The following is a 71,708-nucleotide window of genomic DNA, read 5'->3' as shown; positions in this document are numbered from 1 at the left end:
CATTAATAGCTACAATGGGAAAAGGCCGAGTAACATACAAAGGCACACCTACAAGAATTACATCTGCCTTTTCAACAGAGACTCTAAAAATGGCTAGGTGTTTTCCAGACCCTAACAGACCACAGACGCCAGCCTAGACTACTATTGCCAACACAGCTTTCAATCACCCTAGATGGAGAAAACAAGAAATTCCATGATAGAATCAAATTTAAACAATAATTTCCCACTAATCCAGCCCTACAGGATACTACAAGAAAAACTTCAACAAAAGAAGAATAACTATACCCACAAAGACACAAGAGATAGATAATTCCACACCAATAAACCAAAAGAGAAGAATCACACACACACACACACACACACCACCACCACCACCACCACCACCACCACCACCACCACCACCACCACCAACATTAAAATAACAGGAATTAATAATCTTTGGTCATTAATATCTCTCAACATCAAAGTACTCAATTCCCCAGTACAAAGACAAAGGCTAACAGAGTGAATGGGTAAACAGGATCCATCATTCCGTTGCGTACAAGAAAGACACCGCAGCAACAAAGATAGACATTACCTCAGAATAAAGGCTGACAAAAGGTTTTCCAAGCAAATGGACCCAAGAAACAAACTGGTGTAGCCATTCTAATATCTAATAAAATAGATTTTCAACCAAAAATAATGGGAAAACCAAAAGAGACGGGGAGAAAAAATCCACCAAGATGACATCGCAATTCTGAACACCTATGCCCCAAATGCAAGGGAACCCACATTTGGAAAAAAAATTACTAAAGCTTAAGGCACACGTCAAACCCCGCACATTAATAGTGGAAGACTTTGACACCCTGCTCTCATCAGTGGACAGGTCATCAAAACAGAAACTAAACAAAGAAATTATGAAACTGACAGACATTATGAATCAAATAGACTTAACAGATATCTACAGAACATTTCACTCAAACACAAAAGAATACATCTTCTCAGCACCTCACAGAATCTTCTCCAAAACTGGCCGTGTACCTGGTCACAAATACAAGTCTCAACAGATACAAGAAGATTGAAATAACCCCCTGCAGCTTATCAGATACCCATGGATTAAAGCTGGACTTCAACAACAGTAAAGACATCAGAAAGCCCACGACTCATGGAAACTGAACAACTCTACTCAATGATCACTGGGTCAGAGAAGAAATAAACTACAGACATTTTAGAATTCAATGAAGATGAAGGAAGGTACCACATACTCAAACTTATGGGACACAAGGAAAGCAGGGCTAAGAGGAAGTCCATAGCATTAAGCGCCTTCGTAAAGAAATGGAGGCGATCTCATACTAGCAACTTAACTGAATATCTGAAAACTCTAGAAGAAAAAAAAAGCAAACACCCCCAAGAGGGGTCTGAAATCACTAAATTAGAAACAAAGAGAATTCAAAGAATCAACAAACCAAGAGCTGTGTCTTGAGAAAATCAAGAAGATAGGCAAACCCTTACAAACTAAAAGGCAGAAAGACAGTATCTAAATCAACAAAATCAGAAATGAAAGGGGGATATAACAATAGACACTGAGGAATCCAAAGAATCATTCGGTCATACTTCAAAAGCCTTTACTCCACAAAATTGGAAAAAATCTAAATGACTAACTCTACCTCAGGACTCTACTATACCACTATTAGGCATATACACAAAAGATGCTCCATCATACCACAAGACACGCGTTCCACTATGTTCATAGCATCTTTATTCACAATAAACCATAAACTGGAAACAAACCAGATATCCTTCAACCAAAGAATGGATAAAGAGAGTGTGGTTCACTTACACAGTGGAGTGCTACTCAGCTTTTTTTTTCTTTTTTTCGGAGCTGGGGACCGAACCCAGGGCCTTGTCTACCGCTGAGCTAAATCCCCAACCCCGCTACTCAGCTTTTAAACACGAGGACATCATGAAATTTGCATGCAAGTGGATGGAACCAGAAAATGTCATCTTGAATGAGGTAACTCAGTCCCCAAAGAACATGAGTATGTGATCACTGACAAGTGAATATTAGCCATAAAGTACAGGATACCCACACTACAATCCACAGACCCCCAAATCCAAATAACAAGGACAGCCCAGGGGAGGATGGTTGAACCTCACTCAGAAGGAGGACATAAAATAGTATCTGAGTCAGAGGGAGGGATGGAACTGGGTGGGGGATGGGAGGGGGACAGGAACAGGAATGGGGGTGGGGCTAGGGTCAGGTGTAGGGAGAGCCAGGTAGAGAAGGCCAGGAGATCGAATGGAAATTGGAAGGGGGGGCATCTCTAGGATGTGCCAGAGATCTTGGATGGGGGAGGCCCCAGGGAGTCCTTGAGGGTGACTCTAGCTGAGACTTCTAGCAGATCCATCCCATGGGCAAGCACCAATCCCTGATGCTATTAATGATACTCTGCTATGCTTACAGACAGGAGCCTAGCATAACTGTCCTCTGAGAAGCTCCACCCAGCTTCTGATACAAAAAAATAAAGATAAAAACAGGCAAACATTCAACTGAGCTCAGTAAGTCTTATGGAAGGATTTGGGGAAGGCTTGAGGAACCTGGAGGGGATAGGGACTCTATAAGACTAACAGAATCAACTAACCTGGACCACTGGCAGCTCCCAGAGACTGAAGTATGAACGAAAGAGCATACATGGGCTGGACCTAGGCCTCCTGCACATATGTAGTAGATGTGCAGCTTGATCTTCATGCGGGTCCTCCCAACTGGAGTGGAGGCTTACCCTGACTCTATTGCAGCCTGAGGATTCTCCCCCCATAACTAGCCTGCCTCGTCTGGCCTCAGGAGGAGAGGATGTGCCTAGTTCTTTGGTGACTTGATGTGCTAGGATGGGTTGGCATGTGGGGGGGGGCTCCCCCTTATCAGAGGAAAAAGGGGGGGATGTAGGGGAGGGGTTATGTGAGGGGAGACTGAGAGAAACGTATTGTAAGTCTGAATGTGTGTGCAGCACATGTGTTTGTGCATGCGTGCATGTGTGCCTCTGTGTGTGGTGGGGAGAGGGAGGGCATGCATCACTCTCTCCTGCTAGCACAGCTTCTTCCACTACCCTCTCTGCAGTGACTATTACCTTCTTTCCAGTTTCCCAGTCAAGTGAGTGGGCCAACTTTCAGCTCCAGGTCATCCTCCATGAGAGAAATTTTCTGAGGTGCAGGTTTTGCTACAGGCTAACAACAAGAAGCTAGCTAATAAGAACTGAGCACTTACAAAAGGCCCTTGGTTTGTGATCAAATTTTCTCCTAAAACACAGCGGAAGAGCAGGTTTCAACAGAAGGGATTCCTGTCTCCAAAACTGGAAAGACAATTTGGAAATACAGACATAAACTTTTGTCTTTGCGTTTCCCTAAACATGAAATCAAATGTTCTTCCGTAAACTTAAAATCGATTTTAATACCTGTTTTTTGTTTCTGTTTCTCTTCATGTTTATAGCTATTTTTTAATCCTCAATTTTTTTTATTTTGTTCAACTACATTTTACATTTTAGAATCATTTTAGACTTAACAGAAAGCTCGATGCCCAAAGCGTCTTTTGTTCCTACGTGGTGTGTGTGTTATTACTATAAATCAGTGTGATACTTTGAATAAAGTCTATAGTTCATCCAGATTTCACTATTTTTTTTTTACTTGACTTACTTTCTGTCTTACGAAGCTAAACCAGGAAACAACAAACCATTTCAGCTGTGTGTCCCCCTGGGTCCTTGGACTGCACTTTCTCAGACTCACCTGCTCTTGGGGACCTGCATGGTCCTCAAAAGCTGTGCTCCGCTGTTGGCAACCGCAGATGCTCTTCCCGCTGTAAGAGTGAGCTTATGGGTGTGAGGCAGGACAGTCGTATAGACTAGGTCACTATGTCACCTCAAGTGAGCATTCTGCCAACAAATGACTCCGGAACACTGACCCTGTCCTTGAACACATTGCCACACTACGAAATCACGATTCTTGCCGTTTTCCATACCTTACTGTTGCAAAGGACAGGACTGTGCAAACCCGCGTTTATGAGATGGGAACTATGCTCTGTGTCCTTGGAGAAGAAGTAATTACATAAACCATTAGAAATTCTTCTACACAGATACATCTCTCCCCCTCCCCCAGTCATCATATTCGATCATTTCTTTATATCTGTATAGAATCATGGATCTTCTTATACTTCCGGCAATAAACCGAACATACTTAGATTTGCTCAAACCCTTGCAGCACCCGGCATCAGGAGCTCCTTTAAGCTGGCTCCTGTGTTCGTTGACACCCCCATCAAAGGCTGTGAGTGTGGACCTAGTACTGGCTTACTTCCTGGCACTACAAGTGGGCTATGTGTATCTTGCATATGCTCTCCCCAGGTTGTAGAATTAGCCATTTCTAATCAACTGAAAAAGAGAGAAGCATGATAAGAACAAAAATACGAGGCTGCCCTGGATGATCTACATCCTGCTGTTTTACCGTGGACATTTTATAAGAAGAGGCATAGACTCTCAGGTAGAGATTGGAAACATAGTAAGGAGACACACCAGTAACCCAGTCACTGGTCATCAGCTGTCAGGTGCTGTCTGTTATTGCACGAGCTGGTTCCTCACACACTCGGCAGAACAGCTGGCTTGTTTTCACCAAGGTAACTGTAAGCGTTTGCCCTGGGCAAATACTTTACTAGAGACACATTATTCCTAGGCTGTAGGAGCTGTTCAGCCCCAAATACAAGTTACTAAGACCATCGTCATACACCTGGTTCATAGTTGACCAAAATGTCCTTCTGTTTTATCTTATCTTGTGGCTTTCAGGAGTTTTTACAGTTTACCTAAGTTATTTAATTTGCAAATTTAGAATTCTTTTATAATGGTCTTAATTATTTGAGATCAATCTATGCTATGTCCCCTCTTAGATTTCTGATACTGGAGTTAGGGTCTCCTCTGCATAGTCTCTAGTCTTGGCTGAAACTCATCATTCTTGGTGGCCTTTGCAGAACAGGTTTTGAAAGTGGATTTTATTTATTGCTTTTATGCTTACAATTTATCTATTCTGTAAATCCTAAACTTATCATTTCTTGGTTTGCGCCCTCAGGTTTTAATTTTTCAATTGTTATTATTATTTTTATTTTAACAAAAGCTTGAGATTTTGTTTGTTTTAAACTTAACATTTCTTTTTCAAAATAGTTTATTACATTATTTATTCATATATGCTTATGTCTGCGTGTGTGTATGTGAATATGTGTGAATGTGTGTGTGAATGTGTTTATGTGTGAATGTGTGTGTGAATGTGTGTGTGAATGTATGTGTGTGAATGTGTGTGTGAATGTGTGTTTGAGTGTGTGTGTGAATGTGTGTGTGAATGTATTGTGTGAATGTGTGTGTGAATGTGTGTGTGCATTTGTGTGTAAATGTGTGTGTGTGAATGTGTGTGTGAATGTGTGTGGGTGAGGGTACCGACATAGCCCACAGGAAGATACTGAAGTCCCTGGAACTGGATTTAGAGGTGGTAGTGAGTTCCTGATGAGGGTACTGGGACCTGAACTCTGTCCACTGAAAGAGCAAACATGCTTGAAAATGCTGAACTGTCTGTTTGGCCTCCCTTGATCCTTCCTTTCTCATGTAAGTATTTATAAGTATAAATTGTCACTCAGTACTGCTTTAGCTGCTTCTCATAGATCTTGAAATCGTATATGTTTATAGTTAGATCACTGTTTTATTGGCCTTGAGCATTATTCCTTGACTGGTGGATTATTTAGAAGCGTATTATAAATTTCAGATGCTTGAACATTTTCCTGATATTTTTCCCTTTACTGGTCTTTAGCTTAGCTCTCATAAGATCAGAGAATGTATTTTGCATGATTTCAGTTCTTGTACCTTGTTAAAGTTGTTGTATGACTGAGTAAATGCTTGTGCACTTCAAAAGTGTTCTGATAATGCTAAGTGGAAGGCTTTGTAAATTTTAAGCAGTTCCATTGGCGTGTAATAGTGTAATATTCAGATTTTTTTTTCTGTCCGGGTTGAATTTCTAACCATGATGCCTGTTTTCGTAAGACCTGAGTGCTATGGATTTCTCTAGTGACAGCATCCCCCCCTACCCCCCCACCCCATCCCCCCCACCCGGTCCTCACTGGCTAGTTTGCCTCCCTGCCAGAGAACGTGTGCTCTAGCCTCCTTGCAGCTGTACTTGATTTTGTGATTAGGTTTGGCAGTGAGACGTGAACTGAAGGGATTATGTTCTGTGTCGGTAACACCAGTGAAGGATGAGATGGCGTGACTCTGACCCTCTCCTTGTTGTGCTGGAGAATAAACAGAAGACATAGAAGAGACATTTTTGTTCCTCAGATAAAAACCACATGGGATGTGGGAAGACAAGCCCGGCATTATCTACCTCTGGGCTACTATCTAAGAAAGGACACTCGTAATTGGTTTTTAAGCTATTCTGTTTTGAAGGCCTTTGTTACCGCTTTTTATTGTATCCATTTCTAGATCTTAAAATTAGGAGAAATGCATTAGGTTTGTAAATTCTATACAGATAAAGCTTAAAAACTGTAACGCTTAGAGAATAAAAATAAGTTGATGAATGATTCGTATGGAAATATATATATATATATATATATATAGATACATACAGATGTATGTCTGGAATGTGGGGAAAGTATATTTCATTTACATGTAAATAGCTGAATTAGAATAATTCAGGTTATGATCTGGAAAGACATTAACATCAAGAAAACTATATTTAAGGTAGTTAGTATCAACTAATCTTATTTAGTTTAAAAATACTGAAAAATATCACAAATTTAATGAAAATATATTTAAACTTTTCCCCTCATATACATATCACAAAGTTTTAAAAAGTAGTAGGAAACATGGTCACATTAAATCTTTCTTGAAGCCCATGAGCATTTCCAATATTTATAAAGATGGGGCCACTTTAGAGCACTTGCTGCTTGTCCAGAGCACTGGAGTTCGACTCCTAGCATACACGCTGGGTGGCTGATTAACGCCTGTAACTCTAGATCCAGGAGCATGCAGTGCCCACCTTTGGACACACACACACACACACACACACACACACACACACACACACACACACACACAATTAAAGATGAAAGCCTCTGAGGAGAGGTAGAATGCGTTTTGAAGGATGCATAGGACTTATGCCGTCATGTTTTATGAAACTGTATTAGTAACCTGTTGCTGCTTTTACGAATTATCGCAAGCTTAGTGGCTTGAACAATGTATCAACATTGCTGTAACATTTAACTATCCTCCAGAGCTTGTTTGTGATTTGCAGGATAGAATTCAGAGTCTCAGGCAAAGAGGCTCCACCACTGGGCTCTATTCCCGGCCCTGACTCACAGCTCTGCAGGTCAGAAATCCAACATCTGTACGCTGTGTTCATATCAAGGTGTCCATGGAGCTACATTCCATCCTGGAAACTGTAGAGGTGACTGTTTCTTGGAGCCCCATCCCCCAGCAGTCATGTTCCCTGGCTCAGGGCCCACCTTCCTATCATCAAAGCCAGCTGTGCATGGCCGTGGTTTTAAACCTGGTATCATAACACTGATTTTTGACTAACTGTTCTCTTTCTCGTTTGAGTGTCATGTGACTACACTGAGCCCACCTGGGTAGTAATCCAGGTTAGGATCTTGAAGGCAAACAACTGTTTTCTTCTGTGACTTTAGTTCTCTTTGGACACACAGCATAACATATTTACAGATATGGGATGAAAGGGTGTGTATGTTTGGGAGAACAGTTATTTTGCCTAACATGGGGTCTGTAGGTTGATGTCAAGGCGATACATGATTGGGCAGTAGAGAGTGGGGTGGGGACAAAGTTTTTGTAAGGCCAGAGAGAGGAGGAAGGAGGGAGATCAGAGGAGAAGGAGGATGGTTCAGATTTAGGTGAACTAGATCGATTTCATCTTGTCCAGGTGGGCGGCTTATGTCTATCAAATGGCAGTGAATGTATTGCGTGGATGAATTGTGGATTGAGAATTTAACATGGAAATCTGATTGCTAAATTACAAGTTTCTGGAACTTTGATTCTACCGGGCTAAAGAGGACAGTGTGAAAGAAATGGCTGAGAGGTGGTTGGAGCATGTGGATCTGGTTCTGTTGCCTTCTCGGAGTAAGAACGGGCAAGGGCACACAGAACGAGATGTGTCTGTGTGTGTGCCTGGTGTGGTAACTTCGCCCTAGGGGACCTTGAGGAGAGGGTGGCTAGAAAGGAGACAGCCGGGGGAGGTCTGCTTGAGGGCCACGTGGCAATCAGAACGAGTGGATCCGACTCTCAGGAACCGATAGAAAAAGTTCCTTTTTAATTTACAGAGGGCCTTCAGCTCTCTTTGCTTATACTAATTGACATTGTCTAAATTAAGTGTGTTGGGAAGTGAATAGCTGGGGGAAATTTAAGCTTATGAATTATAGAAAAAGATGTTCTATGTAAAAAAATGAAATGGAAAATATCTAGAAAGTAGGACATTATTGGCAATTCTCTTTTTAACAAACTTGACTATCTTGATGAATCAGCTCCAAAAATGTCTTTTCCTTATGCTTCTCAATATTAAAACTCCGAAGAGAAAGAGAGGCTCTCACTCATTTATGCTGAGTATTGTATACCTTTCTTAGCCAGGGACAGGAGGAACAACTTAACTGAAGAAGCCACGCAGGATTGGATTGTTGTCAACAGGAAGGGGTTCTTCATCAATAGAAAACAGAAGTATTATTGTGAAAAGAGGGAATGTATCTTAAGCAGACAAACCTTAGGGATCTCCACTGTCACAGACAAAGATATTTTGGGTAACAGAAGTAATATGAACTAAACTGTAGCAGAATCCTAACGCATTGGATACTTTTCGGACAAATTTAGCTTTGCTGCTGTGGAACCCTAACTAGCCTTGTAGAGCATGGAAAGAAGAGTGCATTCCAGCCTGTAGAAGCACCGGAAGGACCAGGTGAAAGGGTCTAAGGCAAAGTCCGAGCCCTGGGTACTAGCAAATGTTTCAGAGTGAGTGATAACAACGCTAGGATTATCCTGAGAGCTCAGAGTAATGGCTTCCTGGGCAGATGGAACTGAAGCTAATCTTAGAGGAATGTTTATGCCACACATCTTACCTCGTTATTTCTACTCTCGTTTGTATGACAAATTCAAGTCCTAGTTAGTGTCAGACTGGTTTGTTTTATGAGAAACTAGTTTTTAGGTCTCTGGGAAACAGAGTGAAATTCAAGGTTGTTTTGTGACTGGGGCTAGGAGGTGACAGGGGCTCAGTGATGGGTTTTGCTAGTGTGTGAAGGACCAGGGTTCAGTCCACACAGCTGGGTGGGGGAAAGAAAGATCTTCCTGTGACTTCACTAGTCTCTGTATAACCTCCCATAGTGAAAACTACAGAACGGGCATACACAAAAGAGTCCTCTCCACTCCTTTTATTTGTATCTGCCAAATCACACTATTTTCTCTCTTTGTTCTTCCTACCCAGCAGGCATTTCCCCAGCTGTTCAGTGAAGGAATTATCTATTCAACCGAGCAGAGTTCTCAACTAAAATACAATCCACATAAAATTGCTGGGTGATTTTTCAAGGAAAGTAACAGAAAAAGAGATACACTCAAAGGGTGATCCTTAGGCTTCACAAGGAGAACGTAAGTCATTTGAAGGTCAAAATTATTTGCAACTGAAGTACACACCACAAAAGATACAAAGAACTCCTGGTCAGAACGACTGCTCAGGAGTCCCTGAGGCCCCGTGAGAGCCAAGCTTTGCATCTGAAGAGGAAAGCAAAGAATTAACAAGTACCGGCAGTATGCCACCATCACGGCCCAGAACTGTTTTCCCCTTGTTCTGAAACATCACCCTTTTTACCTGCTTGATGTCAGGCTCTGGTCTCTCCCACTTGTTCTGCTGGCCAATGGAAGAGATGAGTCATTTCACCATCTGGGCTACAGGGACGAGAGATGCATGGCCCGGTAAAGCTGCACAATGTCTGCCCCACGGTCCAAAACATCTCTCCTCTGAGTGTCCTCGTCTGTACTTGCATCTCCCCAAGACAAAGTGAAAGGGCATTCCGCAAAAGCAGTTGCAGCTACCTATTTCCACGTCTAAGATGGCATTTCCAAACTTTTGACAATATAGACTACAGACAACGCTGGCTTCTCCAAGCCCTGGGGAAGTCAGTTTAAAATATTTTATCGAAAACAGGCAGCATCATGTTTTTCTTTAAGCGTCATTCATTATCCTCAGCAATACCAGTCCCTCAAACCAACGTGAGTAGCTGAAAAACTAAAGCCAGGATTTGTTTGTTTTGTTTGTAGGTAGAATTAGTGCTGCTCAAAGGTTTCAGATTTTCAAATTGCGCGCCTGGCCCATGCGTGTGTGTGTGTGTGTGTGTGTGTGTGTGTATGTGTGTGTGTGTGTGTGTGTGTGTGTATGTGTGTGTGTGTATGTGTGTGTATGTGTGTATGTGTGTGTGTGCATATATGTGTGTACGTCTGTGAGTGTCTGTGTGCATACACCTGTGCGTGTGTATGCATGGGTGAGTGTGAATGCTGATAAATACAAAGTCAAGAAAGTAGAATGTTTCTTATTCTCATGAAATATATAGATGAATGAAGTAAAAAATTATATTTTTTTCCACTAGGAGTATGAGCCCGTTAGTCAAAGTGTCAGCAGATAATCAACTCTTGGTTGTCTAAGATTAGAGTTATTTCTGTCATACATAATCAATGTGAATTATATGGCTTATGTATTATATTACAGATTTACATATATCTTTATACTCAACCTTTTCTTCTTCAACTATGGACAGGAGTTTCAGTTTCTTGAAGAAATAAGGTCACTACTATTAGCCCAAGGACTACATTTAAACGGTAGCGTTGGCAGGGCAAAAAGCAAGATAAAAATGCAAAATAAAATTTAATTTTTACTCTGTTTTTAACCACACAGGATCTTAACGCCCGCCCTCGTTATTCTCTAAGTTATATTGGTGGTAGTGTGGGAGCCAATGTTATGTTTTACGTTTTAATTGCTGTGCCTACGAGACCCATGAAACAAAAGTCCTCTGACCTGTAAGCCCCCTGCCCCAAGGACAGGTACTGCCTGAAACGCTAGAGGCTGTTGTTGCTGTTGTTGCTGTTGTTGTTGCTGTTGCTGTTGCTGTTGCTGTTTTACTCCTCTTAGCAAGTTTGTCTGACCCATCTGCACCGAACGTGCTTGGTCACATGTAGACAGGAGGTATGCAGGAAGGAAATGCATCATGATGTGTGCCTGCCCAGGATTGGATCTTGTCAATTTGCCTTTATAGCTTCTGCCAAATGTGACTTGTGGCCATTCACTGGTAACCCAGGAATAGATTTACCCAGAGTCCATTATCCTGCCAGTATTTATTGCAGCTTGCTCCAAATTTGGCTCAGAATTGCAGTAGTGGTCTTATCCTCGCCCAGTGAGGTTCTCAGAGGGTTTTGTTTTGTTTTGTTTTTTATTCTGCTATTTGGTCTTCGACACTAGTTCCCGACTCAAAAAGCTCTTCAACCTCTTGGAACTTCTTCAATGGTAGGGATTTCTCTTGTTCTAATGAGATGCTCTCAATGAGTCCTCGATAGTTTTAGGATAGGGGCTGGTCCAGAAAGACCAATTATGATCGGAAGTTTGGAGTTTTCCACCCCATGCCCTTCTCCAAGAAGAGAGAGGCCTGACTATTAAGACTGATCATGCCGGTACCTCTTAAATCCTTCACAAACTCCCAGTGAGTCAGAAGCTCACAAGTTTCCACTGAAATACTTGTTCTTGTAGCTTTTATCTGTTTCCTTTTTCATACTCCTTAGAATGTAGTGGGGAATAGGCTTCCCTGCGTTCTCTGAAATCCTGACATGTAATTGAGCAAGCACAAGGTGAAGTAACTTGGCAATTCACCAGATGTGATTGGCATCTCAGTCTGGGAGGCAGTCTTGTGAGACTGGAGAGCTCTCTGGTCATGAGGTCCGACAGTAATACAAGGTAGAAAATGCCAGAATTGAATTGTGCAGTACTCAGCTGGTATTAGAGAGCCAGCCAGTGTAAGGAAAAAAAGACTACATGTTTAGTCACAAAAGGCATCGAAAATGTTTAGTAGAAGAAAATGTTGTTGTCCATCTAGTTTCCTATATAACTTACATGAGGAATGGCTGAGGGATTCGGCTCATTGGTAACATTTCAGTAATATTCACTTATGTCACCAGGATAAGTAGATGACACAGGTGTGTATATAGATCTTGGAATTTCTAGCCATCGGATCTACAACTCATGGAGAGACGTTGAAAAAAGAAATCTTACAAGGAGAAAATTGCTAAATTTCTCTTTTAACAATTTACAGTTAGAATGAAACTTTATTTCAATGAAATCTAAAAATATTGTTAAATGTTAAATAATATCAGGGGAGGGCTTTTCATTAAATAAAAAAATAAATGGATATCAGTGTCATAGCTAGTTTTATGTCAACTTGACACATGATAGACTTATCTGAAAGGAGGGAACGTCCACTAAGAAAATGCCTCCATAAGATCAACCTGTAGAATATTTTCTTAGTTCATGATTGATGAGGGAGGGCCCAGCCCATTGTGGGTGGTGCCATTCCTGGGCTGGTGGTCCTGGGTTCTGCAGTAAAGCAGGCTGAGCAAGCCATGAGGAGCAAGCCAGTAAGTAGCATCCCTCCATGGCTTCTGCATCAGCTCCTACCTCCAGGTTGCTGCCCTGTTTGAGTTCCTGTTCTGACTTCTCCCAGTGATGGACTATGATGCGGAAGTGTAAGCCAAATAAACCCTTTCCTCCCCAGTTTGCTTTTGGTCGTGTTGTTTCAGTGCTACAATGGAAACTCTGACTAAGACAGTCAGCTCATCTAAATTCTTATATTTTAATCTCTTCGCCACTCAGTTCATAATGTGCTATGGACTCTGTAGCTTATTTGTCTCCGTGTTTTGCAATTACTATAATTAAAATGTATACAGTAAGTGTTCTAAACATCCACATTTTGGAAAGTTAATGCTGAGTGCTGTTCTGACATTGGCTAGGATCCCTGCAATGGATTTTTGTCATTTCTTTTGGAATCTGGACTTCTTTTCTATTTGAAGAATTCCCTACCCTATAATTCTTATGCAAAAGCAGACCTTCCTGTTATAGTATCAGAAAGTATCAACTACCTACCATCCCTCTCTCTGCTGGCACATGGCTTAGGCTCTGGTAATCAGATACCCCTTCTAGGGACTTTGGCTCAGGAGCAGGCGAAATAAAGTGGCATGGTCAGAAAAGGATTTGTTTTGGCAGAAGCAGCAGCCAATTTTGAGCAGCCAAGTCCCTGGGACAGAGCAGGCTGCGTTGTCCCATCCCATGCTGGGTGGAGTGTCTGCAATGTCCTTGCCAGTTTGGCTGTGCTGCAAGCCTCAAGCTATCAAGCTACACAGCCAGCCTTCTTTTCCTCCTGCCAGTTTCTCAAGTCCACCTCTCCAGTCTATGGTTCTTTAGCCAGCCATTTTCTAAAAAAAAACAAAACAAAAAACAAAAATGAAAAAAAAAAAAAACGAAACTGTTACAGTCTCAGTGTAAGGTAACATAGGTAATCCCTTTCAATTTGACATCTTCCTCTTAAAAGTATGAGCTTCATCATGAGTGAAAGAACCTCTGCTGAATACAGTGCTCTCTTCTAGGTAGTGCTCAAGTTGCACATGGGCATAGAACCCAGAGTAGGTATGCTAGGCTTCACTCATCTCTTTGCCAATGTCTTTGTTCAAAATGGCATGTCATCTCTTATCCTCCCCAGGTACTAGAGAATTTTATAAGCACAAATCGTTAAGTCACAGAGACAATGGGAAGGAGGCCACCAACCCAGAGATGTCAATACCATGTTTTTTTTTTTTTTTGTTTTGTTTTTTAAGAAATTAGTTTTGAGTATTACTGATGGATTCAGACAAGAAAGCGTCAAACTCAAGACTACTTGGAAGGAGTCCGAGTGGAAGTGGCAAACAAGGAGACTTAGGCCGATGCGGGAACCAGAGAGGATTTTAGAATGCTTGGTTTTGGTACTATGTCAGTCAGTAGGAAGACCTGGACCTGAAAACAGGTCCGTCAGAATGGGACGAATCACATAAACCATTCTGAGTTTCCCAGTAGCTCAACTTAAATAGTAGAAAGGAAGGTGGAATTAAATTTAAAACCTAATGTATACACTGTTAATACTTAGTATAGAAATTGTTAATGGGATATATGTTTGGCGATATTAGATCTTTAAAAACGTGGTTTGTACCTTGCATTTCCAGCCTCTTAGTAGTGAAGGAGCCAGAGTTAGGGCCGATCTGGGGCCAGTGGGAAAATTCCCACCACAAACCTCCCTTCCAGGAAGAAAAAAGCTGGTTTAGTTCCTGGAACAGCTACAAGCCAAACTGTCACACAAAGCTACCTGTGGCTTCCAAATGACCCCGCTTTGGGAAAGTCTTGAACGGTGCACTGAGGCCGATCTGGAAGTTGTTTGGCTCCACCAAATGTGCACAATACCCTGCCCAGTTACCATCATTTGAATTCTGACCCAATTGTTTGCAAGGTCTATAACTCCCTGTCAGAGTCTCCTCGGGGTCATCTCTCCTTGAAGTGGGACGACCCCAACATGTCGGGATTAAACTCCTCTTGCTATTGCATCGATCATTCCCTCCGTGAGTCTCATTCAGGAGGTCCTGGAAGAGGTTCAACTCGGACCTCACAGTAGGACATGCAGCCTTTCAAGTGCCCTACAATCATCTGAGCTGGCATATTGGACGGCAGAGTGCCATGTGATATAATATGTAAAAGCATTTTACAAATGTCTTTCCTCTCCAACAGACAAAGGTAAAAAACTAAAATTCTTGTTAAAATACATTTAATGCCCCAGTTCATACTCTGGGCAATAAAATATTTAGGGTTTCACCGGGTAAAATTGTAAGCTATTCCTAAAGAACCACAGTCACCGAATTTCCAATAAATGTATTATTTCTGGATCCACATGAACCACTTATCATCATGTACATGACGAAAGAGGAGTTCTAAAGTGGATAGATGCTATCAATGATGCTGGAATAAACGAGTTTATTCTAGAGAAAGAAGAAACCCTCCACGTGAGAAGGAAACCTCTGAGTCGAATCTTTGGAGAATTTTAAAACAGTGTTATGTCCATAAAGAGCAAGAGTGTTGTGAAAAGAAAGCGTTGAAATGAAAAATATAGCAATTGAGAAAGAACGAGTCAACAGAAGGGATTAAAGGTGAAGTTTACAAACACTCACAGAAGGTGGGGATGAAGGGGGCACCAAAGTGCAAAGAGGTAGGAGGGCCGTCTAATACAGCTTCCCTCAATATTTAAGACTTTAAGGATTTACTCAGCATCCAGCACAGAACTCAAAAAAGGCCTGCATTCAGAATAAATCATAAAGTTTTAGAGCATCTATGTAATGACACAATGCTCAAGGTTTCTAAAGGGAAATCCTTGTTCACCCACGATAGCATTCAGAACTATTCTAGCCAGTTTGGGAAAGGTTTGTAGAACAGACTCAAATGTAAGCATCTATCAAGTTACATATAATGTGTGTGTGTGTGTGTGTGTGTGTGTGTGTGTGTGTGTGTGTGAAATTACATCAAGGTCATACTGGGCAACCATGAGAACTTCCACCCTCCCCACAGCAGTAAAGGAATGAAGAAAGGACAGACACATAGACACAGAAAAGCTGGGATAGTGGTCTGGGCTATCTGATGTAGAAGTCGCAGCATCCCAGACATTATGTGTTTATTAAACACAAATGAACAGGTGGGCAGGGTTATTACATACAGAGAAAAATGGAGGCAGGGTTAACTGGTCAGGGCCGTGAAGACACATGAGGTATTCATCCCGACACTGGCATTGACCAAAACATGGTGTCCAAGAGAAGCCCAAGCAGAAGGTGACATCCACATTGTCCTTCTCATCAAGAGACGCAGATTAGGGTTCAAAATTATTCCAAGAGAATTTTAAAAACCCTCATAGAAGAACACTACAAAGAAGGAACCTGTAGTGACTTCCTGGTTGTCAACCTGACTGTGTCTGGAATGACCCACCATCCAGATTTGGAAGACTCACCAGTGATCCAGATCTTGAGGCTGGGAGATACAAGTTTCTGACCTGGATCTTGGCATGGAGATCCTTAGGCAGAGTGGCTATGAATCCCAGGAAACTAAGGCAAGGAGATCTCTGAGTTCAAAATCATCTGGGACAAAGCAAGTTCCAGATCCAGGCGTGGTGGTGCACAACTTTAATCTGGGCCGCGCCTTCTGCTGGAGACCTACAAAAGGACAATGGAAGAAGGAAGATTGGCTCTTCTTTGCCTGCCTGCCTGGCGGGACTGAGGAACTGCTAGACCACTGTTGGGGAGTCGGACTACAGACTGTAAGTGATCATAACAAATTCCCTTACTGTAAGACGATCCTCAAGTTCTGTGACTCCAGAGAACCTGACCACTATGGAACCTAAGGGCCTCTATAGAAATCCTGCTCAAATCACTGACCGGTCTCTCAGTTAAGAAACAGACATGGAGCAAGCAGAAGACAACAGCTTGTGGGAGAGGGCAAGTCTGTCCCTAAGCTTTGCTGAGCTGTAAATCTGGCCATTGTCTTGTTAAACAACCCTTTGGAATGTTGTAGTCTGTTAGTAGTTACTTTCCAGCACTCTGGGAAGGTTGTCTGCTAGGATTCCCTGGACTTACGGTAGCTGTCCTCAACTTTCCTAACACTGTGACCCTTTAATACAGTTCCTCCTGCTGTGGTGACCCCCAACCATAAACTTATTTTCATTGCTACTACATAACTGCATTTTTCCTACTTTTATGAGTTGTAATATAATATCTGCCTCTTCCAATGGTCTTAGGGGGCTCCTGTGAAAGGGTGGCTCAATCCCTGACAGGGTCATGACCCATTGGTTGAGAACTGCCGCCTTATATAGAAAGGAACATTTTCAGAGGTCTTTATACCCCCATGTTTGCTGGCTTCCCTCTGAGACTATGATTAGAACACAGGTCCCCTCTCAGCTTATGCCCACAGTTATTAAATTATATGTGCACCAAGATTGCTGGGAAAGTTTGTTTAAATACAGCTGATTGTCACAGGGATTTCTGATTCAGGCCTCAGACTGTTCTCATGTGTCTTAGTTTGGGTTTTACTGCTGTGACACCATGACCAAGGCAACTCTTAAAAAGGCAGACATTTAATTGGTGCTGGCTTACAGGTTCAGAGGTTCAGTTCATGATCATGGTAGGGAGCATGGAATCATACAGGCTGAGTTGCACTGGAGGAGCCAAGCAAACCTTGGATCAAAGTCAACATCTTGATCCAAAGGCAGCCAGGAGGAGGGTCTCATCTGCACTGGGTGGAGTTTAAGCCTCAAAGCCCATCCCCAGTAACACACTTCCCTCAACATGGCTACACCATCATAAGCCAAGCTTAGTCAATTCGCCACATGAGGCAATACAGATGTTGTTTTGATGAATGGCCTTTACGTGTACGCTACAGGGTTGGAGAGATGGCTCAGCAGTTAAGAACACTGCTTTTCCAGAGTATTCTTACTTTCACATATTAAAAATAGTAAATGATAAATAATAAATAGTAAATAAATAGTAAATAGTAAATCTAGGCCAGAAGCAACAGTTATAAACGCAGGAGCGAGTGTGTAAGAATATATCAGTCTGAGTTTAGAGTTCATGCTCTAAGGCTCCATCCCAGAACTTCTCAGACTGCAACCTAAATCACGTGTGATGTCTTGGATGACTGTACTTGGGGTACATGCTGGCAAGATTAGACACAATGACTCACATGGTGAGAAAGTGATTGCTATTTTAGGTTTATTTTTCTATCCTTTCATGACATCACAGCAAAATGTCACTCGAGTGCTGTGTCTTTATTATACGCCTCAGGTTTGATAATGTACCCTTTTAAGAAGGAGTTCCTGACTCAGAGATTTAGTTCATATCAGTCAGGGTTCTCTTGAGTCACAAGACTTATAGAATGAATCTTTCTTTCTTTCATATATATAAATATAAAGGGTATTAATTGAAATGACTGATAGGCTACAGTCCAACTAATCCAACCATGGCTGTCTGTGAACAGAAAGCCCAAGAATCCAGTAGTTGCTTAGTCCCCTGAGAATGAGTGTCTGAGCTGGTCTTCAGTATATGTTGGAATCCTGAGGAAGTAGGCTCTAATGCCAGTGAAGGAATGATGTGCTGCCAATGCAGAAGCAAGCAGGCAAAGAGCAACATCCTTTCTTCTTCCCCATGCATATATATATATTATATATGTATAAATTATATATATATATATGTATATATATATATATATCTCCAGTAGAAGGTGTGGCCAAGATTAAAGGCGCATGTCTTCCTGCTTCAAGAACTGGATTTAAGGTGTGACTTTCTGTCTACCTCAATATCTGGATCAAAAGCTTGTGTCTTCCCACCTCAAAATCCAATCAGAAGTATGTCTTGCCAGCTCAAAGATCCAGACTAGAAGTGGATTTACCCACATCAAACCAACCAGAAAAATCTCTCACAGATTTGCCCTCCATTCTGGAGTGTAGTTCATTCCACAGAATACATGATTCACAGACAGGGTATGAAAATGAATGAAATTTGAAAAATCCTGTGCCTGCCAACCTGTTAGTGCGGTCAACTGGACCAATCTTCAAGACTCTAAAGAAAAATTAGAGGAAAGTAATTAAAATATACTTTCTCTTTCAAGAGAGGTGTTTACCTAAAAGACAGAGTTGTTGCTGTTGTTGTTGTTGTTGTTGTTATTGTACAATGTATGCTAAGGGGTATTCTGGGAATTAAACTTGGCTTCACAAATGTCGAGCAAATTTTCGTAGGCTAGTATTGTATGGGAAATTTTGAATACTTTCTTTACATCAATGATAGAAAAGGTAGTTCCAGTTCACTGGTGGACTTTACAGTTAAAGGACATCACAAGAAGTGAGGCTCTTAATTCAGGGAGGGGGGGCAACGTGATAAATATATCTTGAGCTTTTGGGCTCTAGGTGCTGGAGCTGCGGGTGGGGGCGGGGAGTAAGAGAAGAGAACAGGACTGTAATCAGAGAAGCAGGACGGCTTCAGGATGAGAAAAGAGGACATGTGCATCACTGACATAACGAACCTAAACTGTGACTGGGTTAAATTAAGCAAGGTGTCCAGGGACTCCAGCTGTTGTATTTATTTTGGTTGCAAGCGACGAGAGCTGTTACCTCTCAGCCTGACACTCGATACAGCTTAGCTGTCAGCTGCTAAACTTTGGTCGGGCAAAATCTCCATCTCACCTATAGCTCCCCCATCCAAACAGAACCAGAGAGCAGGGTGAAGGTCTGACCAGTGGCGGGCGGGAACTACACACCAGGGAGAATCGAGAGCAAACGAGCTCTTCCTCCGGTACGTTTCTTTCCCCGTTGCTATCGGAACTGCAACTGGTTTGGGGGTTTTCTTTTCTTGCATTTAAATTGCAGATATTGCGTAGCTTCTCACTGCCTTGGGAACGAACCTAGCACCTCCATTTTGCGGGGGGCTGCGGGAAAGTAACTGCGCCAGTCCTGCGCTCTGCTCTCCACACCCCCTTCCCTACAGGAGACCCCGCCCTTTTCTCCCAGCCAAACCACAAAAGGTCTGACAGCCGCTCGGGCCTCCGCGCCCCGCCCCCGCCCAAACGTCGCAGTGCTGCAGGGGCGGACGCAGGGCCGGACAGAGGGCGGGGCCGAGCGCGTCTCCCCGCTCCTCGGCCAATCCGCGAAGGGCCTGGGAGGGAGCCTGCGGAGCCAAGCAGAGAGACAGCCCGAGTTATTTTCCCTTTTTCTGCCACGTCCAACCATGACGTAAACCTACTTCTCGGACAGCGATTGGATACGTACCTTTCCCCTGCAGAGGGCCGTGAAGTCTATTGGCTGCGCTCCGAGAGGGCGGGGCTGAGGCTCTCACTTCCTCCGCCTCCTTCGCGGCGCAAGGGGCGGGACGCGCCGCCGCCGCCACCGCCTCTGCTTCCGCCGCCGCCGCCGCCGCTGCAGCCGCTGCGCGTTCGGCGGGGGAGGAGTCGGAGGCGGAGAAGAAGGCGGTGGTGGCGGGTGGAGGATCGAGCGCTGTTCTCGCTCTGGAGCCGCTGCACATCTCGGTGAGGGGATTTTTTTTCTCTCTCCATGTCAGAGGGGATCTGGGTGAGGGAGCCGCTGCCCCGGCGCCTCGGCTTCGGGGGTCCACCGAGGAACCGGTCGGGCCGCAGCCGGCCATGGTGGGTGGGGTTGGCGACTGAGAGGCCTCTGGCCTCCGGGGCCTCGTCCAGCCCACCCGGAGCCGCGCTCTAGCCCGAGCCGCCGCGCCCGCCGCCCGCTCGCTCCCGCCAGCCGTCTGCCGTCCTTGGTACCCCGGCCAAGGACCCGGTGGCTTGCCCCTCGCGGCCCGGCAGTGCCGCCCACCCTCAGGCCCGCCGGGGAGGACCGTGGCGCACTAGGCCTGCGGGGCCCCTGCCGGGTACGGCACGCCTTCCACCCCTGCCCCCCGTATTTGCGTCCTTCCCGATTGTCACCGAGGCCCAGGCACCCTGTCAGGCAGGGCCAGTAACCTAGCTCCTTCTCATTCAGCGTTAGGCCTGAGCAAGCCGGTCAGAGGCACCTTCAGGGCTGGCCCCCACTCCCCGCCCCCACTCCACCCCCACCCCACCCCCACCCCAAGATGCCTCCCGGTTAATCATGTTTTGCGCACATTCAAAATGGTGAGTTGAAAGCTGCCCAGACCAACTTGAAGAAAAGGTAAACAGCTTCTGATGGATGAAGAACCTGGAGGTTGCCCTCATCAGTTGTTAGAAATAATAATAATAATAATAATAATAATAATAATAATAATAATTTAAAAAATCGTATGTCTACATAGACAACTGCTTTGAGGCTCCTCGTTCTGTCAAGTATACGAGATTCTCTCTTTTTTTAAAGAGGCCTTGCTCTATTTTTAATCACGAAGTAGTTGCTTATAATTCTTTTAAGATGGCAGTCATCTTTGCCGAAGACTAACAGGTCATTGGATGACTATGTGAAGGGACATTAAAAATAACAGAAATAAACGTGACATGTTTGTGATTGTCTTCTGGATTTCATGTCGTTTTTATGTGGAATAACTTTATTCTTCTATTACAGACGTGCACCCCTCGGTGTAAAATTCAACAGTATAAATAAAGAAAGCAGTACTAAGTAAACACTAATATGTGAATACCTCCTTAAGTGCCCCACTAGTATTTAGGCTTGGTGGTCGCCTTTCAAAGTGCGTTCACAAATGCATCTTTAAAGACACGTTACGTGTACATGCAGAGTTGTCTGCTTCAGGAGTGGGAGTAAGGGTTTTACTGAGCACGTGTGTGCAGAGCTGGTTTCTTCCAATCAGGTATCTTGGACATAGTCCCTTGTTTTATGTAGGCTGCCCTAATGCTTTTTCTAAGGGTACATCCTATGTCTTTAACTTGATGAACTTCAATTAAATATTCCTCCTGGAAGCCGTTTGAATGATTGCTGTTGAAAGTTACGCTTTATATAAAGGTAACTAACTCATTCATTGATGCTGAATTGTAAGCTTTAAATCCTTTATTGTAGAGCATTTCACGGTGTGGAAGACTGTGATGTAAAAAGAGCAACTCCCACTTTCCCTTCGAATATATTGCCTCCATCCCAAGACTCAGACAGTGTTTTAATAAGGGGAAAAACTGATCCTTCTGGAGCACAGACCATAGAAGTAGAGGTTCAGAGGTAAAGGGTATGAGTATTTAAACTTGATAGCTGTCTAACCCTCATTACTCTTTTGAAAGATATTTTGACTGTTTCCTGAGTGTTTCTTCTAGGTCATCTTCAGACCACTTATGAGTTAAAATTTAAAAACCCTATTTTGAATAATGTTACGAATAAGTTCTTAGAACTGTTTTATAGTCTTAAGGCCCTCCAAAAACCTCACCATCTTTTCATATTTCACATATGAAATGTATAATGGCATTCCTTTTCAATATTTCCAGCTCCTTTATGGTTGTATTGCTGTAGTAGATGAAAACTTTAACTTTTATTTCCTGTCTCTGGCAATAAAAACAGCTTTCCGTCCCCCCCCCCCCCCCGTTTTTTTTTTCATGGAGCTAATATTTTTGTTTAGTTGACAATTATATGAAAGTATTTTTTTGTTTCCTTTCCAGTTTTTATAACATTCTGTTCACTGCATTGTCCATTACGTGCTACATATTGTTGAATTGTAGGGCTAATAGTTAAAATATGTTAGTTTTCTTTAAGGTGAATGCCTCTGAGGCTGGCTGGCATTAAATACGATTTTTCACAAAGCTTTCTAATAGTCAATATTAAAAGTTAAAAATATGTCCTATTTTTAGCTTGCCAAGATGATGTTATTGTTTTCATTTTTAAAAACATTTAGCGAGTGTGTGTGTGCACATGTGTGTTGCTACAGCATGCTCATGGTGATGAGAGGACAGTGTGTGGGAGTTGATTCTTCTGTCTGGGTTTCTGCAGGTTGCATATTGTCAGGCTTTGTGGCAAGCACCTGACCTGTGCACCGCCTCACTGCCTCCTGTTGCTTCAAAAAGGTATTGGAGGTTAAGGTCTTTCTTTTTTTTTCTCTCTCTTTCTTCCTTTCTTTCTTTCTTTCTTTCTTTCTTTCTTTCTTTCTTTCTTTCTTTCTCTCTTTCTTTCTTTCTTTCTCTCTCTCTCTCTCTTTCTTTCTTTCTTTCTGACATCTTTTCAACTTTATATGTGGTTCTATTTGGGTGTTACTAGTAGTTTTTATATACTGGTTCCTTAAAAGAGACTATCTTTTTAAAAATCAACTTTTTAAAATTAGAGAGTGAGTTCTAATTGCTGAAATGTACTTAAGATGTGCTTCTTACTGTGTTCTCAGAAAAGCACACTTTTATGCCATTATGTATATATAGATATGCAGAATATATAACACAGTGAGGGTAGTATTTTCATTTCTTTGAAAACTTATGTTCTTTTGAGGTCAACCAGACTTTGACCCTGAGCCCCGGGAAACTACATCTTTCTTACATCATTACATTGGTTTCCCTTTGCCTACTGTTTCATATAAATGTAATTATTTCTTTTGTATCTTTCATTTCCCAGCATCATGTTTTTGAAGACCATTTGTGTTTGTGTGTGTGTTTGTGTGTGTGTGTGTGTGTGTGTGTGTGTGTAAAACTAGCTTATTTCCGTTTTTTGTGAAGTAGCATGATAATTTACTGCTGTTATATTCATTTAATTAATTATGAATATTTGGGTTGTCACTGATTTGGGGTTATTAATAAAGGTGCTGTGAACATTTATTGTGAATTAAAACTTTTTTTAACCTGAAAAATCTAGACGTGGTATTTCTTGACTTACATAGAAAGTTTAATCACTGTCCCATGTCACTTGTCTGCCAGTGACATACACCAGTTTGGTTTATCCACATGCTTACACACTTCCAGCATGTATAGCACACTGGTCTTTATTACTGTCGTTCACTTGTTTATTTTCTTGGTCTTTTTGAAAAGAAATCTGTTTTGTAGCTGAGACTGTAATGAACTCAAATGGTGTAGTCCAAGCTAGCCTTGAACTCTTAATCCTTCTGCCTCAGGCTTCAGACTTCTGGGATCGGATCATTCCTGGGCCACGGTGGATTTGAACTTGTATTTACTGGGTGACTCATGATGCTGATAAGGTTGTTGATGTCTTCATTGTAAATGCTTCCTTCAAGTCTTTCAGCCATCTTAAAACTGAGCTGATGAATGTTAAAGCATATTAAATATGTTTATGCAGCTGCTCTGACAGACACGAACCCACATTTCAATGTGAAGGGTTTTGTTTTCTTTATTTCCAAACTGTAACCAAGAGGAGGAGCTGAAGAGATGGCTCTGTGGTAAGAGCACCAGCTGCTCTTCCAGAGGACCCAGCTTCAGTTCTCAGCACCCACATTGGTCTGCTCACAAATGCCTGTAACTCTAGCTCCATGGAATCTAATGTTGTCTTCTGGCCCCACAATTAATTCCTTAAAAAGAGCTTTTAGTTAGAATTAGTTTGGTTAATGAGGTGGTTTTTTTTTTTTTTTTCATCATCTTTGCTAAGAATTCTTTGCCAAATGCAATGTTGAATACATTTCCTCATGTTTTTGGCTATATATTTAATAGTTTTGGTTTTTACATCAAGATGCATTATATATTGAGTTGTATTTTTGTTTTATGATGTGAGAAAAGGTTTAAGGCTTGTTTTCTTATCTAGTGGATATGTCATTCTAGTTCTGATTCTTGAGAACATTCCTTCTCTTCTTTAGATGAGTATAATCAGACCACAAATGTGATGTGTGTTTTGACTGCCCCTGGAGCTCTGTACCTGTAATTTTGAAACTACTATATTATCTTATATTATTGAGGTATTTACTTTGTAGTAAACCTTGAAATCAGGAGATGGGAGCTCCTGAGCTTTTTTTTTTTTTTTTTTTTTTTTTTTTTTTTTTTTTTTCCGGAGCTGGGGACCGAACCCAGGGCCTTGCGTTTGCTAGGCAAGCGCTCTACCACTGACCTAAATCCCCAACCCCATGAGCTTTTTAAGTATCACTTTGTTTGGCACTGGAGAAGATGGCCTAGTGTAGGTAAAGTGTTCACTCCTCAAGCAGAAGGCCTGAGTTCTAATGTGTAGCACCCACATAAAAAAGCCTAATGTGGCCATGTCCTTGTTACCCCAGCACTGGGGAATCAAAACAGGCGGAGCAGAGGCAGATGACCACCCAGAGTTTGCTAGCCACCAAGTCTACCCCATCAGTGAACTCTAGGTCCCTTGAACAGACCCTGTGTACGCACACGTGCATGGATACCGGAAGTGAAAAGCAGTAGGGACAGTTAGCTCAATCTAACCTTCAGCTAGAGCTTCTACACTGTTAATTAGAAATGGAGATTGGCTACTTTAAAAAACAGTAATTTTACCGTTTAATTCAGTTTTCTTATAGTTCCTTTACTGGTAAACTTTGCATTGAGAAATTTATTTTAGTTTTCTTAATGCAAGTCAGCTTTTCCCTGAGTGTTTCCAACAGAGATGGCAGCACATGGTACAGTCATAGTTCATTCCCATTCTGTTAGAGGTCATTGAATTCTAACTATGTGTAAGTATTGAGCTCGGTCCTGAAAAAACGTTCTGTCTTGTTTTTATTATATTTAGGGAGTTGTTTTCTGTAGTTGATAAATGTAATAACTTTATTTTCAATTGTGTCATCTTGCCTTTTGTGGTTAAACCTCAGAGGTTTTATTTTTCCATCTGTCCATGAGGATATTTTTTCATTTAATTCATTTAATTCTTTTTTATTATGTTAATAGTAAAACCTTAGAAATAATGTCTTTTATATTTTGGGGGAATTTTTTTATTCAATTATTTTTCTTTTTTATATGAATGTTCACTGGAGTTTTCAAGATAAACTTTCTTAGTGTAGAGTTTTAAAAGGCAAATTTCTTGAGTTATTACTTGAATAGAGATAGGATTCTAGGAGTTATCTATTTCCTTTTGAAAACATGGTCTTTGGTATTGAAAGTGTCACTTTCACTAGTATCAGTATCGGAAGTTTGTGTTTTAAGAAATTCATTTAGTTAACACAATAAAGTTGCTTTCTTACTGTTAAGGACTTTGTCTTAATGGCGTGTGTTTTTTTTATTTTTGGCTTTTTTTAAACTTATTTTTCTAATCATTCAGAGAAGACTTGATGTCTCCAAGTATAATTGAGAATATATCTATTTCTTTCCTGTTCATTTTTACTGACTGTGTTTAAATATCTCTTGGTACATGTCAGTGTCCAAGATTATTCTATCAGTGTGATGTATAGACCCCATTATTATTAACTAATACCCCTGATCTCTGAAGTATTCCTCAATCTGAAGTCTAGTTTAATATTAATATAGATTCTTTTCTTTGGTTAGTGCAAATGTGATAAGTCTTTCCCATCCTTTTATTTTTATCCTCTGCTATTTTAAGTGGTTAAGTTGCTCCCTTAAAAATTATTTGTATGTGCCTGATTGTATTGATTTGTATTGTATATGCAGTCAAGAGCTCAAAGTCAGAAGAGACGTTGGATCCTCTGGATCATTAGGTGGGTGCTGGGAACTGCACCCCCTTCCTCTGCAGGAACAATAAGTGTCTTTAACCACTACAGAGCCATCTCTAACCCTGAAACTCAGTTCTTAAAGTCTTACTAACAGTTTCCTTTTTATCGAGATGATTATGCCATTTACCTTTAATGGAGCTGTTGGTAGGTATGATAACATTCTTGGTTGTCAACCTGACAGTATCTGAACTATAATCCAGACAGAAATGGAGGGCACACCTGTGAGAGATACTCTGCTTGGTTTGAAGTAGGTGAATTCACTTCTAGTCTGGACCTTTAAGATGGGAAGACATACTTTTGATTGAATCTTGAGGTAGGAAGACACACCTTTAATTCAGATCTTGAGGTGGGAAGATAGACCTTTAGTCTTGGTCACATGTTCTGCTGGAAGCCTATATAAGGATCCCAGTGAAAACAGACCAGCTCACTCACCCCATCTTGTGGGACTGAGCAACTGCTAGATTCTTGTATTTTCTGTTTACAGCTAGCATGGTTGGATTAGTTGGACTGCAAGTAAGTCATTTCAGTCAGTTCCCTTTAAATGTTTATAGAGAGACTCATCGTATAAGTTCTGTGACTCTAGATAACTCTTAATACCGTAGAGTTAGATTTAAATCTATTAGCTTATAAATTTCTTTCTGTTTAGCTTACCTGTTCTTTACTTTTTTTGTCTGTAAATTCTTTGGGGCCAAATGATCTGCCTGTCTCAACCTCCAAATAGCTGTGATCCTTAGCTAGCCTTTATCTGTGAAGAGGCTTTCTCAGACTTAAAACCTTCACACCACACCGTCTCCCAGGAGTGCTGAAGATCACGTGTAGTAGGCAAGTGTTGTACACGAGAGCTGTGTATGTTCCTACACACCTACTACCCAGTTTTGGTTTATTGTAACTTTTACTAATGAATCATAGTTTATACCTCTCTAAAGACTATCCATTAACAAATACTGGTGTGTTTCCCCTTTCAAATGACTCCTTTGAGTTGGGTTTACAGATTATGCAGAATCTGGATGCTAGAGCACCTGGTTTTCCTCACTGAGTTACTTATGTACTTTTAGATCCTTACATTCATATAGTACATGCACTTAAAACTCTTCTCACCTTCAAAGATGCTTGTAATAAATGCCAGGTGACGACCTTAGCAGAGTCTTAAGACAACAGTTATGTCTGGACTGTAAGAAAGATGTTTGATATTTAAAACCTAATTCAGTCCTTTATTAGTCCTTGACATGCCTAGTGAGGCACCAACAAATTGGTATTCTACATTTCACAGCAGCCAAATATTTATTTCAGAAAATATGGGTCATTCATTTATACATAAAAGGGGCCCACTGTTTGGATCAGTTATATTTTCAAAACCACAAGATTTAAAAACTGCTTTGAAAATTCTTAGTGAAATAGCATATTCATTCTTGATAGAATTAGTTGAGACAGCTATCAAATTTTCTAGGTTGTCTGCATAGAAAATAACTAATAACTTGGTGTTAGGAATTTGTACATCAGTACAAATACTGTGCATTTGCGTTTATAAACTACTTGCATTTATAAAGACTGTATTTCAGAAGCCCTTGTGAACATTAGGTAAAGTGCCAGGACTACTCAAACAACCCTGGTTTGTTCAGTGGCCATGATGTTGTGTTAAAAAAAGACCTGCATTAATTTGCATACTGCATAAACCTTCATGCACATTTCTTTGAATACTTGGCCCATGGCTAGTGAGTGATGCTGTTTTGGGAGGATGTGGAACCTTTTGGAGGTGGAGCCTGCCTGGTGGAAGGCAGTCACTGGCTGCAAGCCTTGAGTTGTATAACTTGGCTGCACTTGTTTCCCCCTAAACCATTCCTGCTACACTGCCTTCTCATCTGTGATAGACGAGACCTGCAAACTGCGTGCCAGAAAGAACCCTTTCTGCCTTCAGTGTTTCTGTCTTCCTTTTTTTTTTTTTTTTTTTTTTTTCTTTTTTTCGGAGCTGGGGACCGAACCCAGGGCCTTGCGCTTGCTAGGCAAGCGCTCTACCACTGAGCTAAATCCCCAACCCCACTTTCAGTGTTTCTAGTCAGGAATTTGGTCACAGCAATAAGAAAAATTAAAGGAATTTCTCTGTGATTTATATCATGGGTCTGTAATCACAGTCTATATTCAAGTAACATATGACAGGTTGTTTCTTCCTACTGTCATTTATGCCACTATATTTTATTTTACATATGCTATAAATTTGTACTTGCTTTTTACACTTGTCTTGGTATCTGTAGGGCTTCTGGGGCCCACTGTAGATTCTGACAATCAGGGATATTAGCCCCTTATATGAAACACGGTGTTCATGTTGGTCTACGTTCTTGCCCTACTTGAAATATTATAATGGAGGTCTTACCAGTAGTTGCTAGCTTGTATTGTTTGAATAATTAAGACAGGTCAGGGAAAGGGTACACATGTTCAGTGTTGGTATTATCTTCTGTTCCCTGAGTATTTTCCGTCTGAGTTAAGGTGATCACTAACCGGTGAAGCTGTTTAAATTTGAGTTTATAATAGTTCCATATGGGCCTGGAGAGATAGCTCAGCGTTTATGTGCACTTGTCACTCTTGAGTTTGAAAAGCCAGCAGATGTTTGTACCATAGAACTGGCAGCAGCAGCAAGGGATCTTGTTCTAGATTTTTTTTCTTCAGGCTACTTTTTGACTTTAAAAATAGAGTTTTTGACTTTGTAAAGTGTCTTCACATTTTTCATGTAAATCCTTCTTCCTGTTCCTGCTCTTTACCCTTCACCTAGAGCTTTGTATGTGTTAATTAGAATGGAGAGCAGGGACTTAGGAAATGCCATAGTTTCACCACTCAGTGCCCCTTTGTTGTAGCTTCTTTGTCTTGAGAAATTGACTTGAATGTTTAGCTTTCTTATTGAAAGTCAGTTTTTTCCCCAGAGTGCTTAGTCTGCTTCCAACAAAGATAACAGCAAGTGATATATTCATCATATCTAATAATGACTGTTTTGGAAGCCCTTACGTTATAGCATTTGATATAATTATTTGGCTTGTTTAAATTTCTTTGCATCTTTATTGCTAGAGTTGATCTGTAATTTTTTGTTTTGGTAATTTTGGCTGTTGATTTTTTTAAAACATTTTTTAACTTAAAAAAAAATCTGTTTGAGGCAGAATCTCATACAGCCCAGGCAACCTCAGCTAGGCACGTAGCCCAGGCTAGGCTTGAACTCTTGATCTTCCTGACTTTACCCCCCAAGTTCTGGAATTACAGCCCTGACTCAGCTCCTAATTTTTCTCATAAAGTCAGCTACATGTTTTTGAAGCTATTAAAATTATTTTGTGCTTTTTTGGAAAGTGGTTTAATTAACTTCCTTGAATGCATGGTAGAGATTTTATTAAGTTCTGAGGGCCAGGCACTTTGGGCCCCATGATCTGTGGGAGTCGGTTTCGTCTACTACTATATTCTGAGTTCTAGGAACTGATTCAGATTGCCAGGCCTGGTGGCACGAGCTAATGTACCGAGCCATATCTAACCCCGTCTGAATTTCTCTACTGATAGAGACCAGCACATCTTACCCCTGGAGTCACAGGTAGTTGTGACCCTGCTGATGTGTGTGCTGTGAACCAACTCTCCTGAAACCCACCAGGCCTCTTTATGGCCTTCGCTCTGAATTCTCTGTGGGTTTCACTGGACTGGATCTGGGAATTTCCTTTATCCTGCTGTGAGAGTATAGGCTATGAGGGGAGAGGGAATTCACTTTTGCCTTCGACTCTGTTAATAACATTCATATGTTCTCCTTTGGGATATTGTCTATGATTGTTTCTGTCTTACTCCACACCCCATGCCTTTTCTTTACGCCTCTGCTCCATATTATTTCTGTGTATTATATCCTGAATATTTCTTACTGTCCGGCTTCTGTTGTGTTGATTTTCTTTCAGCCATTTCTCATCTTTTTTGTGTATTTTAGCTTTTAAAGTTAGGATTTTTTTCTTTCTGATTTCTATTTAATTGTATTTAAGTGTTAGTTTTCATACATTAAAGAATTTTACTATCCAGTCCTTGATGTCATTCTCCAGTTATACCCTTTTGTTAGCACTGCTGCCTCTGTTCCTCACGTATTCTCTTGTATGTCGGGGGCGGGTGTCATAGTCTTTGAAATTTTATATGTGGAAATTCTGACCTGATTGAAAGAAAAGAAAGTGACTTTCTTTCACTAGAGAGGAAATGTCACCTGTTTCTGCCAGGTGCTTGGGTTACTGTCCTCAGACTAGCAGTCTTCTCAGCCTGTGATTTGAGGACTTGAGCAGATGGAATGAACTGCAGCTATGAGCTAGATGAAGTTGAGCTTACAACTTGGAATTTTAGGCAAGTCAGCCTTCTTTTTCCCTACCGTCTACTTTCTCACCCAAAGCTAGGATATTTTTATGTTCTTTGATTTGGAAGGGCTTTTTGTTGTACTGCACAATATAAAAGGGAAAAAAACCCAACAACAACAACTAGTCTAGTGGCTGTAACTCATGAACTCAGAGCAGCTGAGGTTGCCTGTTCAAGACCAGACTGGTGCTAATTCCTTGGTGGATGGGGGAGGTGTTTCTGAGAAGTTACTAGCAATTGATGGCTGCCGGGGAAGGGAGAGTCTGCTTTGTATTTTTCAGGCGTAAGTCCCAGCTGGTGTACATGCTGAAGTGGATGGCCCTACATCCATGTGCATTCTGACAATTTACTGAACTCTGGGTTTTGTTTTCCTGTTTTTAATGATCTGCAGTTGGAGGGAGGTGGGTGGTTCTGGGAGGAGTTGGTGATTCTGAGAAGAGTTGGAGGGAGGGAGTAGGGGTAGATATGATCAAAACACCGTGAATACTTGTATGAAATTCTAAAAATATAAAAAATATTTTAAACGTTACTGTGGAAATTAGAAAAATCTGAAAAGTAAAATTATATAGGTCAGGATACCTGGAACACAACAGAATGGATGCTGTAGTTTATAGTGTTACATAAGTCAGAGAGTGGTGGATGCTAATATCAAGGCTTGAAAGGAAAGATGAGTCACACCCTAAAAATATGGAAATCATGTAAAATCAGGAATTAGCGAAGCAGAGATTTAGAGCCAGTTAATTAAGGCTCCTTAAAAAATTAAAACCACGATAAATTGGTAAGGGAAAAAGGAGAAAAGCCAAATTAATAAAACCAGGGGTTAGAAAAAGAAATTCACTATTGATAGTAAATTGTCCAAAGGAAACTATAAGCAGTGTTATTCTGTTAACGTTTTCAGCTTCAGGGGAAGGCCATGAGTTCTTCAGTCTCTTGAGACAGAGGAGCGGGTCTGTCTATCATGTGGCTTCGGCTGTCCTGGAACTTGCTCTGGTGACCAGGTTGGCACTGTGCTCCACTTCAAAGTGCTAGGATTTGGTGCAGGGATTAAAGGCATGCACAGCCACACCCGGACAAAGTGGAAGTTCTTAAAACAATTTACCCAAACTCACATGAAGAGAGAGAGAGAAAACCTATTGTGCTTTGTAAAACAAGTTGGATTTATCAAAACTTTTTCACAAAGAAGGTCCCAAGCTTACATGTTTTCACTGGGAATTCACTAAGTAAAATAAAATGTTGTATTTAGAGAGCCTTTTCCTGAGAATTACCAAATAAACATCTCAGCACCTATTATGGCTATGGTTTTTATTCATAATTGTGGTAAGAAAGCTGGATGTGACAACAGACAGTTGTAGGTCACTATTTCTCCACAACATGGATTTAGAAATAATGAAGTATAATCTAAAAACAGAGATATGACCAGCATGAATTTCTTGAAGAATAAAGTTTTTTAATTTTTAAATTATTAACAGTCCATTGCTTTAGCTGAATAATGAAGTTCTACATACCCCCACATAAGAAGAAATCATGTCACAAAATTCAATCTTTCATTAAATACTATTATCAAACCAAATGAAGAGGGAACCCTTAATTTGTTACTGTGTTAACAATTCCTATGATAAACATGATGAAAAACTCGATTCTTGTCCTGTCTCTTCTATTCAGTATTGCGTTAGAGCCCTGTTTATCATCCTCTGCCAAAACAAAAATTGGTAAACCACAAAATTCATATATATTTACTAGCAAACTAAGTGATTTTTTAAAAAGCAAGGTGATTAGCCATAGGATATAAGCCTCCAAAATTAATCGTAATTTGTTTAACAGTAGCTAAGAAATACCAAATCAGAATTTTGAAAGTGTATGTAGAGTAGCTGGGAGTGGTAGCAGTTGGCCGCAGAAGTGTGTGGCTCTATGTATTAGAGGCCAGCTTGGTCTACATAGGAAGTGCAGGCTAGACAGGACTGTACAACAAAATTCTAACCTTTAAAAAACAAAAAAAGTTTATGTAGAATAAGGAAACAATTCACACTGTCCAGATACATAAAATAACTAAATGTTTTTGCTATCTAATGTGGGAAAGACTTGAATGCTGAAAATTACAAAGGCATTCAGAAACATTTAAAACACTTGTGTGGATAACTATTTCATAGTTATATAGTAGGAGACTCCAGATGGTTAAAAATGTCACTTTCTCCATACTTGGTGTGTAAATGAAATACACTTGCAGTCAAGAACCCCAGGTTATTATTTTTTGTTATAGCAGATTTGAATTGTTTCTTTCACATGCCAGAGCTGTAAGGGTCACAGCGAGATGTAGTGGATCAGGACATGCGTAGACAGAAGACCTGGAAAGGGGGCGGAGCGATGGCCCAGTGACTCAGAGCACGGGCTGCTCCTCCAAAGGACCAGGATCAATTCCCAGCAGCCACATGGCAGCTTACAAGATTTTTATAATTTGTGCTAAGTCAACTTGTGCATCAATCAAAAAAAAATCAAACCTTGACTGTTATTAAATACTGTATTCAAAAGTGACTTTGAATTGTATTGTGAATAAAAATTGAAGTAACCCTGACAGTCATCTTTGTCCTGCACCTTTCCCCACAGTGTTCCCTGGCCAGAAGTGCAAGGGTTGTGTTCTAGGTTCATCAGTTGGGACTGGGTTCCACAACTCTGCATTTTGATTGGTTGTAGTTCTCTGTAATGAGTCTTCATACGTTGCAAAGAATCTTCTTGATGAGCAGTGAGGACTATACTTATTTGTGGGTAAAAGGACAAATATTTAGAATGTGGTTAAGGACTATGCACTTTAGTAAAGTGGCAGTTGTAGTCAAGGTCCATGACTTTGTTAGCTCTAAGTAATTGGTTAGGTTTTCATGTCCTTTTTTATCCTGTATCTACTAGTTAGAAAACAGGTGTACAGAGCAATTTTTCAGTTGTGTTATGTGCTTAATGGGTAGAAGATAAAGGGGCTAAGTATATTGATAAACTGAAAAGAATATGCCATTATAATAAGTCATTACATGGAAGCTTTGATCATTATTCAGAAGTTTTTACATATTAATCTCTTGAAATCTGTGCTTAGCTGCTGAAAACAGGAAGGTAACAGTGTAAGCTCAGTTACACTGACTCCAGGATAGGTGAGGAGGTCAGTAACATTGTTGTAAACTCATCTGGCCCTCTCATCCTGGAAATTAGTTCTAAAAGTAAGTGCTCTTACTTCGGTAAAAATATCAACAGTTCTGAAATTGTCCCCCCCCCCAAAAAAAATCCCTCAAAATAGTATATTTAATATTAATTCTCCTGTTTTCACATCTTTTTGTTCAAAATAAAAAGTATAGTTTCATGAGATGTTGTTTAGAAAACTTGTTCTAATATAAGAAAATTCAGTATCTAAACACTTGTACATTATTTATATATGTTATCTGTGGAATGATAACTAGTCATGCATTGCCCTGCAGTAAACAGCAGATACTGTCTCTGAAGGGCCGTGTGGCTAATACATGATTTCTCTTCAAGGCTTTTCAGGAAGTCAGAGTCATGAGGGCTTGATTTAGAAGTTATTCTCATGTGAAAGAAAACCTCAGAGACTCTCGTCAGGAAAAAGAATGATCACCATGTGGCTCTTCGCCTTGGGCTAGTTGAGTGAGCTCCTAATGGGGCACCTGCTTCTTCTAGAGTGAGCTAAGAGAGCACAAGAAGAAGGTATAATCCCTCTTACCTGAGCTTGTATATCACACAGTCAGTTACCATGTTTTTAGAGACAAGTCACAAGAGGGCCTTGTCATTTAAATATCAAGAGCAATTATTTAAGTATCAAGAGCAATTATTTGAGCATCAGAGTTTGACTCAATGTATGCCCAACTCCTAGCCTTCTTTCTGTTACCTATTTCCATCACAAAAGGAGCTCATTTATTCAACTCCTTTCATTATTTGTAATTAAATATTATACATGGTATTTTTATTATTCAGGGTTTTCTGTAGGAACAGAACTTAGAGAATGTTTTGTAGATGAAGATATATATATATATATATATATATATATATATATATATATAGAGAGAGAGAGAGAGAGAGAGAGAGAGATTGATTAATGGCTAATTCAATGATAGCTGTCTACCAACAGAAGGTCCAAGAGTCCAGTAGTTGTTCAGCCCAGAAGGCTGGATGCTTCAGCTGGTCATTAGTGTACACCAGAATCCCAAAGAAGTAGACTCTAAGCTGGTGAAGGAACAGACACGTCAGCAAGAGCGAGAACAAGCAGGCAAAAAGAGCAAGCTTCCTTCTTACACGTCTGTTATCTAGGTTTTCAGCAGAAAGCATGGCCCAGATTATAGGTGGATCTTCCCACCTCAAAAGATACAGATTAAAAATTGGTCCTCCCACTTTCAGTGATTTAATTAAGAAAAAAAAAAAAAAACCCTCACAAGTGTACCCAGGCACTTGCATTTTAGTTAATTCCAAATGTAGTCAGGTTGACAAGCAAGACTACTCCTCACAGTCTGTTAGCTAATGTAACAGACACAGTGTATTCAAATAAAATAAAACCAGGCCACTGTAAGTTAAGTAGTTTACTGTGGGCATTTTTGTTCTATACCCATGCTTGTCTTTCTAGTGTGTTTAGTTTTAAGTTTGTATAGCTTCTCTGCAACTAGTTTCTAACATCTTAAATAAATTGATAGATAGTATCTGAGCTACCAATGATAGCTCAAGATTTTAGACTTGACCCTCTTTATAGCAACATACACAGTTTTAACTAGAACTATATTAAAAACTCAGAGCAGTTGAAATAAGTAAGTAGTTGTCGCAAATAGAATATAGTCATACTAATTCTGGAGGAAAATACCTTTAGAAAAACTCAAAGACCAAATACTTGCAGTTTACTTTAAGAACAAACCCAAAACTGGAAAATTAATAATTTAAGTTTTCTGTGTGCCTTGTCCCTGTTCCACTTTTCATACTCCAGAGGGGTATGGAAACATAAAATTGTTATAGATGGTTGAGTATAATGGCATTAGAGGAAATTGACATATACAGAAGCATTTCATCTGTGTAACACAAGATCTGTTACCGAAAATCATAAAGGAAATGGGGGAAATCACAGAATACCAATTGTAAATTGCTATAGAGAGTAAAGGAAAGCTAGGAAAGTGATTTAAATCTCTCCATCTATAGAATGAAAATATAGGAGAAAGGTTTAAAAACAAAAGATTAATCCACCCATTTTGGTCAAATATAGAAATAATAGGAAAGAAAAAGACATCTTTGTGACACTGATGAAAGTCTTAATTAAAATAGTACAGCTGTTATTATGAAGGAAAAAAATTTAAATAGCCTGCTACTAAGTACATACTTTTGAAGTTACAGGATATCAACTTACTAAGACAGGATCCCAAATAGCTCACAGAGAAAGATGTGGTTTTCCCACTAAAGCAGTAGTAAACTGCCTCGATGTTTCCCTTTCAATGATAAGTATGTTAGCAGACAGTACCTCGAAAGTTTACAGAAGTGGTTTGGTTTTTAACTATCCTAAATTGTGACTAATGAGGTGGTTTTATAGCCTGCAAAAATATTTAAAGTTTGCCTTCTCTATAAACTATCCGAAACAATCATTTGGGGATATTCTACAAAAGGCACAATGTGCGGGCAGGGGGAAAGTGTGATTCAGTGTGTGTCCGAAGGTCACGGGTCTTCACATTTAAATCAAGAGGCTGAAAACCTTCCAAGAATTTTGTTTGGTTCTGGTGGTGTGTGTGTGTGTTTGTTTGTTTTAATCGGGGGTCTAATTGTATAGTTCTTGCTGACTTTGGTATTGGATGTGTAGACTAGGCTGGTCTTAACCTGACAGCGATCTCCCGGGGATTAAAGGTGTGCAGTCCCACATCTGCTTTAAGAGTGTCTTTAAAAGGAGATTTTTAAAACATGGTACTTTTTATGATCCCAGTTCTGTCTGTGTTTCCTTCTCGAACCTACCCACATTCCTGTCAAGGTTTTGAAGACACCAGTGCTGCTTTAACAGTGCCTCTCGTGTCTGTCTTCCAGTTGGAGGTCTCCTTGTGTTTTACCGTTTGGCACACGGTCCCCACTCTCAAGGGGTGGGACCTGGGAAACTGGTGCCAGTAAATGAGGTCGACTAACGTCTCAGGCAATAGCCAGCTTTATTCAAAGCATCAGACTATTTATATTCGGAGGGTTAAGAGGAATCACATAAGTAAAATGTACAATTACAAGAACAAGTACACGTGGTGGGTAAGCCACACATGGTGGGCAAGCCGTAGATGGCAAAAACACATTTTTCCATAGAGGCATATAAACAAATAACAATAGCTAGCTGTAATGACTTGAAATAAACTCACTCCTTCATGATACACCTAGAAGGGGCACAAAAATATGATTCAAGAACAATTCCATTGCTTTTGAAGAAACTGAGTTTACAAGACTCTTTATCTTGGTTCCTTGGACTTTTCTCACAGACACTCAGAAATCTCACATGATTCTGTTTTTGACCACGTTCTTTTATCTCTCCCTTTTTGATTCTTTTAAAACGTAGACTATCCAGAGGGGTTTTGAATTGAGATGTTGTATATGAATCATTGCCATTTGATGCAGGGGTATCCTGTGAGTAAGCAGAGTGTAACATAATGAGTAACAGACGAGTGAAGGCATTGTGTGTAATACTCTGCTGCCAAGGACAGGGGTCCAGTACTATTGATTACTTACTATATTGATTGCAAAAGATCTAGGAGAATACCTTTCAAAGAGACCCATGTGATTGATTAAGGCCATATTTGCCCTTTAAGAGGAATATAAAAGTTATAATGTCCTATACAGATAGAAAGTGATTAAAATCCCAAGTGAAAAGTGAATACGTTCCCTTCTTTAGATGAATAAATGAGTCTACTACAGCCCCAAGGTCCCATCACGAACACAGAGTCACTAGTGAAATACCAGGAGCTGGATCCATCCAATCTCAGTGTTGAAATAGAGGAGGGTGAGGAACATGAGACCAGTACTACACATGCTCAGATGCATTCACTGCAGATGCACGGGTCAGAGCAGCCTCATCAGACGACGATTCTCGGGTGACACAGGGCTCTGTGTATATCGTAGAGTAATCTCTTCCTTGATGCGTAGGGCCTTAACTTGGCTCCAGGTGGGCAAACTTGACTTCTGATGATATAGTCAATGCTCTGCTTTTGCCCTTAGGTAGATGTAGATTGACTGTCTTTCTGGTGACTTCACAGTCATCCTTGATAGGCTGGGGCCAAAGAAAGCTTTGCAAAGAGGGCCAAAGAGGAATCCATGGTGTTTAAGTGCATACATCTGCAATGATAGGTGCAGACCCCTTCCCATTGTTTTTATGTCTGGAAAAGTAAATACAGAGTTTGTTAATTCATCAGCTTGGTTATTAACCTCTGCAGTAAAACCAGGAACATAGATTGCTGCTAATAGCCTACGACATTTCAGCAGAACCCGAAACAGTGTTCAAGGGTTTATGAATTAACTGCAATAGGTGAATCAAAGTACATGTTGGGCAGAGGAAAGAGTATCTGGATCATGAATTCCACCTATGTCATTACATTAGCCATCCATAAAGACCTGTCTCAGAACATCAGGTGGTTGGATAGTTTTTATAATTACAAATTTAGTTCATAGAAGAAAATGCCAAAGCTTAGCAGCTGGATAATAATTTCCTAGCTTTCCATATTAATCTACAAATGAAGTTTGAAAGTTCATAGTTATGTAATACTCTGTATTCAAAGCAGCAGACTATTTTTATACTCTGAGGGCTAGGAGGAGTCACATGTGTAAAGTATACAGTCACAGGCTAAGGTACAGCAGGAGCGCGAGCGCGGCCACACAAACACGGTTTCCATAGAAGTCTATGAAACAAATAACAGTAGCCAGTTTTAATAATCTGAAGTAAGCTATTGTTTGCTACATCTGAGAGGGACACAAACGCACAGTCCAAGAACACTTCTGTCTTTTGAAGAAACTGAGGTCACAAGACTCTTGTCTTGGTTTCTTGGAGTTTTCTCATAGCACTCAAAAAATCTCACATAGCTCCATTCCTTTCCTTCCCATTAGTGTATTTATTCACTTGACATCCTGGTCACAGCCCTCCCCCAGTCTCACCCTCACACATTCCTCCCCCTTCACTGCTCTCTCCTATTCTCAGAGAAGGGGAAGCTCCACTTGGTTACTACCCTGCCCTAGAACATCAGGTCGCAGTCGGACAGTCTCTCCCAGTGAAGCCCTACTAGTCAGTCCACAGGGGAAGGGGAATCCAATGGCAGGCAAGAGTCAGAGACAGCATTCACTCCAATTGTTAGGGGATGCACATGACATGAAGACCAAGCTGCACATACTACAAATGTGTAGGGAGCTAGGTCCAGTCCATTCATGCTCTTTGGCTGGTGGTTCAGTCTCTGAGCCCCTATGGGCCCAGGTTAGTTGACTCTAGGTCTTGTGGTAGTGTCCTTGACCCCTCTGGCTCATTTAATTCTACTCCTGACCCTTCCACAAGACCCCCAGAGCTCCACCTGATGTTTGGCTGTGAGTCTGGATCGACTTCCCTCTGCTGCTGGATGAAGCCTCTCAGGAGACATGCTAGGCTCCTGTCTGCAAGCATAGCAGACAGAATCAGTAATAGCGTCAGGGGTCGGTTGTCTCCTATGGGATTGGTCTCTAGTTGGGCAGTCATTGGTTGGCCGTTCCCTCAGTCTCTGCTCCATCCTGTCCCTGCACATCTTGTAGGCAGGACAGTTTGTGGGTTGAAGGTTTTGTGGTTGTACTGATGTCCATTCTTGAACCATATTCTGAAAAGCACACTTGAAATTCCATAGTTCTCAGAACCTCTGTTCTTCACTGGCCTCTCCTGTGGGTTTGTCTTCACATTTCAGACTTTGTCCTCTTAGTGCTGTAAAAATCTCAGAATTACACTAATTGCTCAGAATTCTCCAGGTAAGTCCAGTTTTGGATTTTACACATTTTAATGTTTAGTAGTTCTCTTATGCTTAACACATTCAAAACTAAACTCACGGTGTTTTGTCCAGATTTGCAGCTACTTTCTTTGTCACGTACTGGCGAACACTAGCTGCCCAGGCTTCAAAATGAACCCTGTGCCTTCTTTTCTATCTTGTCAGTTAGTAATGTTGCCTCTAGTTCAGTTTGTCAGAACTCTTTCTCACTGAACGTTTTTACCCTAGTTTAACGTACTCTGATCTTATGCTGTTATTATTTTTGTTAACCTTGCACCCAGGCTTCCCAACAGTGGCATTCTGACAAAGTTCCAGGTTAAATCAGAACTCAGATGAAGTCTCGTTGCTCAGGACTATTCTCTGGTTTTCAATCTCAGTATAGAAGTCCACATTTCTCCCATTAGCCTATGGGAGACTCTATGGGGAGTCTCATTATATACTCTTTTATTATACCTAGAATGTGCTTTCCCAGTGTTTCCTCCTCTTTTCTGATGTTTGTGTCACTGATTCCCTCTAGTAACTCTTTGCTCTTGTGATGGTTTGTATATGCTTGTCCTAGGGAGTGCAATTATTAGGAGGTGTGGCCTTGTTGGAGTAGGTGTGTCACTGTGTATGGGTTTAAGAGCCTCACCCTAACTGCCTGGAAGTCAGTATTCTGCTAGCAGCAGCCTTCAGATGAAGATGTAGAACTCCCAGCTCTTCATGTACCATTCCTGCCTGGGTTCTGCCTTGATCCCACCTTGATAATGATGGACAGAACCTCTGAACTAGTAAGGCAGCCCCAATTAACTGTTGTCCTCTGTAAGACTTGCCTTGGTCATGGTGTCTGTTCACAGCAGTAAACCCTGACTAGGCAGTTCTCTTCTTTACTCTAGGATAAAGCAGTATAGTGTCTATTTATTCCTTATTTTATTTGGCACTATAGTCTTTGGTCAGCAGATAAATCCAGTGATTTTATAATTCTTATATTCTCAGCTCTGAAAATAGTGCTTGGAACATGTTCAGTTATAGTCTGTCCTAAGAAAGAAAACTTTGGATAAAGTATTTGTGATGTGAACCTAACGCTGTGGTCTTTGATGTTAGGTTATGTTAGACTTTCTTATGAAAGCAGGGCTAATGAGAACCTGTGCTTTTTGACAGCATGGTAAAATTATGATTTCTATATATGCCTTTGGTTTGATCCAGATGCATTAGAAGATGGCATGTTGCACGGTATGTGATTTTTATAAATGAATGTAGATATGTGATCTCTGATGTAAGTAGCAGTGGTCAGGCATAATAACCTATGTATAGAGTGCTTATCTAATAATTTTGTGTGATAGAAAGTTGGTGGTAGTTTTGGTGCTTAAATATTAAAAGTGTTTAAATAAGAAAAAATATGCTAAACTTAAAAAAGCTCGTTGAATGATAAGTTGTAGTCTTTACTGGTTTAGACTAGGTAATGGCATTAAATTATCTGATCACAATGGGTACGTACATCATTATTTGTATAATTACATATTTCAGTTTTCTATCAAACATGTATTTTTATGCTTAAAAAGAATTTTGCTAATTTGAAGTTAAATGAATTTATGGAAAAGCCAAAATAGCATTGTGGACACTAATATAGTTAGGTCACTCTCTTATTTTATCTTGGTTGCGGTGATAAAACAATGACCAAAAGCAGCTTGGTGAGGGAAAGGGTTTATTTGGAGTGCAGGTTATAGTCTGTCATTGGAGGAAAACAAGGTGGGAACTCCAGACAGGAGCTGGATTGGAGACCACGACAGAATGCTACATACTGGCCTGCTCTCCACTGCTTTCTCAGTTTGCAGTCGGGGACCACCTGCTCAGCGGAGGCATCGCCAAAGTAGGCTGTGCTCTCATCACTCAGTAATCAAGTGTGCCCACAGCCAGTGCATTGTGGGCCATACCTTAACTGCCATATCTCTTTGTCACATATGTCTAGGTTCGTGTCTAGTTAACACAAAAACTAACTGGCATATCCTGTTGCCCATTTGGTTGTCAATAATGTATTTGATTACTTACTTAGAAGTTGTGTAAGTACGATTGTTTGGGCTGTTTGTTGTTGCTTTGTCAAGTCAAGTTACATTTCAAAGTGAATAAAAGGTCAGTATCTTCACTAATACCAGTTTTGCCATTGTTGATTTATTCTTTTATTACTAATACTTTGTTTAATGCATTGGTTCTTTATAGGAATCATTTGCAGCTTATTCACTGTGTAAGGAAAAACCAAATTACATCCATAATTCTATTGAACTGGAAGCATAGACGCTGCCATATATGTCACAGTATACAGAAAAAGAACCATCAGGTAAGGAAGATAGACGTTCATGCTTCTGTGTTAAGTTCTTTTTTTATTTCCAGGACACTGTAAACATGTGAAGCCAGGCAAAGTGGGTCATAGTTTTGATCTCAGCACAGGGAGGCAGAGGCAGGCAGATCTTTCTGAGTTCAAGGCCAGCCTGGTCTATTTGAGAGCTCTACGACAGCCAAAGGTTCATAGACAGAACTTGTTTCCGAAAATCAAACCAAATAATAGAACAGCCCTCATTTCTAGCCTACGTTCCATTTTGGAGGCTGTTCTTTTTATGGTAGTAAAAGATGTTGATTCTTTTATTACTGAGACAAGTGATTAAATACCTTTTCTTTTTTCCTTTTTTGTAACAATTCATAATTAGTAATTGACTAAGCAGGTATAATGTATGTGTATAGTATTATACTCTCTAGTAAAATATGAATTAACATTGAAGTTGTTTAAATGCCGGTGTCTAGTCTTAGCTCAGTGTCTACCATCCATTTGTAATTTTGAAGATGGAGTAGCATGTGTTTGACTTCTGTGATTGTTTCCTTTTAGAGAGTTGTATCCTGCCCTGGGCTTTAGTACACAACTGTTGAGTTGTTTCTTGTCATCCACACACCATTGAAACAGAAGCCTGTTCAGTGGCCTGTAGTTTAGTGAGTAATAGCATGTCTGATGAGGCACTTCCCCTCGACTTGTTGCCATAGTAAAGGTCACTGCTGGCCTCTTAATTTAATTATGTTTTCAGTAATGGATCAAGACTCCAGCAAGGCTGCGTGGCCTAGAGCAGCAGGAGGATACCAGACGATTACAGGCAGGAGGTACGGAAGGAGACATGCGTATGTCAGTTTTAAGCCATGTATGACCAGGCATGAACGGAGCTTGGGTCGGGCTGGCGATGACTATGAAGTTCTGGAACTGGATGACGTTGCCAAGGAAAACACCGCAGGTACGTACGTAACGTGTTGTCACCTAACGGTCAATTACGGTGAGGATTTGTATGGTTTTCACTATAAATACAGCACATTTTCTTTTTCTTTTTTTTTTTTTTTAAAGATTTATTTATTTATTATATATAAGTACACTGTAGCTGTCTTCAGATACATCAGAAGAGGGCATCTGATCTCTTTACAGATGGTTGAGCCACCATGTGGTTGCTGGGAATTGAACTCATGACCTCTGGAAGAGCAGTCGGGTGCTCTTAACCGCTGAGCCATCTCTCCAGCCCAGCACATTTTCTATTTTGAAATTTTTATTGAGGGGTTGGGGATTTGGCTCAGTGGTAGAGCGCTTGCCTAGCAACCGCAAGGACCTGGGTTCGGTCCCCAGCTCCGAAAAAAAAAAAAAAAAAATAAAAATAAAAAAAAAAATTTTATTGAATTTAATAGCAGTAACAGATAAATTAAATACAGGAGCAGCTTCAGTAAGACCAGTCACTAAAATACAGCCAGCTGTCGTGGTGGTAACTACACGGAGACATCGACAGTAACTCCTCTCCCAAGCCTTTTTTTCCTTTTTTTTTTTTTGAGAATTTTTTAAAAAAAAATCCATTTATTTATGGAAACTGGGCCATGCCAAGTCTTTTTTATGTGAACTGAGAATGTTTTTCCTGCATACTATAAGTAACTTTTCGTTTGCCTTCCTCTAAATAACTTAGCTAGCTTATTTGTTCATTATTTTATAAAATATAAATAAACATCAAGGTGTCTGGTAATAGACCTTCTTAATTTTTCAATTGTTTGAAATGTTATATACAGATATTCTATACAGTGGTTACATAGTTATGTATATTTTATATAAAGTCATCTGGTTTCAGTTTTTTAGTTCTAAGCAAACTAGATATTATAGAATATTTTCATTGTCATTTTTATGTCCGAATCTAATTGCTAGCTAAGTCATTCAATTTTCTGTTATAAGATTAAATTTCAATTATTTCTATGGTTTATTCATTTTTATTACAGCAAATCTCAATATCTTTGTGAGATTAATGATAAAGATAGTCAAGTTTAAAGTAGTTACAGATTTGATTTTCTTGAGGGATCAGGATTATGACAAAGTATGACTAATTGAATCAGTATATTTTTCAGTTGTATCTCTAATACCTAAATTATAAATGTATTATAATAATACATTTTGGGCATAGAATATGAATGTCTAGAAACTAGAATGTAGGTTTAATTAACATCAAAGTATGATCAGAATCTCATTTCTTACAGTTCTGTTACCTGGTATTTAAGTATATGTCATGCTTACTGTTTTGTTTTTTAATTTTCTAATTAAAAGAGAGATGAGGAGAAAGTTGGAGGCAGGCTATTCCCTCGCTGCTTCTGTTTCCCATTGTATAGACAGCTTCTTTTTTTGCATTGAAAAGATTTTTGATATTGACACTTAAATTAAAAAAAAATCTCCAACAGAAACACAAGGGAGAGGGTAGTGAGAGGCTCTTGGAGTCAGAGCCTAGAGCATAGTCTAACCAGGCTGACTGCAGTCACGGTAAGGAGATAGAATCACTTGGTGTGTTGTCAAATAGGTAATTATGCACTTTCCATGGGACAGATATTTTATACATTTTATCTAAATCAATCTCTCCAAAATGCTTTCGTGTGTCCTTTTTTTTGAAGGTTCCAGTTCATTGGATCAAGTCCATCCTTCTTTACCCAGTGAAACTACAGTTGAAAAAAGTGAAACAGAAATTCCTACTTGTGGTCCAGCACTGAATCAAAGCACGGAGAGCAACCCATCCGTTGCCACAGTGTGTCATAGTGAGGAAGTCAGGGAGACCTTAGACAGCAGTACGAATCTTCAGAATCACGCTGAGAGAGAGTGTACGCCAGCAGTTTGTAATGCCTCAAGTGTCCAGAATGGAATTGTGTTGGTTCATACTGACTCTTATGATCCAGACAGCAAGCATGATGAGAATGACTCTCTTCAACTTTGTGCCCAAGCTGTGGAAGGTGGTAGACGTCAGAAGGTATTAGGCAATGCAGTCTTTGAGCTGGAAAATGGAGAGGTAGAGAGATATGCTGATCTGTGTCCCTCAGTTCCCTCTCTCAGTGGTGAAATAAGGGAGGAGTCTGAAGAGCTAGGTTCAGCACTCTTAGAGAAAAATTCTGCTGGCGATGCGGAGGCTGTCCATCAGGATGGGCAGGAATTTCAGAGGTCTTCTGAAGACGGCATTGTTAGAAAGAGGCGACAAGATGATACCGATCAGGGAAGACAGACAGAAAATTCAACTGAAGATGCAGACTGTGTTCCAGGCCATGTTGAACAAAATACTAGTGAGAGAGCCAATCACCATGGAAGTTCTCCTGAACAGGTAGTGAGGCCCAAAGTTAGAAAAGTGATCAGTTCAAGCCAGGTGGACCAAGAGAGCGGTTTTAATAGGCACGAGGCTAAGCAAAGAAGTGTTCAGAGGTGGAGAGAGGCTCTGGAAGTTGAGGAATGCAGTTCAGATGACCCTATAATCAAGTGTGACGATTATGATGGAGACCATGACTGCATGTTCCTAACCCCATCCTACTCAAGAGTTACGCCAAGGGAAGCAGAACGTCACCGTGCGACAGCAGAAAATGGAGCCACAGCTTCAGGAAGGCAAGAGGCTCGGGAAAATGCCTTTTGGAATGCCTGTGGAGAGTATTACCAGCTCTTTGACAAAGACGAAGACAGGTAAGCTCCATATAGCGTTTGGTTGACTTGTGGACTGAGCCAAGGTTTTATTTTTATTTTAATATTGTATATTCATTATATAAAGTAATGGGTTTAATTATAACATTCTCATACATGTATCTTGCACTTTGATCACATTCAGCGCCCTATTACTACGTTTTACTGGTCCTTTCCCATCTTGCTGCTCACCTCTCTCTTCTCATGTAGTTCCCCTTCCACTTCCGTATCTTATATTTTAAAGCTAGATTCTACAGCAGAATGAGCATGCAGTGGTCATCTTTGCAAGTTTGGCTAGTCTTGTTTACACGGTAATCCCCAGCTCCATCCAGTTTTCTAGAATGGCATGCATTTGTTCTTTATGAGTGAGCAAAACCATACTGTATGTTCACATCTGTTCATGTGCTGGTGGACATCCGGGCTGACTCTTCAACCCGACCACTGTGATTGTGTTGAGACAGAGCCAGTGAGATGGCGCTCTGTGGGGAGAGCTGCTTAATGGCGAGCTGAGCCTGACAGCCTGAGTTCAGTTCTTGGGTTTCATTGGGTGGAAGGAGAGAATTGATCCCCACAGTTGATCTCTAACCTCTATACACGCACTGTGGCACTTACATCTACATACCTACCCGTGCATACATGCACATATAAATGGGAGTTTAAAATTTAAATGAAACAGTGCTGAAGTAAACATTACTGTGCAGGTTGTCTGAGATAGGCTGGCTTGGGTGCCTTTGTGATAGAACTTGGTTATATGGTAGTTGTTTCCAGTGTGTTAAGTAAGGAATCTCCCGTACAGTTTCCACAGTGCACACGTGAATTCACATCACTATTGGCATAGAAAGGACCCTCCTCTCGTGCACGCTCCCCAGCCTCAGTTGGTTGTTCGCTTGCTTACAGCCACTCTGAATGGATGAAGGAGACTCGCAGTGAAGTTTTAATTTGTGTTTCCCCAGTAGTAAGGATGCAGACCTTTGGCCATGTGCACTTCTGAGAGCTGGCTGTTCAGTTCCTTTGGCCATTTATTGTATTGAAATCATTGCTTGTGTATGCTTGGTTTTTTGCACTCATCCCCTGTTGGGATGTGTAACTAGTAAATTTCTCCCCATTTCATAGACACTTTCCTGGGTTAATTGCTTTGCCATGAAGGTTTCTAATTTCATGCCGTCCTACTCATCAGCTCTTGGTGATGTTTCCTGAGCTACTGGAAACCTTTTCAGAAAGTCCTTGCCTCTTCCTGTGTCTTAAATGGTTTACACCTGTGTGGGGAAGGGTGGGAGGAGGAGTCCGCCCTGACCGCTCTGCAGGTGGATATCAGTGTCTCCAGCACTGTTGTTAAGGAGGCTGCCTTTTCTCCAGTGTGTGCTTCTGGCAGGCGTCTTTGTCCAAATCAGGTGGCCATAGCTGATGGGTTTGTTTCTGGGTCATCTGTTCTATTTCATTGGTCTCTGTGCCTGTTAAAAAAAGTACTTTATTGCTAATAAGATGTTTGATGGACTATCATATTTGATCAAGAAATGAGACATCTTGATGATGAGATATTCTGAGTACTAACCATACATAAAACTGCAAATTATTTTAGGCATTGTAATAGTTTACAGACAGTAGACATTTAGATACATAATGGTTATTACAAAGAGTAGAGGCTGATTATTTTAATTAACAACATTTCAGTGAATACAATACAAAGTATAAATTTATCGTACCTTTTTAATTTCTTAAAACCACTTTGTGTTTAGAGAGTGATTAAGATCACTGTTGATTGACAATACCGCATTAACTTTTAGTAGTTAATGTCACCTATTTCTCTTTATTTTGGATTCTTATCCTCTCTTCCTATCACTAAGCTTACTTCTTATTTATTTAAAAATTAATTTCTGAGTATAAGCCTATAGTCCCCTCATTCTTGTGGCTGAAGTAGGAAGATCATGAACTCAAAGCTAGCCTGACTTGCATAGGGAGACCATATCTCAAGACAAAAGTCCTCATTAAGTTTGATATGGTAGATACTGTTTTTTCCTCCATTCATAGATGATGAAATGGGTATAGAAGGGTTACCTAGTATAACGTCAGCTGTGTAAGTGTTGTACCTGGGCCTGATTCCCTGAACTCCAGGAGGATGTATTCTCTATCACTGTGCTGTGTTACTCTCAAGACTTTCTATCCTTTTCAAACATACATTTCTTCAATTTTCCCCAAACTATAAAGCAGCACAAGTTGGTGGAGTGGGGAATAGAGAGTTCTATTTTGTGCAGCTGCTCAATGTTAATGGCCAGAGTACAGATTTTTATGTATCTTTGTAAGCTGTTTGTAAACCTGACAGTGCTCTGTTATATACATATTTTATGAGCTGTTAAAAAAACTTTTAACTAGAAATGTATAAAGAGAATTTTCTAATTTGAATATGAAAATATTTTATACCATAGAAGAATAAATACTTGATTGTCCTTGGAAAGTGTATTTGTCTAGGGGAATTTTAAATGGTTATAGAATGTGTTCTTAGTGTGTTTAGAAGTGGTGTCAATATTAGGAACAATGATAGAGTTTTGTAAATACAGTGGACATTAGGAGAAACATTTAGCTTTAATAAAAGCTTTTCTTTGAGCCCTGCTGTAGTGTCTTGGTTGGCAGAAGTTGTTGCTGGGTGTGCCTGAGTGATAGAAATAAGAGAAGGAAATACTAGAATAGGTCTATGGTGGTAAGAATCACAGAAGCTGAGCATGGAGACGCAGACCCGTGATCTTAGCACTTTGGAGGGAGGGAGATCAGGAGTTCATGGTTTTCTTTGGATATGGAGTAAGGTCAGGGCACTGGCCTCATGAGATCTTGTCTTAAACAAATTTCAGAGTAATTTCTGAAGAATAATGACTCTACCTTCGGCTCCATTTGTAGTTTATAAAACCTTAATGTTGTTGTAAAAATATAAATTTAAAATTTTCAGGCAGTCTTCCTCTATCAAATCTGATCAGTATGACTCTGTGAGGTTTCCAGAGCCTAATCACACTTTTTAAAAACACAAAGACAAAATCTTTCTCCCAAAATACTGTGTTCCTTAGTCTGAAACCAGAAAAGCTTGTATCTTGCACTCTCTCCCAGAGTAATAATATAACCATAAAACTCAAAGTCACACCCATCATGAAGACTAAACAATTTTTTAAAAAGGAAGTAAGCTAAACAGTGAGCCTGATAGACTTTTGTACTCTGTGATGTCAGGACATTAACCCAAAATTCCCATGGAGCCCACGTTAAGAGAATCCGAGCTTCATGTTGTGGTAAATATCAAAAGTAACAACAAACCCTCGCTAGCCAGCATCAATGAGCCATATGGCCTTTAGCAGGGTAATTCATAAAACAAACCAAATACTTTCTATCAATTCCAATATCAATAAGCAACACATCAAACCAGGACTTTAGCCCAAAATATATCCATCTGTTAAGCTCTCTACCCGAAGCCACAGATTTTTCTTTAACCTTAATAACTTTTGGTTCTTTTTTTTTTTCCGGAGCTGGGGACCGAACCCAGGGCCTTGCGCTTCCTAGGTAAGCGCTCTACCACTGAGCTAAATCCCCAGCCCACCTTAATAACTTTTAAAATATAAAATATATCACTCTGCCTGGTCTTACAGACATTCATCACAACTCTCTACTTGGAGGTAGTGACTAATTTTTCCCTATCTAAGTTCTGAACCATGGATGAAAATCCCCACCTGATTCAGGTAATCTCTTTACTCTCTTCTTTCTAAAAACAAACTCAACACCTTTTAATAATACCTGTAATTAAGAAGTAGCTTGTCTAACTAGGATTTCAACCCAAAATTCCCGTGGAGCCCACGTTAAAAAGAATATGAGTATCCCGAAAGACTTTCTAAACAACTTTCTTTAAAAAGCAGCTTTTAAGCTCTAACTCTCTGAGCTGCCATTACTTCTCACACAGTAGGGGACCTACAGCCTGCCTGTCCAGACTGCTTCCCCTTTTCTTTGTTTGAATTCCCACCCTAGAGGTATCACATGACTTAACATGGCGCCGGCCTCCTCTTAGAAAATAAAAACTTTCTCTCAACTCTTAGGATTACTAGTGGATTATTGCCCATCACATTGATAAAAAATAAAAAAAGTATTGTGGTCTTTTACCTTGCTAGGTCCAGCACCGAAGTGCCTCAAGATATCTGCTAGATATCTTGGCAGAAACACATCCCAACTCCGCGGCAGCCCAGTGTCTCCTGCCGCGGCACACTTTCCTACACTCAAACTGTCACATAAAAGAACACACAACACAATAACCTTAGATCCAATTGATAAGCTATAATTGCACACTTAAACATACAAAGCCCAGTACCAACCATCCCTTAGGAACATTGATAACCTGTAAATACACAGAGCGAGATCTTTATGTCAGCCTCCATTGTCCTGCCACGGCTTCTCCCTCTCTCTCCCTCCTGTCTCTTCCTTCTCTATCCCAGTCTCCTCCTCCTCCTTCAAACTTCTCTCCCATCCTTCCTTCTCCTCCAATGACAGGCCTCCTTCTATCCTGTACCTGCCCCTCACCTATACTTTACAAATTCAATGGAGAGAAGTTTCTGGTGAAGTCACCTGATTCCTGAGTAGTGACTAGGCAGCTGTCCTTGGGGCAGTGGGATTAGCATCAAAATACAGATAACTTCAGGGCAAACCACAACACCTTAAAATGTATTTTAGGGTTGAATTATTGAAATGGTATGACTGAATCTTCTTGCTGATCCTATTTCTTGCTTCTGTTTCTCGCTCATCTTATCTAACTCTGCTAAGTGTTACTAACCTTTCAGTCTGGTACCTGCCTAAAGCCAGAGCAAGTAAAGTAGCAGTGGACTCTGGTGTGCTTCTGACCCCGCCAGTCTATCTAGTGTTTACTCTGCAGCTCTGATGGTAGTGCACTGGAGGAGGGAGGCAGTGACCACTTTCCTAGAGTGTCTCCAAGAAGGAAGTCTGTAGAACCTTTTTATTTGAGTTTGGAAATTAATGAAAAGAGTTAATTCTCTCCTTTGTATAACTTAACAATGATACACTTGGAGATACTTTGTTATGTTTGTATTATAAATGTAACATTTATCAAGAATACAGCCAAAATCCATTTGGATACTATTAGATATTTTAATTTAGCTACTTAAAAAAAAATAGGTGGGCCATCAAGTAAGAGCACTTTTGCTCTTGCAGAGAACCCAGGTTCAGTTCCCAGCACCCACATGGTGATTCATAACCATCTGTAACTCCCAATTCTAGGGAATCTGACACCTTGTGACCTCTATGGACACCAGGCATGCCTGTGTACAGATACACACCAGGTAAAAGCTAAATGCACATAAAACAAATGTATCTAAAACCTTTCAGTAGTGATTATACATTCTTTATAAGTAGAAGAAGATTTGATTAATATCTGGTCACTGTCTTCCTTGAAAAAGTGTTAAGTGATGGCTTAACAGTAATAGAATGCTGCTCTGAGCTACTTGACAGAAAGTAAGTGCTACATTATGAGTTAGAACTGCAAGGGGACTTAACAGTCAGTGTATCATTACCAGACCTACACTCAGACTGAAGAGCTCAGGTTAGTACTGACTCTTGAAATATACCCTGAGAGCTTTGGTACCTGAAGAAGATAAGGACAGAAGGTGGCGGGAGGGATGAGGGATTCTCCTTCAGTAATACTAGCACTTTTTTTTTTTTTTTTTTTTTGGTTCTTTTTTTTCCGGAGCTGGGGACCGAACCCAGGGCCTTGCGCTTCCTAGGTAAGCGCTCTACCACTGAGCTAAATCCCCAGCCCCGCACTTTTTTTTTTTTTAACCTTGGACCTCATGTGCTGTCCTATTCTTGTCTGAAAGTTAAGCAAAGCAAAGTAAAAAAGACAGTAAGACACAGGGAAACCTCCAGAGACAAACAGTGGAGTCCAGCTACACAGGAGGGCAAAGCAGGAGAACTGGAAATGTGGCAGGCTTACCTGAGTTACAGAATGAGTTCACAACTAAAGTTAGTAGACCCTCCTCAACATAGAAAGTAGAAATGGGTTGGAGATTGAGCACAGTGGTAGAGGCTCGCTTTGCACGAGTATGGCCCTAGGTTTAATCCCTATAACCACAAATGTGAACTAAAAGCCTGTTTCTTTTGATATTGTTGGGAGAATAAAATGCAGATTATCTTTTTTATTTAATTTGATATATTAAAAGGTATCAGACTCTGTTACAGGTGTTCTATAAATATATAATAATGCTGTCTGTTCCCATAGTGACCACCAGCCTTACAAAGAACAGAATGTACAAATTCATTGTTGAAAGGCCAAGATTACTTTTTCACATTCTATATAAATTGTCTGAGTATCCAACAAAACAAACATTTCTGACGTGGCAGTTGCAAAGGAAAGGAAGCACACAGCAAAGGAAATAGCAAACATCTACAAGCAGCCAAAACAAAGACCTTAAATCACATGCATAGACATTTTTACAGACTTCCCTATCTTGTTCTCAAAAGTAATTTAGTAATCCCAGCTCTGGGGAGGCTGAGGCAGGCAGACCTCTGTGAGTTTGAGGACAGCCAGGGCTGCTGTTGCACAGAGAAACACTATGGAAAATTTAAAAAAAAAAAAAAAATAACAACAAAGCAAAAAAAAAAAACAAAAACAAAAACAAATCGCCTAACTTCTTCAATCTTCACATGGTTTATCGTTGGTTGGCATGCTTCTTAGATAACATAGTTATATTCAAATCAAACAGTAACTTAATGCCACCCTCTCTACACATGCAATTAAAAAACAAATGAAGTTTTTAAAAATGTTCTTTAGTGACTGAGAATATCCTTTGATAATGATCACTCCCAGCTTCTCCCAGATCCATGTCTACCTCCTACCCCACCTTTAGCTCTGTGATACCTCTCTGCTTTTTTATTGTGTACATTTATTATAATAGTCCAATCAAATGCAATACTTTATTTGTAAATCTCAGGTAGAGGTAGCATTAAGTACCATCTAAAAACAACCTCTTGTTCCCTGATGCCTCAAAGTGCTTGGTTTACCTTTTTAGCTTTATCCCTGTAAGCACAAGTGGTGTTCAGGGTCAAACCCTAATCTGTAATGGTGATATTTTTTGTTTGGATCTCTTCCCTGAACACAGTTTTTAAAGAATCACTGTAGGGTAGTTTTTTTTTTTTTAACTAGGAAATATATAGATATAGATATAGATATATATAAAATAACTGTTTCAAACTGGAAAAAAAATCCTTATTTTCTTGCTCATGAGGAAGCAGATGACCTAGTTTGGATAATAGTCCAGGGCATAATTTTTCATCCTTAGTGTAAAAAAAAAAGACTAAAGTTGGCTTTCCCAGGAGACTGAGGTCACCAGGATAATTGAGCTGCTACAGTGTAGCTTTTCTTTGGCACAGAAAAGAGAAAAATTGTGGTTAGCCAGTAAGCAACCCACTGACATAACTAAAATGATAGAGCCCGTTCAATAAAAGAAGTTAATGTTGCCTATTAAGCTATGCACCTCTTTTCAAAAATTGTATTATACATTTTGTCTCCATTTTTAATCTAAACATCATTGTAGGCTTGAAACATGAATAATGCCTTTTTTTAGTGAGGAAATTAAGCACAGAAAAAGTATCATGGATTCTAAGGATATTATTCTGGATTCAAATCTGTCTGACTTCAAAGCTTGTTCTTAGAAATTTGGTATTATCAATATTACTTTATGTTTTCACTAAAGAAATTGGCGATTGCAGGTCTGAAAGTTTTAGTCGTAGAAAGTCAATGTGGTTAAGGGCCAGTTAGGAGTTTAGGGTTACAAATTATTAATAAATATTAGTCACAATTAGGTAACATTAGTATCCTGATTAGTAACATTCAAATTGAAGTAGTCCTAGAAATCATGTGTTTCAGTCACTTGTCACAAATATACACATGTTTTTTGGAACATCCTTATAAATGCCTCCTGCTAGCCTTTTCAAGTCAAATAATACCAATACAATCCTACATTCAAAGCTGTATGACTGTAATGAACAGTCTTTAGTATCTACTAAGAGCTGCTAAACATTTAGCTCTTCTGTCTTCTAGGAAACTGCTAGTTTTTTTTTTTTTTTTGGCTCTTTTTTTCGGAGCTGGGGATCGAACCCAGGGCCTTGCGCTTCCTAGGCAAGCGCTCTACCACTGAGCTAAATCCCCAACCCTGCTAGTAAGTTCTTAAGACTGACTTTATATTTATGTAACTAAGAAAATACCTTAGATCAATTAAATTTTGTAATACTGTTTGTTTTAGTAAAACAAGACCAAAATCATTCATGAATTGGGCATCTCCCAGAACTACAGCAGGATGTGAGGCAGAGTCCAGCTTACTAACTACAGCTTAGTTCGCTGGCCTTCACAACTTACAGCTAGTGACCTGGCAAGAAAGCTGTCTGCAGCCACCAGGGCTTGATGGGGAAAGCCCTGGGTATTGCTTTGGTAAGCCCAAATCCATTGTGGGGTGTCACAAATTTTACTTAATGCGTAAGAAAAGTAATGCAGTGTTAAAGAAGTAGCTGCAATGCAAAGATTTGGACCACATAAGCCCAGTGCCCAGGCCATGAGGAATTACCCCCTCAAAAGGCAATTTCTGACAGTTATCTTCAAAGAAACGGTCTGGTCTGACCTGAAGGGTGAGGGGCCAGGTGGTTGTGGGGCCATTTTGAAGGAGAGAGATACATTGAAGTATGACGCCCAGACGACAGGGATAGTCTGTAAGGGAAGAAGGCGATCATCGCTGACTGCTCTCAAAGTTTCTCCTTCATAAAGAACTACTGAGTACTAATAAGACAGGCCCAGAGTCTCCTTTAAAGGGTCAGTATATATTTAGAAAATTGTTTCATTTACATCAGGTGAGTAATTCATACTCATTTCAGACATTGTTTCTGAGTCCCAAATTGCATTTATTTTTTTTAATTACTTTATTTATTTACATTCCAAATGTTGCCCTCCTTCCTGGTTCCCCTTCCACAAGTTCTTCACCCTGTCTTCCTTCCCCTTTGCTTCTGAGAGGGTGCTCCCCTACCCACCTACCTACTCCCACCTCACCCTACTAGCATCTCCCTTCCCTGGAACATCAAGTTTCTACATGATTGAATGTATGCATTCCCACTGAGGCCAGAGAAGTCAGTCCTCTGCTACATATGTATCGAGGGCCACAGACCAGCCCATGTATGTTCTTTGGTTGGTGGCTTAATTCCCTGGGAGCTCTGAGGGGTCTGGGTTAGTTGAGACTTTTGTTCTTCCTATGGGGTTCCAATCCCCTTCAGCTCCTTCAGTCCTTCCCCTAACTCTTCCACAGGGATCCCCAGGCTCAGTCCAATGGTTGACTATATCTGTATCTGCATCTGTCTTAGTCAGCTGCTGGTAGAATCTCTCAGAGGACAGCTATGCTAGGCTCCTATCTGTAAGCAGAACATAGCATCAGTAATAGTGTCAAGGTTTGGCTCCTGGGTATGGGATGGATCCCAAGTGGAGGCAGTCTCTAGATGCCCTTTCCTTCAGTCTCTGCTCCATTTTTGTACCTGCTTTTCTTTTAGACAGGGACAGTTCTGGGTCAAGAATTTTTGAAGATGGATGGGTGCCCCCATGCCTCTAATGTGGGCCTTGTCTGTGTACTGAAGGTGGGCTCTTTAGGTTCCATCTCCCCACTGCTTGGCATTTCTGCTAAGGTCATCCCCATTGGGTCCTGGGAGCCTCTCACTTCCCAGGTTTCTGGGACTTTCTAGAGGTTCCCCGTATGCTCCCTCCACTACTGCATATTTCTGTTCATTTTCCGATCCCTTGGGCTTCTCTCCTGTCTCTCTCCATCTCTGAGCCCACCCCTCATCTTCCCTCCCCTTCCCACCTAGATCCCTAGCTAAACTCTTATTTTAATACCATTACTTGTGTATTCTAGTGTAAAGGAAACACAGCGATATACCCCAGAACCCGCTGTGAGCCCTGATCATCGGACAGTTTCACATTCTGTTGACTTTATTTTTGTTACCTATTTATATATGTTTTTTTTCTAAATCGAATGAGCACCTGACTCAGCCTAGACATCAATAGTCCTACCTAGTCCATAATGACTCCATATGACAAAAATATCTTAGTATGTGATGGTAGTTTATGTCTGTTCTGATTTGCAGTTCAGAGTGCAGTGATGGGGAATGGTCTGCTTCTCTGCCTCACCGATTTTCTGGCACAGAAAAAGACCAGTCCTCAAGCGATGAAAGCTGGGAAACTCTGCCAGGAAAAGATGAGAATGAACCTGAGCTACAGAGTGATAGTAGTGGCCCTGAGGAAGAAAACCAAGAATTGTCTCTTCAGGAGGGGTATGTTGAACAGAGAGACTCGTTTGTTTAAGTGTGCATAAGCAAGAATGGCATACACCACATTCCCATGTAGGCTGTACTCTTAATTACACATAGAGGCCCATGTTGAACACATAGACTCTACATGGTGCTTTGGTATATTGTAGGGAATGGGTTTAAATGCTAGCGATTTCAGTATTTTTATGAGGATAGAATGTATGTTTTTATATTGCTTTATAAAGGAAATTTGAGTATTTAAAAAGTGGTTTGCAGACTTCCTGTTGTTATGACTTTTTAATACAGTTCCTCATGTTGTGGTGACCCCCAACCGTAAAATTATTTTTGTTACTACTTCACAATTATAATTTTGCTCTTATGAATTATAATGTAAATATTTTTGGAGATAGGTATTATAACTCACTGGTTGAAAACTGCTTATTTGAAAGGTCATTTCAGCTAAGTTAAGAATAATTGAATTAATGTTGCCCCTTGCCATACAATGAAAGAGACGTAAAAGAACATCCGTTGTAAGAGGTAAATCTGTGGTAAATTACACTTAGCATGCCTTGGTAGTTTAAGTGATTTGTGCAAAGAAATGGAGGCAGTTGAAATTGTAATATTTTTATCTAGCTCAATTAGATAATGTTTCCAGAACATTGGTGACCTATGGTAAATATCTCCGACTTTATAACTTGAATGGGAATATTCCTATCTAGGGGTTGTCAGACTGAAGTTGTGAAAAGCCAGATAAATATTGTTAGTTATGTATGCCAGTGTCTGTTGTGGCTACTCATGCATTCTGTTGAAGCATAAAATCAGCCATAGGCAATATGTGAATGAGTCAGTAGAGTTGTGTTTCCAAAACCTAGAAAGGACCTGTGGGTCTCAGCGTGGCTGTCCTTGTAGTATTTCACCAGTAGAACAGATTGGAATTCTTCTGTCTCCTACCCCCATGTGTGTGGATCTGTGTCTGTTGTTTTAGAAGCTGTTGTGAATGTCATTTTCCCCCTTGATTATTTCTCAGCAAGATCATTTACTGCCATGTAGAAATGGGTGGTTTTTATGCTTATGTATCCTATCCTGCCGTGTTGTTTCAGGTGCTTACTGGATCTGTTTGCTTCTGGTAGAAAGTTTCGGTTCGTTTAGAATAGAAATATACTGTCTCCAAACAGGGACTGTCAGGCTTCTCCCTTCCCTATTGCTTTCTCTGGCCACATCGAGCTACATAAGGCATAAAAAGCACTATACTGAGTAAGAGGAGAGACACCCTCATCTTATTCCTAATTTTAGAGGAAAATATTGTTTAAATCACATTAAGAAATAACTTTTTAATTTATTTTATGGGATTCTACCAAGAATATTGAATTTTAAATCTTTTCAATATAAAAATTGTAACAAAATCATTTTGGTCGGTTGATCACAGGAAATTTTATTGCTTAAAATGTCTTAATTATACTTAACCAGCCTACTGTTTTTAAATATAGGAAGCATGATTATGTAGTCATGGTTTAATGGTGGATTGTTTTTATTATTTTGTATAGAACTTATCTGTTGATATCTTTTTTGTGTGTGTGTGTGTGTGTTTTTTTTTTTTCCGGAGCTGGGGACCGAACCCAGGGCCTTGCGCTTCCTAGATCTGTTGATATCTTTAAGTTAGCATGATTTATAGATTTTGATATCAGTATCAATTTGCTTTCCTTTAAAAACATAATGTTTTTCTTTTTTATGTACTCTTCCTCTGCTGTTAAAATAAATTATTTATTCTAGTAAAAGTTGGCATTGGATAGTGAAACAGCATCTAGCTACTTTATTTATAAGTGTATATCTTTGATTATTTAAAAACTTTTTGTTAATAACGAAATCCTTTCAATTTTTAGTTTCAAAATCTATATCCTAGAAAAAATAATCAGGTCCTCTTGCGAGTTGGACTGTGATTGCTATGAAATGTGATGACATGCATGTCCCACAAAGCACATACACACGCACATGCACACACAAAATAAATGCTAATTTTTGAAGATTTTTTTAAAAAATAAAATAACTTTAATGGTTAAAGTAGAGCTGTCTAGGGGGGATCCGGTAAAGACGCTGATGTGGTAGGACCCAGACTGCAGGCCATACTGCACCTTCTGAAGTTAAATGAAGAGTTAACCGATCTGATAGGCGTCTTACAAGACCGTCTGCTGTGTGCTGATTACTGAAAATGGGCTACAGTGTATAAGAGAGCAAAGGGTTCTGATTGGAGGATACTTGTGCATTTTAGAAAGCAAGCTGTATAGCTGAGGACCTGACTCTGTGGGAGCGCACGTGGCTGTAGGTATGGAAACCTGAGTGATGATCAGCTCGGGCCCTCCCCCTCCAGAGCAGTGATGCTTCCGAGTGTGAGCATAGTTTGAAGTTTCAAATAATAAAATAGGTTGTAGCATTGAGGGAGAAAGAGTCATCCGTAATATCATAGCTTCTACTTTGATCACTAAGTAGATGGACAAGTCTGATGGAGAACTAGAAAATAGGAATGTAACTTGCCAGTGTTCGTTATGCACTGTGGATGATGAGTAGACAACTGAATATGGTTTTTAGTTTTAAGAGAACATCCTTCTTGAAGTTGGATACCAACACATAAGAATAGATAAAATACATTTGGGGGATATTATCTGTTTTCATCAAAATCATCCATTATGTAGCTGACCTGGTAGTTTGTTCTGCTCTAGGTTTGTTAGGGATGTAACTCAACATTGAACACCGTTGTTTTTAAATGGCTGGGCGAAGTTGGCTTTATTACGTTGCATGCGTATAGTAAATTTCTAAGGATAACTATTGCAATGAGGAAAATAATTCCATATTATTACAGACTGGAAATGTAGTTCAGTGTCAGAGTGTTTGGTGGTATACACAAGAAATGGGATTTGTCCCCAGTATCAGGGGGGAAAGGAATTAAAACTTGAATAAAAACTTTAAATTCCACCCAAAAAGAAAAGACAAAAGGAGAAGAAAAACAAAAGAGTGAAAAAGTAGGCTGTAGAAATAGTTCTTGCAGTCACTAGTTACAAAAATATATGTATAAAGTCGCTGATGTTTGCTTTTTTATGAAACAGTTTATCAGAACTTTAAAAAGCTGAAGAAGACCCATTTAAGTATAAATATGTGTATAAAACAAAAGGGTAGTATGGTCTTTTAGGCAAAAACTAACCATAAAAGAACTTAGAAGAGTTATATTAATGTTGACAAAATAAAGATAAAAAAGTGTAAGCAGAGGCTAGAGCAATGGACCCGTGGTTATACTCTTACTGAACAGTCTGAAGATCAGAGTCAAGATCCCTGTGCCCAGGTTAATAGTCAGGCAGTGATCTGGCTGTGCTTGGCCCAGGAAGTGGCCCTCTTAGGAGGTGTAAAGAGGACAGGGGTAGAATCTGGGGTAGAAGCTGGGTTTGCTAGGATTGATGGCTTACAGAGAAAATGTAAGACCCAGGTTCTAGTCCCAGAGAGACCCTGCCTCATAAGAATTGGTGGAGCATTCCAGGGGAGGACACTTAATGTCTTCTGGCTTCTGTGTTGTGTGTACAGACATGTGCTCAGACATACATTCAGACCCAAAAACAACTTTGTAAAAAGGTTTTGGGGTGTGTGTGTTTGTGTGTGTGTGTGTGTGTGTGTGTGTGTGTGTGTGTGTGTCAGAGAGACAGAGAGAGACAGACAGACAGACAGACACACACACACACACACACACACACACACACACACACACGGTGGGGGCAGAGAGAGAAAAAGGACAACTTAGAAGAGTTGGTTGTCTCTACCATGTGGATCTGGGGCTTGAACTCAGTCCTTAGGCATGGCGGCAAGAGCTTTGACCCATGAGCTTTGACCCACAGTGTCTTTCGTTCTCATCAGCACATTGTTTTCAGTTGGAATGCAGATGAGGAAGGAGCCATTTCCATCTAAGTACCAAGGACTTACACCACAGGAGGAAGTCACACGTACTAAGTAGAATGGCTAAAGGATGCAACATGGCATGTTTGAAAGCAGCACTGTTTTATTCCTTCCTTTTCAATGTGTGCATCAGAGAACAGACGTCCTTGGAGGAGGGGGAGATTCCCTGGTTACAGTACAATGAGGTCAATGAGAGCAGCAGCGATGAAGGGAACGAGCCTGCCAATGAGTTTGCACAACCAGAAGCTTTCATGTTGGATGGGAACAACAACCTGGAGGACGACTCGAGCGTGAGTGAAGACCTGGATGTGGACTGGAGGTACGTGTCTGCAGGCCTAGGTAGTTACCCCTGAGGGTGTCTGCAGGCCTAGGTAATTACCCCTGAGGGGGTCTGCAGGCCTAGGTAGTTACCCCTGAGGGGGTCGGCAGGCCTAGGTAGTTAACCCTGAGGGGGTCTGCAGGCCTAGGTGGTTACCCCTGAGGGGGTCTGCAGGCCTAGGTGGTTACCCCTGAGGGGGTCTGCAGGCCTAGGTAGTTACCCCTGAGGGGACAGTGTAGGTGCTGCATCGTCAGGTGAGCCTTGGCTTCTTCCCATCTCATTACAGATGTCACTGTACCCATGGATGGGCTGTTCACTCTTTTTCTCACCCATCTTTGACTTTCACATCTTTGTAGCATTGATTTTAAGAGAAAAAAATGTAAGGCCCTGGTTTTGACTATTTCAGTATTAGAAATAATTTAAGACCTACGGAAACATCAGCAAAATTAGGCAAACTTCTCCCATATATCCTTCACTAAGATCTCTTAAATGTTAATATTTTAAAACAGTGTTTATACCATTCTCCCTTTCCTTTTCTCTCTGTATTTATGGTATGAAGTCTTCTGGCCCTTTTATACATAAGTCCTCAGAAATTATTTTTTACCTATAAAAATTCTAGAATGAATTGCTGAAAAATGTGAACTTTTTTTCTTAGATAACACATAATCACTGAAATCATAAAATTAGTGTTGATATACTTCTAACAGTTTAACCCCCAGGGCTTACTCTAGTGTTCAGTTATATCATGACTGACTTTATAGGAGATGTTTATCTGATTTAATCCAGGACTGTCAGTGCATTTAATTAACTTGTTTCTGTAATTGGCCATCTCTTCAGTTAATATTTGCTTTTCAATTCTCACAAATGTTTTAAAAGTTTAGGACATTAATTTTATGGACTGCCCTTCACATCGTATTTCCAGTATCTCACATAGAGTTACTAATTCTTAGCAGGAACAACAAAAAAGTTACACATTTTGTCCTAAGTGCATACCAGAAGATACATATGGCGGGCAACTTGGAACTGTCCACTCACCATTCCTCTTTCTGACCAGTGGCTACTTTGAGACTTAAATAACCTGCTTATTCACCTACTACTAAACTTACATCTGCTAATTTCAGCATCCATTAGTAATTCTTACCTGAAACTTGAGTTTTTAACACTGATTATTCTTTAGTGGCCCAGTGACAGCTAACTATCATGTCCTGAGTGTCCAGGTTTGTTTATGTTACTGAAGAAGAAAATGATTAGGAAGTAAATTACTTCAGTCATTGGGATGGATTTTCTGTACGAAGTAGACATGTTTGTGTTGTTTCAGAGTTTTAATCTGACCTTTTGGAAAGCAGTGTTTATGGAAGGACTATTTCTACAGTTTCTTGTGTATCTGTAGTATGGTTTCTCTGTGCCTGGCATCTCTGTGTGCCAGTTTATTTTATAGATGAAGAACTGGTCAGAGTCATAAAATACATTTTTCAATTTAACTGTGATTCAATTAAATCCTATTTGACTGATCACAAGCCATTCTCTTTGCATTTAAGTTCACTGTTAGATAAAATGTCAGCATTGCCAGAGTAAATTGGTGACTCCTTCCTTCTAAAATGTGTGGATGGGTAGCAATGTTCCTGTGTCCTAGGTGATTGTCTCAGTCAGGATTTCTGTTCCTGCACAAACATCACGACCAAGAAGCAAGTTGGGGGGAAAGGGTTTATTCAGCTTACACTCTTGTTTTAAGACAGACTATCAATATGTAATTCTAGGTACCCTGGAACTCACTGGAATACACTGCCTTTGCCTCCCCTATCCTAGGAGAAAGGCATGCACTGTCATGCCTGGCTTTTCCTAATTTTGAAATACTTAATTCTATGGCCAAGGAAAATTTGGAATCTGACTTAAGGATAAAGGAAATCACTTTACACCAGAATCAAACCTGTTCTTCTTGAAGGGCTTATAGTTCTTTAGCACCAAAAGTCATAAAAACGAACAGTTTGGTGAAAAATCGTTTTCTAGCTATTAATAAATGAAGGTGCTCTGACTCTTAGCCAAGGGGAAGAAGAGGGATTGGTGAAGGCTTGAGAAAATAAAATCTTGTAAAACCCAAAGTAATTAAGCAGGTCAGAGTGGGCAGGGGTTTAGGGAGAGCTATTACTTAATGTTAGAATTAAATACAATACTTTTCTTTCTCATAGTTTCACCTTTACCCAGATTGGAAACTAAAGTTAACAGAGAGGAAAATACAGGGAAGGAAGGGATTATGTGGATAAAAGCCGTGTGCTGTGAGCAGGCTTTTGGGTCCAAAGCTTCTGCACCTCTGCAGGGAGACTCTGCAGGGAGGCGCAGAGTGGTGACCAACAGGCTGTATTAACTCTTTGTACAACACTCAGCCTTCCTGTTGTTTTCCTGTTCTTTGGGCCATATAACTCACATGAAAATATTTCAAGAGTTTTCTGCTTACAAAATTTGTACAATGTAGCAATATGGTAAGATTTCTGAAATCATAGTTATGGATCTTGGTGGGGGTTTTTTTGGTTTTTTTTTTTTTTTCAGCCTATTTGATGGTTTTGCGGATGGACTTGGTGTTGCTGAAGCTATTTCCTACGTGGATCCTCAGTTCCTCACCTACATGGCACTAGAAGAACGCTTAGCCCAGGCTATGGAGGTATCTTTATAACTCCTACTGTGACTGTTTGATTGTTTACACAGGGATACACACAGACACAGCGAGGCCCTGTTGTCCAGATAGTGCTGACTTTTGACACACGTACACGCTTTTCGGCAGTGGGACACACTGTCACCCCTTTTCACTTTAGCCCCCATTATACCCTTGAACCTCAGCACTGGACTCTTTGGTTGTGTACTAAGCAGCACACCACTCTCGTCAACAGCGCTTTTCTTTCTCTTCCAGTGCTAACTACACCCATCGCCATCTCAGATAGTAACTTTGGGTGCAGGTCTTGGCAATGTATATTAGACTCATATTATTGTCTCATGTTTGAGTGAGCGCAGAATAAAATAGCAAACATCTTTAATTTTTGTAACTTAAATAATATTGCTTGAGCATCTTTGCAAATAAAATATTTTTAAAAATTTAATCTAAGGTTAACAAGATAGCAAGTCAAAGGGAAATGTGCTTTCTACCAAACCTAGCAAGCAGGACTCAAACCCAGGGACTTACAACGTTGTGGGAGAGGACCAACCAGGAAGTTGTACTCCGATGACCATACCCCTGCACACATGCACACATAGACACACAATAAAAATGAATTATAAACAAATTATAAACAATACAGAAAATTGGCTTAAACTGAGTTACAGGTTTCTCATTTATAATTACAGTTACTCCCAGCTAATACTGTGTGTGTGTGTGTGTGTGTGTGTGTGTGTGTGTGTGTGTGTGTGTGTGTGTTTTACCAGTGCACATTTGGTTTGCTCCTACTTTCCCACTGTATGGCCGTTGTAAATACTGTAAATGGTGCCGATCTGTACTTGCAGGTGTTTTGAGAAGTGAAATTGGATTACATACTGTTTGTATCTATTTCTTTTCATTTAGTTATTGATTTGGTTTTATGAGACAGGGTTTCTAGTGTGTAGCCCTGGCTGTCCTGGAACTCATTCTGTAGACCAGGCTGGCCTCACACTCACAGAGATCCACCTGCCTCTGGCTCCCAAGTGCTAGGATCAAAGGAGTTCACCACCACCGCCTGGCTAAGTAATTCTAGTTTTAAATGTTTAAGAACTTGCCATACTGTTTTCTGTATTGGCTACAACATTAGGCATTCATACCAGGAAGGGGGCCCAGTTTTGGTAGCCATCTCAAAAATAAAGCATTAAGCTAGATTAATGGAGTGTTCTAACTTTGTGATCTTATGTTGTTATCAGGATGTGCTGCTAACAAGTAGTAAACTGAGAGCATTAGTTATCTTGATTGAGAGCAGTTCAGAAAGAAGATTCCATTGTGACTTGAGATTGCTGGTGTAGGTTTTTTAGAAGAGTAGGCCGTAAAGGATGGACAGAAAGTGCCAGGCGGAGGGAGGGAGCAGCACTGTGTGCAGTAAGAATGCGTAATGAAAACCAGCAACAGAAGGAGAGAGACCTGCCTGTCAGATCAGCTGAACTGGGATCTAGAAGAGAGAGAGAGGATGAGGCCTACAAATGGTCATGTGACCACTTGTTTTCCAGCCTTCATTGAACAGTCATTCGCAGAGATTTAGCCCCTAACTAAAGTTGCTGGTAGCCTTGTAGTACTTGTTGACTAGCTGTGCGCATGTGCTGGTTCTGTGCCAGGAGAGAACACCACAGGAAGCAGTTCATTGTTCTCACATTGTCAACAGTAGTCTCACCCTGACGTTGTCTCAGAAGTGAGCCTCTCTGAAGTCTTTCTTTTCCTGACATTGTTGATCCCTTACAAGAGCTCTGACCATTCATCTGGAAAATGCAGATGTAATGAGCAGGGAGCTTACTACTGAAAACAGGTTAGGGAGGGGGACATAAAGGAGAAATATTTGACTTAATGATCTTGGTGGTAGTCTCATTGGAAGGGAGTTAAGTGGGCAGAGAACTAATAGGAAAAGAATATGAGAATGTGGCAAATGTAAATTGACGAGACAAACGGTTTCCCGTTGGTATGTAAGGTGCCTTCTATCTAACGAAGAACTCTGACTTTCCTTTCCAGACTGCACTGGCACACTTAGAGTCTCTTGCTGTAGACGTTGAGGTGGCTAACCCACCTGCCAGTAAGGAAAGCATCGACGGACTTCCAGAAACCCTTGTCCTAGAAGATCACACCGGTAAGGCCACGCTCTGCACTGAGATGGAGTGCTGTACACTTGGTGTACACTGCAGCACTTAGGAGATGAAGTGGTTAAGATATGTATGCAAGTAAAGTACACAGTGTTATGTATGTGTGATATACACTGTATGTTTCTTTATTTAAGCCAGAAGCTGACAGACCTTGGCCTAGTAGGAATTGTGTGATAAAATTACAAAGGTCAAGTGTTACCAGCGTCTTTTTAGAAGAGGAATGTGTATGAAATTCCAAATTAATATGCTGGCATCGTGTCTGCCAGCTAATTGATGAAGCCCCGCCTCTCTGACCGTCCATAGCTTGCATGTGAGCCGCTTTCTTCCTGCTGAGCATGTGTGCGTGACAGATGATGTGTGCTTGTCGTTCTCAGCTATTGGTCAGGAGCAGTGCTGTCCCATCTGCTGCAGTGAGTACATTAAGGATGACATCGCAACAGAGCTGCCCTGCCATCACTTCTTTCATAAGCCTTGTGTCTCCATTTGGCTACAGAAGGTGAGTTTCCGGTGGACTTTCTTAATACTTAATAGTTGACCATACTTAATTAGAGTAGAGTAGTGACCTTTAGTAAGCCCAGTTTATCTAGACAGCAGAGCTGTTTAGTGGATTTTCATTTACAGCTCCGAACGTGTTTTCAGAAGTATCTCAGAAGACTCTCACACCACTCCAAGTGCACTGTGTGGTTTTTTGCAGTGTGACTGGTGTTGCTGAAAATGTGTGAGAGAAACACAGTAATCAACCGGGTGACCCCTCATCTAGTTTGTATAGACCTGCCTTGAAGACAGACCAATAACTTCAATGGTCTTCAAGTCACCTAGAGTTTACTCACACCCCGGGACCTCTGTTGTCACATGGGTGCTCACTGTTTAGCTCAGCAGAAGCCTTGAGTTGCTTTCCTGGCTCTGTCTTGGGGTTGCAGCTCCCTGTTCCCAGTAACAGCCCTGCCCGCACCCCCTCACTCCTTCCCTCCTTTCTCCTCTGCTGTTAGCCCTATACTGTCACTTCCTGCTTTTGAACTGTGTTTAAAGTCCCTGAAATCCATTGTAGAGACGTGCTATTCCCACAGCACCTTTTGCCACGGCCTTCTGCGGTGCAGTGAGGTGAATACTCACTGGGCTCTCTAATGTGCCGAAATCTTTTTCATTCCTCTGTCTCCCTCAACTGCTTCTTCGTCCTGCCCACAGTACCCATATTCCAGCCACCAGTGGACACATCTACACTGTCAGTAGTTGTTGACATATATGGGATTGATTTTCTTTATTTTTTTTTTCTCCAACAGGATTAGACGGGTTTGTTTCTAATGCCTACTATATTTTTTAAAATATATTTCTAAGTACTTTTTTCTGCCAGACTTTTAAACCTTTTATTTATGTGCCTCTGCCTCTCCTCTCCAGAGTCTGTTACTATGATAGCTCTGAGTCCTCCGCCCTGTTGGAGACTTGCTCTGAGTTGGATTAATGGAACACAAAATGCCCATGAAGCACGGTGCTCTTTGAGTTGAGGTTGAGTTGTGTGATAACCTAGGAGGCAGTCGGTGCCGAGTGTGTTACAGACAGAAATGACGTCAGCACGATTAGTAAAACTTAGAGATGGCACGTAAACCTTAATTTAAGGTATAAATTACCTCAGTGAACTGCGTGTTAACACAAGGATTGCTAATGGACGCGTGTCGATCCTGTGTGCTTCAAGTCTCAAGACTTCTGGCATTGTGGGTGATGACTTCTCTTAACCTGTTTGTTTGCTGTTATGTTGATTATAGCATAGATAGCTATTTCAAACAATAGAATCTACCTCAAATTTTACATAAAGTTGAAATAGTCCATATTATATTTAACATTTATATGTTGTATTATAGTATAAACACCCGGTATGGAAAAGTAACAGTAAGTTAGCAGAAGTTAAGGCCAGACTTACGTAGCACAGGACTTATAATTCTAGCGCATGGTAGCAGGGATAGTAGCTAGTCAGAAGACATTTCTGAAATGAGCAGGAAAGCAGAAACGCAGGCTACAAGTCTGCGCCGTGTGCGCCGAGCTTGGGGTTCCTGTCCACGCCTGCACAGCGGCCTTCCAGCCCCCGCTCCCTCACCTGTGCTAGTTGCCTACTTGAGTCCTCGTCTTCACTCTAGACTGTAGCTCTGGTCCTGTCACTTAAACGGAGTCAGACTGAGGGCGTTTTCTTTACTTGCCGAGTAGTGGATTTCTGTCTTGGCTTTCAAGGCCTTCTGTTCCCTAGCCCCCAGCCCGTCTCTTCAGCTTTCCTCTTCTGTGTGTCTGCTTATATTTCTGTGCATTTGTTCCTGAAGCCTGGCTCTCCTCTGTACCATCTATAAGACGAGGCACCCTAACTAGATAAGCTGAAACCCTGCCTTTCTGTCTTGAATAGAACAGCTTTCTTGACACTCAGTTACAGAGACTTAAGAAGGACTCCCAGTTTTGTACAAGCAATTGTAGTCACCACTAGATGATGCCCTGCAGTTGCCCACTTAATCCTCACAGGAACTGGGAAGTGCACTGGCACTCTGTTCCCTAGTCCAGATGTTGTTACATGGATTAAGGTGACACAGCTAGTGCATCCTAGGCCAGAGCTAAAAGGGAGTTACAGTAGCTGGATCTCCAGCTCTCAGGGAATCTTAACACTCTTGTGGCTCCCTGGGGATGTACCCCGGAGTGCGCGCGCACACACACACACACACACACACACACACACACACACACACACACAGTTTAAAACAAGTCTTCCCTAAGAGAGACTTGACTTTGCTTGTCTGTGATTTCTGACTGGTTGGTTGGTTGGTTTGTCTCCCTCCTCCCAGTCCGGAACGTGCCCTGTGTGCCGCCGCCACTTCCCACCTGCAGTGATTGACGCATCTGCAGCTGCTTCCTCTGAACCAGACCTTGATGCCTCGCCTGCAAACGACAATGCTGAGGAAGCCCCGTAAGCCGTCACGGGGAAATGAGATCGAAATTCTATCACAGTAAATCTGCAAATTCCTTCTAAATCTGATGTGCAAATAATTATATATAAATATATTTAAAATGCTCTATATAGTATATGCCGTAGTTTAGAAAGAGAATATTAACCTTTCTAAACTGAATTTAGGTTTGCAGAAGATACTAAACATTTTCAAGCTGAATGTTGAAGCAGTGCATCCATTTTCTTTAGTTGAACATGGTGTCCATTGTAACGTCAGTAGTCATCTCTGTGGCATACGTTTCTGTTTTGTCTGAAGTGCTGCCACTAAGAGATCAGAATTAAGCTCTCCTTTCCACATCAGATGTGAAAACTGTGATCACAACAGTAGTACAGTTTGGTTTCATTGAAAATAAACTGAATTCTAAAGCATGCTTTTTCACTGGTCCCTTTGCTTTTGCTACTTCGAGACCTCTTGGTTTATATAACACTGAGGTTAAGATTAAAGCTTTTCAGAATGCCAGGCAAAGACTAGAGTTTTGACCCGAACACACACACAAAATAAAAAAATAAAAAATAAATTACATCTTAGATGTAAACTTCCTGAAACTGTCATGTAATAAACTATTCAGTGAACGTTGGATGTGTTTAAAGGCTAGTAAAGCATGTGAATTATCTGATGTGCTTCATGCTCGGCACAGTCTCATGAGCTTGGCCTATGAAACACTGTCTAAGCCCTCATGCAGTCTGCTTCTACTTGTTAAACACTGAAGGTCCAGACCAGTCTTGGCATCTGATTAAGAAATTGGATGTAGTTAGCTAAGGTAGTTTGGGTTCTACTTTAGGAGATCTGAAGATTTGCACATGGCCATGTCTGTTACAGCATCACCCCAGATTAGAAAGGCACAGCTTTTAGGTGGTCACACGAGTAGGCAAGTCTGTGCAGACGCTGGTGTGATAGGTAGCTTACAGGTGAGCCCTGACATCAGCACAGGGACAACGGCTCAGCAGGCCCAGCACTGGAGCCCATCCGCGTGCACATCTACCTGCCCTGCTCATCCAGTTCGGGAATATTTCTATAGCTTCCCAAATCAGCTTCATCTGATTTGTGTAATATATCTGAGTATTTATAGTCTTTCTTTTTTCTCCAGTCTTAAAAATAAATGAATTTTCACTGTTGGCACATTTGAGGCTTAAATATAAGAAACCTAACACTTGCATTCTGATTTTTGCATATATTGTAAATGTGGCTGGTATTTACAGCGAATCCTGTGTGTCCTTTTATGGGTAAAACAAAAGTGAACATTGCATGCAAGTAATGTGGTGAATTTGTAATTTAGGGGTTTTCTGGGGCTTCTGTGACTGTGGATGCTTAAATTCAGGCCTTAATGTTGCTCTAGCTAGCATGTTTCCTTCTAATGTACATAGTCAGCCTGTATCCACTAATCTCTGCTTGTCTTCTCCTCCGTGGTCTTCACACCGTATCCACTGATGGTCAGTTAGTGTCAGAGGTCACCCAGGTTAGCATCAGTTCCCATGTGTGCCGTGCGGATTGTGAGCCGTGTGGTTGCTTGGTTGGTTTTCTTTTATGTACTTTGATTAGCTGTGGCACTTACTGAGTAAACTTACGTTGCTGCAGACTGCTGTGTAACAAGCCACGTTTTGTGTTTAGTCAGTATTACACACGGGACCTTGTTTTATTCTTCTAGATAGCAGCTGTCCCAAAGAAAATATTTCTTCTTTGCCTATTAAGATTTAGCTATTATCTGCCAGTTGTTAAGGGGTTTGATTCCAAACTCAACCAGAGTTGAACGTAAGAAAGCTGCTGTACTCTTGCTGTCCATCTGTTACGTCCTCCGTTGTTGGCTCCTGACTACGTACCCACGGCTGCTGAAGGAGACTTGTTTTAATTTGTTTTAAAAAGGAAAATGAAGTTTTAGGACTTTGATGGTGGGGAAGCTGACAAGTTCAGACCCCAGTCTGTCATTTGCTCTTAGCTTGGATCCTTTTGAAAAGTTAAGAATATATGAAGGTAAATTAGAAAAAGTAAAAATATTGATAAAATGTCATTTATCTTATGTCTATTTTATGTTGTTATTTGGCCTATTAATTTTAATTTTTTGAACATTTTCTTATTTCTTGTAATATGAATGCCGATATTTAAAGTTTGACTCACTTGGGTTTCTTTTGTGTTTCTTAGTTGTTATCTCTAAGCTAACTAACTTTTAAGATTATTTGTGATATGGATTTATATAAGCTGTTAAATATATATGAGCTGTTAAAATGGAATGCAAGGTTTTCCAAAGACCAGGTCTAACTGTAATGATTGGTTTATTGTTCTACAATCCCAGCCCGGCATTTTCCGTGTAAATCATAAACAATAAACAGGATATACTCAGTGTTCATTTCTAATATTTAATTGTGTGATCCTATCACTTTTATAACACAGTCCCTGAAGGATTTAGAGTCAATAACAAGGAGCACAACTCTTAAGGAGCTCTGGACTGAGCTGACGGGGTTTTTTGGTTTGTTTGTTTGTTTTTTTTTCTCCTAAGAAATCTGGGGCCACATAGGTCATGTACAGAGGCAGCGGGCAAGCGTGTTCTGCTGCAGAGGCCCTGACTTCAGAGCCCTTTCCTGCCTGGTCTCAGCAGTCCCGCAGTCCCCCACGGAGCCTGGCTCCTGGGCCAACTCCGACTGTGGGAGCTCCAGAAGTTCTGGGATGCCTCATGTGAGTCGGCCGTCTCCAGACCAGTCGTGGGCCACTGTGGGGCCACTGTCAGAAACGCCTGCCAAGGATGATCCCCGTGGCTCACAAAGGGCTCAACGGCGTATTTCTGAGTCGTAGCTTACTAGATTATGTCCACATTATTAAACAAAAACTAATTTTGTTTAGAAGGGCTAGAATTCTAATTTCCCTAATAAAACATGCTAGAAAAATAGCCTTAGAGTAAGAATAGCAGTGTTGCTCCTATGCCCCGCACAGTGCTAAACCACTTCCAAAGTGGCGTCTTCCTTGTCCAGCCACCAGTGCTGCAGCCACCTTGTCTCCCTGCAGAGGCAGGATTCCACTCTGAAAACAGCGTCATTCAGACTCTCTATAGATAGCATACATAAAAGAGTAGAGTACGAAATTGTGTCCCTTCTGTCCCTACCTCATCACAGCCCGCTCCGGCTCCACATGTTTAAATGTTCCGTTATGTCTGAGCCAGTCTGAGGCTGTCCTTTGAGTCATTCTCTTACAGTGTCTGCCTCATGAGGCAGGCGGCTCTGTAACCTCACTAACAGTTTACAGGCACCTCGCCAAGGTCAAGTGAGGGTCGCTGCACGTAGTGGCTATGGTCACTCTTTTTTTTTTTTTTTTTTTTTGGTTCTTTTTTTTCGGAGCTGGGGACCGAACCCAGGGCCTTGCGCTTCCTAGGTAAGCGCTCTACTACTGAGCTAAATCCCCAACCCCGGCTATGGTCACTCTTAGGCAAGCCTGCGGCGTGGCGGTGGACTCGGGCATTGCCCTGAAGCCCGTATCTAACTTACAGGGTTTCTTAGCAGCATCTCTGTCCACACCAGTTTCAACCAGTAAACACCCTCCCAGAGCTGTCCGCTCCAGCGGCCGTCCGTGGAGCATACTTTCCACGCCGGTGGCGGATTTGGTTTTGAAGTTTCTGAGACGAGTTGAGGATGGACTAAAAGGCCTCCGGCAGCCCTGTAGACCGCTGTCTAGGCTGATGTATTAGTACTAACAATTCACACAACTGCCAGCCACCCTGTGGGCCGATTCAGCTTTTCCCGGAAAAGACATGGCAACTTTTTTTTGCCATGTTTTAAAGATAGGTCTTTGAAAGTAGTTAAATCTGCTAGTGCACCCGATTAAGAAAGGAAAGGGAGTCAGCTGGTGACGCTTCCATTGAACACACCGTGTGAGCTCTGTGTCTTGTTGTTCATTCGCCGTCTGTCCCCTAGGCCATTCTAGGCTTGATAAGCCTTCAACATCAAGTTCATCACAGTTTCT

General features: G+C 40.8%; 2 protein-coding genes across 10 annotated transcripts; one reads left to right on the top strand and one right to left on the bottom strand.

Moving 5' to 3' along the window:
- Nucleotides 1-12,325: 12,325 nt before the first annotated feature.
- Nucleotides 12,326-20,652, bottom strand: LOC148003877 (uncharacterized). Of its 4 annotated transcripts, XR_015629798.1 has the most exons (3): nucleotides 19,313-19,621; nucleotides 16,094-16,295; nucleotides 12,326-13,493 (listed from the first exon to the last, which is right to left on the bottom strand). XR_015629798.1 is itself a non-coding variant. In XM_087569040.1 (2 exons), the coding sequence occupies exons 1-2, from the start codon at nucleotides 20,265-20,267 to the stop codon at nucleotides 16,171-16,173; spliced, it is 498 nt and encodes a 165-aa protein (XP_087425166.1). In that variant the 5' UTR covers nucleotides 20,268-20,652; the 3' UTR covers nucleotides 15,748-16,170. The 4 variants fall into 4 exon arrangements, 1 of the variants encoding a protein (XP_087425166.1); XR_015629797.1 differs by lacking the exon at nucleotides 12,326-13,493 and having other exon boundaries at nucleotides 15,712-16,295; nucleotides 19,387-19,621; XR_015629796.1 differs by lacking the exon at nucleotides 12,326-13,493 and having other exon boundaries at nucleotides 15,748-16,295.
- Nucleotides 20,035-70,113, top strand: Pja2 (praja ring finger ubiquitin ligase 2). 6 transcript variants are annotated; one of them, XM_087564680.1, is made up of 12 exons: nucleotides 20,076-20,151; nucleotides 21,617-21,769; nucleotides 22,529-22,602; nucleotides 41,657-41,774; nucleotides 42,511-42,711; nucleotides 44,384-45,428; nucleotides 55,575-55,760; nucleotides 59,803-59,988; nucleotides 62,533-62,644; nucleotides 64,658-64,772; nucleotides 65,160-65,281; nucleotides 67,602-70,113. In XM_087564680.1, exons 4-12 carry the CDS (start codon nucleotides 41,744-41,746, stop codon nucleotides 67,725-67,727), a joined length of 2,124 nt encoding a protein of 707 aa, XP_087420806.1. In that variant the 5' UTR covers nucleotides 20,076-20,151; nucleotides 21,617-21,769; nucleotides 22,529-22,602; nucleotides 41,657-41,743; the 3' UTR covers nucleotides 67,728-70,113. The 6 variants fall into 6 exon arrangements, with proteins under 6 accessions (NP_620251.1, NP_001264207.1, XP_087420806.1 ...); XM_087564682.1 differs by lacking the exon at nucleotides 22,529-22,602; XM_087564683.1 differs by lacking the exon at nucleotides 55,575-55,760.
- The last annotated feature ends 1,595 nt before the right edge of the window (nucleotides 70,114-71,708 follow it).

The sequence above is a fragment of the Rattus norvegicus genome, chromosome 9 (genome assembly GCF_021556685.1).
Source record: "Rattus norvegicus strain SHRSP/BbbUtx chromosome 9, alternate assembly SHRSP_T2T, whole genome shotgun sequence".
NCBI classification, from domain to species: Eukaryota; Metazoa; Chordata; class Mammalia; order Rodentia; family Muridae; genus Rattus; species Rattus norvegicus.
This window is presented reverse-complemented; position numbering and strand designations above follow the sequence as displayed.

Excerpts from the sequence above, each read along its gene's own strand:
- LOC148003877 (XM_087569040.1), bottom strand. The coding sequence starts at position 20,267 with ATGGCCGGCTGCGGCCCGACCGGTTCCTCGGTGGACCCCCGAAGCCGA. Across the intron at positions 16,296-19,894 it reads CGGCCCTCTGCAGGGGAAAG|GTCTCCAGCAGAAGGCGCGG; the intron begins GTACGTATCCAA and ends GTCCTTTTGTAG.
- Pja2 (NM_138896.2), top strand. The coding sequence starts at position 41,744 with ATGTCACAGTATACAGAAAAAGAACCATCAG. Across the intron at positions 41,775-42,510 it reads TACAGAAAAAGAACCATCAG|TAATGGATCAAGACTCCAGC; the intron begins GTAAGGAAGATA and ends TTATGTTTTCAG. Across the intron at positions 65,282-67,601 it reads TCTCCATTTGGCTACAGAAG|TCCGGAACGTGCCCTGTGTG; the intron begins GTGAGTTTCCGG and ends CCCTCCTCCCAG.